This window comes from Triticum urartu, chromosome 5 (genome assembly GCF_003073215.2).
Source record: "Triticum urartu cultivar G1812 chromosome 5, Tu2.1, whole genome shotgun sequence".
NCBI lineage: Eukaryota > Viridiplantae > Streptophyta > Magnoliopsida > Poales > Poaceae > Triticum > Triticum urartu.
Window position 1 is genome coordinate 645,650,178 of NC_053026.1, and position 72,089 is coordinate 645,722,266.

Here is a 72,089-nt window from a genome sequence, read left to right on the forward strand (position 1 = left end):
CCGTAAGGCGGTTGATGCCCTTCTTTCGCCGCAGGAAAGCTAATATCCGGATAGAGACCGTGTGAAAATTTCAGCCCAATCGGAGTTACGGATCTTCGGGAATATAAGAACTGTGAAAGGGTAGAATCTGAGAACGCAAAAACATAGAGAGACAGAGAGACAGATCCAATCTCGGAGGAGCTCTCACCCCTCCCACGCCATGGAGGCCAAGGACTAGAGGGGAAACCCTTCTCCCATCTAGGGAGGAGGTCAAGCAAGAAGAAGACGAAGGGGCCCCCTCTCCCCTTCTCTTTCGATGGTGCCGGAATGCTGTCGTGGCCATCATCATCACCGCAAACTTCAACAACAACTTCACCGCCATCATCACCAACTCTTCCCCCCTCTATGCAACGGTGTAACCTCTCTCTTACCCGCTCTAATCTCTACTTAAACATGGTGCTCAATGCTATGCTCCATTTTGTCCTATGGGAAATTTGATGATCAAGATTGGTTTGAGTTGCATGTTTTATTATTGGTGCTGTCATATGGTGCTCTCCGTGTCGCACAAGCGTGAGGGATCCCCGCTGTAGGGTGTTGCAATACGTTCATGATTCGCTTATAGTGGGTTGCGTGAGTTACTAAAACAAAAACCCAAGTAAGGGGGTTGTTTGCGTATGGGATAAAGAGGACTTGATGCTTTAATGCTATGGTTGGGTTTTACCTTAATGATCTTTAGTAGTTGCGGATGCTTGGTAGTGTTCCAATCAAAAGTGCATATGATCCAAGTAGATAAAGTATGTTATCTTATGCCTCACCCTCATATAAAATTGCAATAATGATTACCGGTATAGTTATCGATTGCCTAGGGACAAATAACCTTCTCGCAACAAAAATCTATTTACTAAAACTCACTTAGTTGTGTATTTGCCTAAACAGCCCATACTTTTTATTTACGTAATCTTTATTATCTTGCAAACCTATCCAACAACACCTACAAAATACTTCCAGTTTCATACTTGTTCTAGGTAAAGCGAACATCAAGCGTGCGTAGAGTTGTATCGGTGGTCGATAGAACTTGAGGGAATATTTTTTCTGCCTTTAGCTCCTCGTTGGGTTCGACACTCTTACTTATCGAAAACTGTTGCGATCCCCTATACTAATGGGTTATCAAGACCTTTTTCTGGCGCTATTTTCGGGGAGTAATAGCGTGGGGTGAATATTCTCGTGTGTGCTTGTTTGCTTTATCACTAAGTAATTTTTATTTTCTGTTCTTAGTTGTTCTTTATATTTAGTTATGGATATGGAACATGAAATACCAAAAAAAATTGGTGTACTTGCTGCTCATGGAGATGAGGAACCTCCTAAAACCCTCGATGCTCGTTATGTGAAAGATATTATGTACTACTTTGATAACCCAAAGAAAACCCCATTCAATTTGGTAATGGTAGACACGTTGGATCAACATGAATACTTTAGGGATCATCGCTTTACTCAAAAAGGGAAACTATTATGGGATCAAATTTATAATTTTTATTGGTACGCTAGGCAACTATGCTTGAGATATGATTATACTTGTTGCTCTAGGACGAAGGCTCACACCTTCCCTTTTCATGTGAATTTAATGATAATTAAACCTTGGCTTCTTATGCTAATGGTATATATGATTACTATGATGTGGAACAAATAGAAGAATTTGTTGCTTTTAAGGGTGCTTATGAAATTGAATCTTTGTTTGAAAAGTATGAAGCTTTTGATGATGAGGTTTATAGGCCTGAATATTTTGCTATATTGAAATATTGCTATGAGAATTATGAATACAATTCCTATATTGATGCACTTATTGAGAAAGTCTCCGCTATCCAAGAAGAGACTAATATTTTGCAGGAGTCTATGGAAGAAGAAATTGATGAAAATGTGAGCTCATTGGATGAAAAAGATGATGAGGAGAGCGAAGAAAAAAATGAGGAAGAGCGGATTGATCACCAGTGCCCACCTTCTAATGAGAGTAACACTTCAACTCATACATTGTTTAATTTCCCTTCGTGCTTACCGAAGGATGAATGCTATGATAATTGTTATGATCCCGTTGATTCTCTTGAAATATATCTTTTTGATGATGCTTGCTATGCTTGCGGCCATGATTCCAACATGAATGATTCTTATGGAGATGAACTTGCTATAGTTCCTTATGTTAAACATGAAATTGTTGCTATTGCACCCACACATGATAGTCCTATTATCTTTTTGAATTCTCCAAACTACACTATATCGGAGAAGTTTGTGCTTATTAAGAATTATATTGATGGGTTTCCTTTTACTATTACACATGATAATTTTGATGAATATAATATGCATGTGCTTGATGTTCCCACTTTCAATTATTATGAGAGAGGAACTATATGTCCAACTCTCTATGTTTCCAATACGATAAAATTGGAAGAAACTGTTTATACTATGCATTGACCTTTACTGTGTGTGCATGAATTGCTTTTATGACATGCCGATGCATAAGAAGAGAGTTAGACTTCGTCATTGCTTGATTTATGTGACTTCGTGATGACTACTAAATTACAAATCATTGTTAATTAAAATTGGCTTTGATATACCTTGGGATCCGGGTGGATCCATTACTTGAGCACTATATGCCTAGCTTAATGGCTTTAAAGAAAGCGCTGCCAGGGAGACAACCCAGAAGTTTTAGAGAGTCAATTATTTCCTTTGTGTGCTTTTATAAAGTTTTAAAAAATAAATATAATGTGCCAATGTTTGCCTTTAGGATGTTTACAAAGCTTGTTGGTTTGTGCGGTGCAGGACAGCAAATTTGGCTGTAGTGCGCGATTTCACATTTTTTACTAGAACATAAAATGGTTCGGAAACTTTTTGCACTGTATTTCTATTCAATTTTTTATTTTTCATAATTTTGGTAGTATTTTTGGAGTACCAGAGGTATGGTGAATGTTCAGATTATTACAGACTGTTCTGTTTTAGACAGATTCTGTTTTTGATGCATAGTTTGCTTGTTTTGATGAAACTATCGATTTATATCAGTGGATTAAGCCATGGAAAAGTTATATTACAGTAGCTACAGTGCAAAAATAAAATATGAATTGGTTTGCAACAGTACTTAGAGTAGTTATTTGCTTTATTATACTAACATATCTTACTGAGTTTTCTGTTGAAGCTTTGTGTGGATGAAGTGTTCGATGATCGAGAAGGTCTCGATGTGAGAAGAAGGAAGAGAGGCAAGAGCTCAAGCTTGGGGATGCCCGACGCACCCCGAGTAAACATTCAAGGAGACTCAAGCATCTAAGCTTGGGGATGCCCCGGAAGGCATCCCGTCTTTCTTAAACAAGTATCGGTATGTTTTCGGATTCATTTCGTTCATGCAATATGTGCAATCTTGGAGCGTCTTTTGCATTTAGCTTTCATTTTTCTTTTATGCACCATACTGGTATGAGATAGTCCTTGGTTGATTTATAGAATGCTCATTTCACTTCACTTATATCTTTTGAGTATGGCTTTATAGAATGCTTCATGTGCTTCGCTTATATCATTTGACGTTTGGATTGCCTGTTTCTCTTTACATAGAAAACCGCCATTTGTAGAATGCTCTTTTTCTTCAGTTATATTTGTGAGTGTGGGAATATCTTTTGTAGACAGAATTAAACTCTCGTTCTTCACTTATATCTATTTAGAGAGATGACAGGAATTGGTCATTCACATGGTTAGCCATTAAATCCTACATAAAACTTGTAGATCACTGAATATGATATGTTTGATTCCTTGCAATAGTTTTGCGATATAAAGATGGTGATATTAGAGTCATGCTAGTGGGTAGTTGTGGATTAGTAGAAATACTTGTGTTGAGGTTTGTGATTCCCGTAGCATGTACGTATGGTGAACCGTTATGTAATGAAGTCGGAGCATGATGTATTAATTGATTGTCTTCCTTATGAGTGGCGGTCGGGGACGAGCGATGGTCTTTTCCTACCAATCTATCCCCCTAGGGGCATGCGTAGTAGTAATTTGCTTCGAGGGCTAATAAACTTTTGCAATAAGTATGTGAGTTCTTTATGACTAATGTTGAGTCCATGGATTATACGCACTCTCACCCTTCCATCATTGCTAGCCTCTTCGGTACCGTGCATTGCCCTTTCTCACCTCGAGAGTTGGTGCAACCTTCACCGGTGCATCCAAACCCCGTGATATGATACTCTCTATCACACATAAGCCTCCTTATATCTTCCTCAAAACAGCCACCATACCTACCTATTATGGCATTTCCATAGCCATTCCGAGATATATTGCCATGCAACTTCCATCATCATCATATACATGACTTGAGCATTCATTGTCATATTGCTTTGCATGATCGTAAGATAGCTAGCATGATGTTTTCATGGCTTGTCTATTTTTTGATGTTATTGCTACGCTAGATCATTGCACATCCCAGTACACCATCGGAGGCATTCATATAGAGTCATATCTTTGTTCTAGTATCGAGTTGTAATATTGAGTTGTAAGTAAATAAAACTGTGATGACCATCATTATTAGAGTATTGCCCCATCGAAAAAGGGGGAGGCCAAAGAAGCCTAAATAAAAAAAGGGGCCAAAGAAGCCCGCAAAAAAAGAGAGGGGGCAATGTTACTATCCTTTTACCATACTTGTGCTTCAAAGTAGCACCATGTTCTTCATATGGAGAGTCTCTTGAGTTATCACTTTCATATACTAGTGGGAATTTTCATTATAGAACTTGTCTTGTATATTCTGATGATGGGCTTCCTCAAATGCCCAAGGTCTTCATGAGCAAGCAAGTTGGATGCACACCCACTTCGTTTAAGTTTGAGCTTTCATACACTTATAGCTCTAGTGCATCCGTTGCATGGCAATCCCTACTCCTCACATTGACATAAATTGATGGGCATCTCCATAGCCCGTTGATTAGCCGCGTCGATGTGAGACTTTCTCCCTTTTTGTCTTCTCCACACAACCACCACCATCATATTCTATTCCACCTGTAGTGCTATGTCCATGGCTCACGCTCATGTATTGTGTGAGGGTTGAAAAAGCTAAAGCGCGTTAAAAATTATGAACCAATTGCTCGGCTATTCATCGGGGTTGTGCATGATTTGAATATTTTGTGTGGTGAAGATGGAGCATAGCCAGACTATATGATTTTTTAGGGATAACTTTCATTGGCCATGTTATTTTGAAAAGACATGATTTCTTTATTAGTAGGCTTGGAGTATTATTATTTTTATGTCAAATGATAGACTATTGCTTTGAATCACTCGTATCTTAATATTCATGCCATGATTAGATATGTGATCAAGATTATGCTAGGTAGCATTCCACATCAAAAAATATCTTTTTTATCATTTACCTACTCAAGGACGAGCAGGAATTAAGCTTGGGGATGCTGATACGTCTCCGTCATATCTATAATTTTTGATTGTTCCATGCCAATATTCTACAACTTTCATATACTTCTGGCAACTTTGTATACTATTTTTGGGACTAACATATTGATCCGGAGCCCAGTGCCAGTTCTTGTTTGTTGCATGTTTTTGTTTCGCAGAATATCTAGATCAAACGGAGTCCAAATGGGATAAAAACTAATGGAGATTTTTTTTGGAATATATATGATTTTTGGGAAGAAAAATCCACGCGAGACGGTGCCCGAGGAAGGCACGAGGCAGGGGGGCGCGCCCCAGCCCCCTAGGCGCGGCCCTTACCCTCGTGGCCACCCCGTAAGGCGGTTGATGCCCTTCTTTCACCGCGAGAAAGATAATATCCGGATGGAGACCGTGTTAGAATTTCAGCCCAATCGGAGTTACAGATCTCCGGGAATATAAGAAACGGTGAAAGGGTAGAATCTGAGAATGCAAAAACAGAGAGAGACAGAGAGACAGATCCAGTCTCGGAGGAGCTCTGACCCCTCCCACGCCATGGAGGCCAAGGACTAGAGGGGAAACCCTTCTCCCATCTAGGGAGGAGGTCAAGGAAGAAGAAGACGAAGGGCCCCCCTCTCCCCTTCTCTTTCGGTGGCGCCGGAACGCTGTTGTGGCCATCATCGTCACCGCAATCTTCACCAACAACTTCACCGCCATCATCGGCTATTTGATGTTCGAGTAGATCCGTTTTGTCCTATAGGCTATTTGATGATGAAGATTGGTTTGAGTTGCATGTTTTATTATTGGTGCTATCCTATGGTGCTCTCCATGTCCCGCAAGCGTGAGGGGTCCCCGCTGTAGGGTGTTGCAATACGTTCATGATTCGCTTATAGTGGGTTGCGTGAGTGACTGAAACACAAACCCGAGTAAGGGGGTTGTTTGCGTATGGGATAAAGAGGACTTGATGCTTTAATGCTATGGTTGGGTTTTACCTTAATGATCTTTAGTAGTTGCGGATGCTTTCTAGAGTTCCAATCATAAGTGCATATGATCCAAGTAGAGAAAGTATGTTAGCTTATGCCTCTCCCTCATATAAAATTGCATTAATGATTACCGGTCTAGTTATCGATTACCTAGGGACAAATAACCTTCTCATAACAAAAAGCTCTTTACTAAAACTAACTTAGTTGTGTCTTTACCTAAACAGCCCCTACTTTTTATTGACGTAATCTTTATTATCTTGCCAACCTATTCAACAACACCTACAAAGTACTTCTAGTTTCATAGTTGTTCTAGGTAAAGCGAACATCAAGCGTGCGTAGAGTTGTATCGGTGGTAGATAGAACTTGAGGGAATATTTGTTCTACCTTTAGCTCCTGGTTGGGTTCGACACTCTTACTTATCGAAAACTGTTGCGATCCCCTATACTTGTGGGTTATCAAGAGCATCCCTAGCTTATACGCTTGAGTCTCCTTGAATATTAACTTGGGGTGCCTTGGGCATCCCCAAGCTTTAGCTCTTTCTCTCCTCCTTCTCCTCACATCGAGACCTCCTCGATCTTCAAACACTTCATCCACACAAAACTCAACAGAAAGCTCGGTAAGATCCGTTAGTATAATAAAGCAAATCACTACTCTAAGTATTGTTGCAAACCAATTAATATTTTGTTCTTGCATTATAGCTACTGTAATATAACTTTTCCATGGCTTAATCCACTAATAGAAATCGATAGTTTCATCAAAACAAGAAAATTATGCATCAAAAAGAGAATATGTCTTAAACAGGACAGTCTATAGTAATCTGAACATTCACCATACCTATGGTACTCCAAAAATTCTAAAAACTTAGGAAAAATAAACAATTTGTATAGAAAGAGAGTGCAAAAAGTTTCACAACCGTTTGACGTTCCAGTAAAAATGTAAAATCTCGCACTATAGCCAAAGTCTCTATCTTGCACCGCACAAACCAACAAGCAAGGTAAACATCCTAAAGGCAAATCCTGGCATATTATTCTTGGTTTCAAACTTTATAAAAGCACACAACAGAAATAAATGACTCTCTAAAACTTCCGGGTTATCTCCCTAGCATCGCTTTCTTTAAAGCCATTAAGCTAGGCATATAGTGCTCAAGTAATGGATCCACCCGGATCCCAAGGAAAATCAAAACCATTTTTAATTAACAATTCTTCAATTTGTTGAACATCATAGTTATTATAAACACCCTTAGCATACGAAGATGCAATTCCATTATCACTAGACTCACATTGGTAGGGAAGGTGTTTCTTACGGTCTTCAGAACAATAAGTAAAATCATATATTTCACATCAATTCCAAGCATAGCATTGCAAACGATGAATTTGATCCAGTAAAAGTTTCCCTTTTTCAGATATGCGGTGTCGCACATAACAAGCATGCTCATCTAAAGATTTGCCATCAACTAAGCTAGTTGGGGTTTCAGCATGAGCGCATAGGGATCGAAGATGATCCAAGTAAAAAGCTTTAGGAGTGTGATAGATTTTGAGTGGTTCTTCAACCATTGGTGTAGTAGGTACAACTAATGTTTTTGGTATTTTTCATTTCCTACCCATAACTAAAGATTGAAAACAAGAGCACAAAATAAAACCTACTTAGTGATAAAGCAAACAAGTAAACACGAGAATATTCACCCCACATTATAACTCCCCGGCAACGGCACCAGAAAAAGGTCTTGATAACCCACAAGTATAGGGGATCAATTGTAGCCTCTTTCGATAAGTAAGAGTGTCGAACCCAATGAGGAGCTAAAGGTAGAACAAATATTCCCTCAAGTTTTATCGACCACCGATACAACTCTATGCACGCTTGACGTTCGCTTTACCTAGAACAAGTATAAAACTAGAAGTACTTTGTAGGTGTAACGGGATAGGTTTGCAAGAATATAAAGAGCACATAAATAAAAACTAGGGGCTGTTTTAGGTAAATAAGAAACAAAGTTAGTATAGCGAGTGTGGAAAAGTGGTACGTGGTAGGACTTGCGAAATTGTCCCTAAGCAATTGACTACTTTACTAGACCGATAGCAAGTTTTATGTGGGAGAGGCCACTGCTAGCATGTCATCCCTGACTTGGAATTCTATGCACTTATGATTGGAACTATTAGAAAGCATCCACAACTACTAATGTTCATTAAGGTAAAACCCAACCATAGCATTAAGATATATTGGTCCCCCCTTCAATCTCGTATGCATCAATTTCTATGCTAGGTTGAAGCTTCTGTCACTCTTGCCGTCCAATACATAGTCCTATCAACATACAACTAACCCTATGGTGTGATCCACGCACGCTCTCATATGATGGGCACCAAAGGACAGCAACATAACCACAAGAAAATTAAACCAACCATAGCAATTCACCAATTACCGATAGGACAACGAAAATCTACTCAGACATCATAGGATGGCAACACATCATTGGATTATAATATGAAGCATAAAGCACCATGTTCAAGTAGAGGGTACACCAGGTTGCGGGAGAGTGGACCACTGTAGATAGATGGGGGAAGGTGATGAATATGTTGGTGAAGATGACGGAGGTGTTGGTGTAGATTGCCGTCACACGATGATGGCCCCGGCGGCGTTCCGGCGCCACCGAGAGAGAGGGGGAGAGAGACCCCCTTCTTCTTCTTCCTTGACCTTCTCCCTGGATGGGAGAAGGGTTTACCCTCTGGTCCATGGCCTCTATGGCATGGGAGGGGCGAGATCCCCTCCGAGATTGGATATGTCTCTTTGTCTGTCTCTGTTTCTACGTTCCAAATTCTGGCCTTTCACCGTTTCTTATATTCCTGGAGATCCGTAACACTGATTGGGTTGAAATTTTAACACGATTTCTATCCGGATATTGGCTTTCTTGCGGGGAAAGAAGGGCACCAACCGCCTTACGGGGTGGCTACGAGGGCCCAGGGCGCGCCTGACCCCCTAGGGCGCACCCCTGCCTCGTGGCCCCCTCGGGCGCTGTCTCGCGTTGATTCTTCTTCCCAAAAAATCACATATATTCCAAAAAAATCTCCGTCAGTTTTTATCCCATTTGGACTCCGTTTGATATGGATTTTGTGCGAAACAAAAAACATGCAACAAACAGGAACTAGCACTGGGCACTCGATCAAGTTAGTCCCAAAAATAGTATGAAAACTTGCCAAAAGTATATGAAAGTTGTATAATATTGGCATGGAACAATCACAAATTATAGATACGGCGGAGACGTATGATTGTTCTGCAATTCCTGCCACGTGATACGTATCCAGGAAGATCGGTTGGTGATACGGTTTTCCTTATTTCAGGTTGCAAACACCAGCCAAAGGATGTAGCTGCATCCATCCAGCATTCGCCACTGGCCTATCGAGTCTTTACAGCAACCCTCCACGAAACCACGTGAATATGTCTCCCTCATAACCCAAGTCTTCAAGGGAGCAGTCAGACATTGCGTCCTGAAAATCTTGAAGACGAGATTGATGTCGAGGGGCCCCACCATCTTTATTCGATGAGAATAGAATCTCGTTAAAGTCGCCATTTACTCTCCACGGCAACCTGGATTGGGCATGAAGATCCCATAGTAATTGATATGTACGGTTTTCGTTATCCCAACTTGGTTCACCGTAAATTCCAGTTAACCTCCACATGTCTCAATTATCCTCTTCCACAGAGACATCGATGAAATCTAGGGTAGCAGCCTGGGATTAGATCCTCACCTCCTTCCATACTAGTACCAAACCACCCTTTCTTCCATCTAGACTAGGAACCACAATACTATGATCCATACTTATTTTTTTCATTACACTTTCCGCCTTTGATTCATCCAGATGCGTCTCGGACACAAAAATGCATCCGGTTCATGTCGCCTCTGTATATCAGAAGTGAATGAACCGTCAGGGCACCAAGAATACACCGACAGTTCCAGCTGATCAACTTCATTACTCCTGTCCGTCAGAAAAAAAATCACGGTCGACAGTAGCCACCAGAGGACAACAAACCCTAGCTTATTGCTAGGGGACGAAGAAAATAGATCCGATCAAACACCTATACTTTCCTGTACAGATCACATTGCAGTCGCACATATAGATCAGGTCTCAAGTAAACAATTAGTGCAAAGACCAGCATTAGTCTTAGCGGAAGAGCATGCAGTCGACCTGACTAAGAAAACCCGGCTGGAAAGGCGATGACACCTACCACAAAGCAATTTCACGTAGGGATCGGACAAAGTATAGACGAACTGACGAGCAGGATGGCTGGAATAGAAGATGACACAGCTACCACACGGCAGAGAGGTCGGACAGAGCTGCAGTGTCACCGCCGCCGAAGTAGCGGCGGGCGGCGACCGCAGACCTAGATTGTTTTTTTCTAGAGAGAACTTTCCTTCATGTTAACGTGAGAGATGCTACAAAACGTAACATGTTATTTTTTGTACATAATATCTAGATCTTTTAATCTCAACCATTATTATCTAAATCAATGGATTATATATTTTTAGTATATGTGGACGAATGTGATGGCCCGTTTGACTCTTGTCTTAATTATATAATAGATTAACTTTATTACTAGTAGGTACTTTTTCAGTATGCCATTGTGAATAATTTGCCATAATGTTATCAAGCAATTTATTAGCTTCACCCAAAGTAACGTCCATAAAAGTGCCACCCACGGCGGAACCTAAAAGATTTCTAGAAACAAAATTCAATCCCGCATAAAAATTTTGTATAATCATCCAAAGATTTAAACCATGAGTAGGACAATTTCTTAGCATCAATTTCATTCTTTCCCAAGATTGTGCAACATGTTCATGCTCAAGTTGCTTAAAATTCATGATCTGAGTTCTAAGGGAAATAATTCTCCCAGGCAGAAAATACTTAGTAATAAAAGCATCTTTCCACTTATCCCAAGAATGATACTATTGCGAGGCACAGAAGAAAATCAAATTTTTGCACGATCCCACAAAGAGATCGGAAATAATTTCAACTTCACAATATCAGTGTCCACATCTATTTTCTATTGCATATCACACTATTGTACGAATGTGTTTCGAAGGGACGCGACATCCTCATTAGAAGTATCGGAAAATTGATCTTTCGTAACAAGATTCAACAAAGCAGAATTAATATCATAAGACTCCGCACTAGTCACGTGAGGAGCAATCGGAGTGCTAATAAAATCATTATTATTGGTATTGGAAAAATCACATAACTTGGTGTTTTCTTGAGACATCGTGACTATGCAAACAAAATTGCAAAAAGAATCTGACAAGAAAAAGTCGACCAAAAAATAAGGCGAATAAAATGGCAATTTTTTGTGAAGTGGGGGAGATAGAAATTAGAGGTAAAAGGCAAATAATGTAAATTGTAAGGAGATGAGATTTGTGATTAGGAACCTTATAGATATTGATGATGTCTCCCCAGCAACGGTGCCGGAAATTCCTTTTGATGCGGCTTGAAACTGCGTTGGTATTTCCCAAAAGAGGAAGGGATAATGCAGTACAACTATGGTAGGTATTTCCATCAGTTATGAACGAAGGTTGTTGGGAAACTTTGCATGGAAAACAAAAAAAATTCTATGCACACACAGTGTTCTATCCATGGAGATGCATAGCAACGAGAGGTGGAGAGTGTGTCTACGTACCCTCGTTGTCGGTGCCAAAACCGGCGGATCTCGGGTAGGGGGTCCCGAACTGTCCGTCTAGGCCGGATGGTAATAGGAGACAAGGGAATCGAAGTTTTACCCAGGTTCGGGCCCTCTTGATGGAGGTAAAACCCTATGTCCTGCTTGATTAATATTGATGATATGGGTGTTACAAGAGTAGATCTACCACGAGATCAGAGAGGCTAAACCCTAGAAGCTAGCCTATGGTATGATTGTATGTTGTGATTGTTGTTCTACGGACTAAAACCCCTCGGTTTATATAGACACCGGAGAGGGTTTGGGTTACACAAGGTCGGTTACAAAGGAGGAGATATCCATATACGTATTGCCTAGCTTGCCTTCCATGCCAAGTAGAGTCCCATCCGGACACGAGACGAAGTCTTCAATCTTGTATCTTCATAGTCTAACAGTCCGGCCAATGGAGATAGTCCGGCTACCCGGAGACCCCCTAATCCAGGACTCCCTCAGTAGCCCCCGAACTTGTCTTCAATGACGACGAGTCCGGCGCACAGTGTTATCTTTGGCATTGCAAGGCCGGTTCCTCTCCAAATTCTGTGTACCTGTTGAAATAATGTCTGGTTTCTTGTGACGGTTTGTACCCCTTGGCTTCTACGCCCAATAATGGCCACTTTCCACGTGTCGAGCGAAGGTGAAGAGCCAGGGTGTTTTCACATTTACCCCCCGAGCTATGTAAATGAGCCGCCTATTTAAAAAGACGAGGATTCAGATCCAAATCACATCATCCTCCCTTGCCGAGTCTTCATCGAAGCGCACCCGACAGAGATCCATTCCACCATGGCTAGTCGACGCAGCTCCTCTTCTCGCACCCCCAGTTCCAAGCCTGTAGATTGGGAGAGATGTTCCATCCCGCACAGCAAATTGGTGATGCTTCAGTCCAAGGGATTTCTACCCCCAGCATACCTGGTCCTGGTTCGAGCCGGGCTTGCCACCTATAATGGCGGAGAGCAAGCAGAGAGCCGTCCCAATCCCTCCAAGGGAGAGCAGGTATGCCTTGTCCCGTATCTGGTAAGAGGGCTCGGATTTCCAATTCATCCATTTCTCCGGGGGCTTCTGGAGTTCTATGGCCTCCAGCTACACAACCTTACGCCTGCCTCCCTGCTGCAAATCGCGGGATTCGTAGCCCTCTACGAGTGATTTTTGGGCTGTGAGGCTCATTTCGCTCTGTGGAAGAAGCTATTCTGCCTTGTGCCCCGTTCTAAGAAGGGATCAATATATCAAGTGGGCGGAGCCGAAGTGTGGCATATTGCCGGGACCGGATACCTGTCCGGGACTCCGAAGAAGATGTCCGAAGACTGGCCTTCAGAATGGTTTTATATAGAAGATGTCCACCTTCCGGACCCTATTCAGATCGGCCTTCCTGAGTTCGACAACGCCCCTTTGAAGAAGCGCCGGAGCTGGCGCCCTCGGAGCTCCCTGGAGGAAGACGACAGGGACATGGCTATATCCAGATAAGTTCTTTAGCTCGATCCGGATTGACCATGATCGAGGTCATGGCTATATGAATTATGCGGCGGGTGCAGCCGCTCCAGTATAGAGGCCACCCCATGTGTGATTTCAATGGGGAGGATGACACCACTCGCCACGGCCGCAAAGGGCCGGGATCGGCTGCTGATCTAATAAAGATCTTGTCCACTTTGTACAAGGGAGAAGAGGAGGAATTCCATCGTGTCAACCTGCAGGGCGGATTCTCTATGTACAATCCACCGAGCTTGGTAATCGTAGACTTTTTCTCGACCATCCGTTTCGTATTCCCGTAGTTTAAGTATTCATTCTAGCGATTTCATTGCAGGAGCTGCGCCAGGCAGTAAAGGAGATAAACAACCCTCCTCCACAGCCCGAGGACCCTGGACGGTCCCTTGGCCCGGCCTCCCAAGAGGATCCGGACATATCCGTGGAGCTGATCGACGGGTTATTTTACCAAGGGAGTAACGACAACACCTTGGTAGCCATTACGGCCGATTACCCTGGGCTAATTCCAGCCTCACAGGTGACTGAGACTGAAGTCCCAGTATTTAAAAAGGGATCCGTCCTTCTGCTCCTTCCTTTTTTTTATTGCTGTATAACAGCTGTGTTTTGCAGGGGAGGTCCTCGGGGTAGAAGGCCGAGCCCGTGGCAACTAGCCAACAAGGGGCCGCTAGGCCAGGCAGGCTGAAAAGATCCGCAGTCCGGATTGAGGCACCGGTGCAGCGGTATGGCGCGCCGTCTTTATTACAAGACTTTATTTACAGAGGCATATTAACGCCCATGCCTTCTTTTTAGGAAAAAGAGCGCTCGCCGGTCTATACCCGGAGAGGCTACCAATCGCGCCTCCACAAGCCAGGCTCCAAGGCCGGACTCAGAGGTGGGAATGAGTACAAGGCATGCGCCTGGTGCTCCTCTGAAGAGGATACAAATAGACTGTCCGCCACCCATTCCGAGGTAGAAAGTGCCATGAACCACAGGCGTCGCCGGAGTGTTCTTCGTGACGCTTGTTTCTCCCCAGAGGCATTGGATGCCTTTAACTCGGGAGACGCGCACCTCCGTGCCGCTCAAAATGGTCTAGCCAGAGCCACGGAGCAGTATGTAAAAGACATACAGGTGAAATTTTTTGATGATTATATATATCAGTAGCCCCTGAGACTTGAAACAGTTAGGATAACTGATTTAAGGATCATTTGTTATGTAGGTTCTTACAGAAAAGAATACTCAACTGTCCCAGGAGCTGGAAGAGTGCAAAGCCCAACTTCAGGCCGCACTGGCCGCAGCAGGGGAGCCCAAATAGACCCTCTCTGGTAACATATCCGTCAAATGATAAGTATCATATTAGAGTGCGGCTTTATATGCAGATCTGATGATAAAATTGCAAATGACGTTGGAGTGAATCCGGATAAGCAATAGCTCATACGCCAGCTGAAGGCCGGTGAGAGTGTGCTTACAAGGGTGAGGAAGGAGAAGAATGATCTCCAAGATGCCAACACCAAGCTGGGCGTGGAACTAAAAGATGTTCGTGCCCAACTGTCGGACTCTGTGAAGGAGAATCGGCGGCTTCGACGCGGCATATTTAGTAAGTGCTTGAACGAACTTTGAAAAAGAGTTCAGCGAGGAAGCTGGCTGATAGAGTTATGTCTGTAGGTATGTTAGCAGGTCGTCCTGCCAAGGAGATGCCGACACGATACGCGAAGGCTGACCCGAACCTCATGGCCGAAGTTGGACCTGTGGGGCCTGATGGCAAGGAGATCCCTGTGAATTTAGTGTACGGCCAAGTAGAATTGGCCGTGAAGTATTCCCAACAGGACTGTAGACTAGACAACCTATTGGATGGCATTGAAGAGGAATTCAACCAGTCAAATTGACTATGTAATTGTAAAGTGACATATTTGATGCCTTCTAGATGGATTGTAGATCGTTTGTCGTGGCGGACCTTTTCGCTTCAACCTCGGGACCCGACAGTCCGGAGTGTATCCGAATACCCTCTCGGTTATATAAGAACCGGGGCATGCGTGGAGACTAGGCGTAGGGGTCATTAGTGCTTTATCAGACAAGTGCCCAACTAGTTATGTTATATTACATGGATAGTAAGAAACATCTTCCAGAGAGAATAGTTCCGTTAAGGGTTCCTTTCCCTGGGTAGGCATGCCCTAAAGTTCATGTCCGGACTGTGAAAAGAAGCGCAGTGAAAACGTCTGGGGGCAGATATGGATAATAAATAAAAGTCATCTTTTGTTCACCGACCGAATATTCTCTTAAGAATGCTAGCTTTCGGCTTCACCCAGTCTGAGGTACATGTACGCCTGACCCGGCGGTAACAATCGCAGAGGTGCTCCCCTTATGCCCTAGCCGAATTAACGGGAACGTAGGGCATAAATACAAGAGCCAGGCAACCCAGCTTGGCCAATACTTAAGTCATATCAATGCATATAATGGTGAAAAAAGGTACATGCGGAAGTATAACACATGTGTTGGGCGTGGCGCCCAGGTAAATAATTTAAGCTTCTTGTGAGAGAAGCCCCCAGGTATGAAGAGTGCGGCTAGTGCATCTGTGATGCATGAGTGAGGCACAAGGTGACCCTTGAAGGCCTAGGGAAATAAAAAGAAAGAAAGGGAAACAAGACGGATGATGCATATGCAGAAATGGGCGAAGGGAGGGGACTAACGTAAAGTCCGGAGCTAGGCGTAGAATCTTCGGAGCCTGGCTGCGTTCCATGGGTTCGGCTCGAGTCGACTGGTCGATGCATCCCGCAGTCGGTACGCTCCACCGGTCAGAACTTGGTCGATAATGAAGGGACCTTCCCATTTGGGCTCGAGCTTGTTCTTTTTCTTATCCGGCAGCCGTAGAACTAGTTCACCAACGTTATAAGTTTTGGCCCGCACTTCTCTGCTTTGGTAACTGCGAGCCTGTTGCTGGTAAAATGTGGAACGGGCTTTGGCTACATCGCGCTCTTCCTCCAATGTATCCAGACCGTCCTGCCGATCGAGCTCGGCTTCTCTTTCTTCGTACATGCGCACTCGAGGTGAGTCATGAATTATGTCACAGGGCAGGACTGCCTCTGCGCCGTACACCATAAAAAATGGTGTATATCTGGTACTGCGATTCGGCGTGGTACGCAGTCCCCAGAGTACGGAGTCGAGCTCCTCTACCCAGTGCGTATCGGACTCCGTTAAGGAGCGCACTAATCGGGGTTTAATGCCGCTCATTATAAGACCATTGGTCGTTCGACTTGACCGTTGGTTTGTGGATGATAGACTGAAGCGTAATCGAGCTTGATGCCCATTTTGCTGCACCAGAGTTTTACCTCGTCGGCCGTGAAGTTCGTGCCGTTATCAGTGATGATGTTGTGGGGGACGCCGTAGCGGTGTACGACCCCGGATATGAAATCTATCACCGGTCCGGATTCGGTTGTTTTTACCGGTTTAGCCTCTATCCATTTGGTGAATTTATTCACCATGACCAATAAGTATTTTTTCTTGTGCGTTCCCACTTTAAGGGGTCCGACCATGTCAAGCCCCCAGACCGCGAAGGGCCATGTAATGGGGATCGTTTTGAGGGCGGTGGGTGGCATGTGGCTTTGATTTGCAAAGAGCTGGCAACCGGTGCAGTGTTGGACCAAGTCCTGTGCATCTGCCCGTGCCATTGGCCAATAAAATCCTGTGCGGAAGGCCTTGCTTACAAGAGCCCGGGCTGCGGCGTGATGACCGCCGAGTCCGGCGTGAATTTCTGCCAAAAGATTCCGCCCTTCTTCTTCGGAGATGCACCTTTGAAGTACTCCGGTAGCGCTTTTTTTGTACAATTCTCCCTCGTGGACCCTGTAGGCTTTGGATCGGCACACTATGCAGAGCGCCTCATTTTGGTCCTCCAGAAGTTCCTGTCTAATTAGGTAGGCCAGGAATGGTTCTGTCCACGGGGCAATGATGGCCATTATTTCGTGGGCTGATTGTGTTATTTCGGTGGCGGAGTCTCCGATTGTGTCAGAGAGTTCGGTATCGGGTATTTTGGCCGGGTCCGGACTGTTGTTACCGGTGTCCCCTTCCCATGCTACGGATGGCTTGAAAAGCCTTTCCAGAAAAATGTTGGGAGGGACCGCGTCACGTTTTGCGCCGATGCGGGCTAGGATATCCGCCGCCTGATTGTTTTCCTGAGCCACATGGTGAAATTCAAGCCCCTCGAACCGAGCTGACATTTTTAGGATGGCATTGCGATAAGCGGCCATTTTTGGATCCTTGGCATCAAAGTCTCCATTTATTTGGTATATTGCAAGGTTTGAATCCCCACGCACCTCTAGGCGTTGAATGCCCATGGATACTGCCATCCGGAGACCATGTAGAAGGGCTTCATATTCGGCTGCATTGTTGGAGTCCGTATACATTATCTGCAATACGTATTGAATGGTGTCTCCTGTTCGGGATGTCAAAACGATGCCAGCCCCCAGACTAGCCAACATTTTGGAGCCGTCGAAGTGCATGATCCAGTTTGAATATGTGCCGTACTCTTTAGAGAGTTCGGCTTCCGTTCATTCAGTGACGAAGTCACCCAGAACTTGCATTTTAATAGCTCTCCGTGGCTTGTAAGTTGTGTCTAACGGGAGGAGCTCAATGGCCCATTTGGCAATCCGGCCCGTCGCGTCGCGGTTGTTTGTAATATCGTTAAGTGGTACTTCCGAGGCTATCGTTATCGAACACTCTTGAAAGTAGTGTCGCAGGTTCCGGGATGCCATAAATACCACGTACGCTATCTTTTGATAATGAGGGTACCGTGATATGCATGGAGTAAGGATAGTGGACACGTAGTAAAACCGGCTTTTGAATAGGAAATTTGTGTTCATTCACTTCTCGCTCGACGACAAGCACTGCGCTTACTACTTGATGAGTTGCTGCAATGTATAATAGCATTGATTCGCCAATGTTTGGCGCGGCCAGGACTAGGTTTGTTGCCAATATGGCTTTTATTTTGTTGAGTCCGGCCGTGGCGGCGTCCGTCCACTCGAAGTGTTCGGTGCGCTGGAGGAGGCGATAAAGGGGTAATGCCTTTTCTCCCAAGCGGGAGATAAAGCGGCTTAGAGCCGCCACACATCCAGTTAATTTTTGTATTTGTTTGAGGTCTGTTGGGGTAGCCAACTATGACAACGCTCGGATTTTAGCCGGATTAGCTTCAATACCTCTACTAGAGACAATGAATCCCAGGAGCTTTCCTGCTGGTACGCCGAAGACGCTTTTTTCCGGATTGAGCTTGATGTCATATGTTCAGAGGTTGTCAAATGTGAGCCTCAAGTCGTCTACTAGAGTTTCGACATGCTTGGTTTTAACGACCACGTCATCCACGTATGCCTCCACTATTTTGCCGATCTGGTTTGCCAGGCATGTCTGAATCATGCGTTGATATGTTGCACGAGCGTTTTTTAGCCCGAAGGGCATTCTGTTGAAGCAGAATGGGCCGTATGGTGTGATGAATGCCGTTGCAGCTTGGTCTGGCTCTGCCATTTTGATTTGATGGTAGCCGTAGTATGCGTCGAGGAAACACAATGAATCGTGTCCGGTGGTAGGATCGATGATTTGATCGATGCGGGGGAGGGGGAAGGGATCCTTTGGGCAGGCCTTGTTAAGGTCCTTAAAGTCGATTGTCGGTGTCAAAACCGGCGGATCTCGAGTAGGGGGTCCCGAACTGTGCGTCTAGGCCGGATGGTAACAGGAGGCAAGGGACACGAAGTTTTACCCAGGTTCGGGCCCTCTCGACGGAGGTAAAACCCTACGTCCTGCTTGATTAATATTGATGATATGGGTAGTACAAGAGTAGATCTACCACGAGATCAGAGAGGCTAAACCCTAGAAGCTAGCCTATGGTATGATTGTTGATGTGTATGTTGTCCTACAGACTAAAATCCTCCGGTTTATATAGACACCGGATAGGGTTAGGGTTACATAGAGTCGGTTACAATGGTAGGAGATCTGAACATCCGTATCGCCAAGCTTGCCGTCCACGCCAAGGAAAGTCCCTTCCGGACATGGGACGGAGTCTTCAATCTTGTATTTTCATAGTCCAGGAGTCCGGCTGAACGTATAGTTCGGCTATCCGAACACCCCCTAATCCAGGACTCCCTCAATAGCCCCTGAACCAAGCTTCAATGACGACTAGCCCGGCGCGCAGATTGTTTTCGGCATTGCAAGGCGGGTTCCTCCTCCAAGTACTTCATAGAAGATTTTGAACGCAAACATAGTGTCCGGCTCTGCAAAATAAGTTTCCACATATTGCCATAGAGAGAATAATATTTACACAAATCTAATCTGCTGACATATTTCATAGTGTGACATCACACCACGGCCAAGCTTTTATTCGAACCGTTTTACTGTCCCATCTAAGCGCGTTATGCGAGGCGGTTTCCTTGGCACGTCTTGTCAAAGCAGAGATCGTGTCCCCTTATTCTGGTATTCTCATCAATACGGGCGTGGGTAACCCAACCGCTTCTAGGACTCCTAGATCATAGGCAAGTCCAAACGGACATGGGGAGGACGGTTGATATCCACCCTCTTTATAAAGGGACGAGGCCTTTTATTTTTCCCTCCCGTGCTCAATCGAATCCTTCCCCCACCTCAAGCTCAAATGCCCAAAGTTAAGGTCAGGTGCTCCGAACCTTCAGTCATGTCTGGATCTAGCCTTCAAGGCCGATGGGTGGATTCCGTCACGGAAGAAGACGTCAAAAAGTTGAGGGAGGCCAGATATCTGAGCGCCGAGATTCTGCATCGGCTGCCTCCCCGGGGGCAGGCCATCCCCTCCCCCGAACCCAACGAGAGCGTCGTGTTCGTCTCCCAGTTCCTCCGAGGTCTAGGCCTGGCACTGGATCCTTTTGTCAGGGGCTTGATGTTTTACTACGGGCTAGATTTCCATGTTCTAGCTCCGGACTCCTTTCTTCATATCACGACATTTATTGTTGTGTGCGAGGCCTTCCTCCAGGTTACCCCTCACTTTGGCCTATGGCTCAAGACCTTTGAAGTAAAACTGAAGATGATCGAGGGGCAACATGCGGAGTGTGGAGGTGCCTCAATATGCAAGATGACGGGAGCTGCATGGCCCAAAGGTTCCATTCCAGAGGTGTCTGAATTGTGGCAACAGGAGTGGTTCTACATCACGGCTCCTAGAAGTGCCAAGTGGACGGCCGCCCCTGTCTTCCGCCCGGGCCCTCCACCACAACTGATGTCATGGATTAGCAGAGGATTGAGCTGGGGTCCGGCCAAGGACGTGCCTATACTGCAGAGCCGCATTCAAGATCTCTTTAATGGAGATTTCATTTTGGTTGCGGTAGCACAAGTTATGCTGGTTTGCCAAGTCCAGCCTTGCAAACGTCGGCCTCTTCGCTTGTGGGAGTTTAATCCCGAGGGACCGCGCGCCATTCAAAATTTCCTTGGCCTGACGCACGAGGAGATGTACAAGTCGTTCTTCGGACCTCAGGTGGAGTGTCCGGAAATCACCGAGGACGTGGGCCAGAGTAGCAACCACGCCGCCGAACAGGTAAGGCATCTTCCGGCCGAACATACTATCTCTCCTTTGTTATGAAGTTATTTCTGAGAGTTTGCTTTTTGACCAGGACTGGCTAACAAAGGCGAAGTTGATTCGGTGTTCGGCCCCCCTCCCTGAGGGTTTGGAAAATCCGGTATTGGAGAAGATGCTCCAGACCGCACCCTGCCTAGAGCCTTTAAAGGAAAATACTATGGATGGTAATGCGGGCGGACGCGGGCCCTCAACGCTGCCCATTCTAGCCGAGGGAGCGAGCGTCTCCATGAAGGAAGACGACCAGAAGAGGAAAAGAACTGCGCCCGGGGATTCGGAAGCCGAAACTTCCAAACGAGGGAAGAAGTCTCCCATAGAGGGTCCTACCTCGGGGGGCGCCGTTGCCGCACAAAGTCCGCGAGGGGATCAATTCTCCCACGAGTCGTAAGTGACCCAAAATACCTTAATGGTACAGATATGTCGTCTTTTCTTCTGAGAAGATAACCGCTGCATGTATCTTTGCAGTTCGGGCCTTAGGCCCTCTCAAATGAGCTCGTCTTCGGGGGATCTTCTTCCAGAGATGATGGAGAGCGTAACGCCCCCTCCGGCCTCCTCTGCTCCGGAAGCGGGTGACCCTGAAGTGTCGTCGCGGAGGGACTCTCCGAGTCCGGCGAGGCAAGAAGATAATCCTGTCGACCCCCAAAGTTCCCAGTGTCTGGCTCCCGAAGAGAGCAGACAAATGAGTCCGGCACCGTCTAGTGTGCGGCCGGTTGTTCTGAGGGAGTTGGTGGGGCGAGCGGCCATCTCAGATGAACACCGCGTGTTGATGAATACGGTGATGGAGAGAATCTCGTCTGTCGAAAGCATATTGCATAAAGCTTTTATGAGTCTACTGACAGGGTTTGAGGTACGTAAAATAATGTATGATAGTCCTGCACATACTAGGTGTGCCCTGTGTAGATAGTAGCCCCTGAGACTCTGGTTGTCGTCGGAAACGACAACGAACAGAGGATCATATTCCCAGGTAATAACCATACTACCTCGATGTGCAGGTGATGGAAGCTCCGGTTGCTAGCCGGACTAGCGACTTTGCCCATTTAGAACGGTAGTTGGATGTGGCAGACGCCGACATCGAGCTTGTTAACAAAAGGCTTGACGAGGCACAGGGTAAGTGTCATTATCTGGTGAACGTCACATAGGAAGATAGCATGATGCCAGTATCTTTAATATGGTGTGACTGCAGAAGGGGCTGCCAATGTTGAAGCCTTGCGGGCAGAACATGCCCGAGCCAAGGAACAAGCGAGGTTGGGTAATGCGTCTGCTTTAAAGGCGGCCGAAGAGTTGCAAGCCGAGAAGGCCGCACATGGCGAGAGCCGAGATAAGATGGCCAAGATGTCTATAGAATTAAAAGCCGCTGCCGACCGTTGCCGGGTTCTTGAAAAGGAAAACCAGGCGAAGGCATCGGACCTTGAGAAGGCTGCTGCGACGAGAAAGGACCTCCGCTCTGCTATGAGGGCAAAGAAGGAGGAGCTGCGGGAAGCCGAGGATATTGTAGCTAGGAAATCCTTTATGTTGCGAAGGAAGTTCGGAGATCCATGGTATGCCCCCCTGGATCGGCTGTGGAGCTCTGAGAATGTGTATATGGATTTTGCGGCGAGCGCTGCCGATGCGGCCAAGTACTTCCAGGGTCAGACGGACTGTGGAGTAGACCAACTGTTTTGGAGATAATTCCATACTCCCGAGCGTCCACTTTCATTGACTGACCAATTAGCCAAATGGGCCGATCTAAATAGGTTGTCTGGACTCTCCATGAGGTCTGTTGTGGATTAGTTATGGCTGGAAGGGTCAAAACCGAGCAGCTATTTCAGCTTGGTGCAACAGTTACTCGATGTGATGCCGCGCATTGATGCGATGAAGAGGTCGGCGTGCATATAGGGCGCACGGATGGCCTTTGCCCATGTCAAGGCATACTGGGCGGAGATGGATGCTACCAATGTTGCAGCGCGGGATTCGGCCATAGGTCGAAAGGCTGCTGAGCACTACTTTGAAGAAGTTCTTGAGGGTGCCCGTTTGGTAGAGACCCAGTGCTCAAAAAATATTATGTTTGAGTGATATGTAATCTCATTGTAAGAGAAATGCTTTTATAGAGTTTTATAAGGCTATTTTTATACTTTTGCCTGAAAGTAATATGATGCCTCCTGGGCGGCCGTTTTTGTATATGTGTGTATAACCTGAAAGATTGCAGTCGTCGGCTTCAACCCCCACGCATATAATGCGGAGGTGCTAGCAAAAACACGCGTTCACACTTAACCCAACGTCTTGGTCCTATTAAGGAGGTGATAGCGGAGCGAGCGAGGCAATCGGACTATAATGCTTTAACACTTTCACTTAGCCATAGGAGTTTGACAGTGGGGCTACTAGATAGCCCCTGGTGGCTCCGCACTCTCCCGATCTCCGGGTGCGTATATGCCTGGCCAAAAAACGGCCCTTCGTTAAGGCGGAGGAATTCTAACATTCCCACAGGTCATCGAGTGGTTGACCAGTCTCACGCTATATCATGACAGTCAGTTTTCGGCTTTCTCTACTGAGGTGCTCATCCGGATGAACCAGGGCACAATCGCAGTAGTTCTCCTGGTGCTACCTTAGCCGGTAAAGCGGAACGTAAGGCACCAAAACACAGGAGCCGGGCAAACCCAACATTTGACCAAAGACAATGATTCAGAGCTGATGCATATAGGGCCAAACTGGCGACGCCGAACACTCCCTAAGGTATTCGGCCTTTGTGGTATAAACCGGGCCTAAATAGTGGCCTTTGTAAGAAGCCCCTTGTGTCCAGGTACGTGCATTGTTCTGGCGTGGCCACATGCCAAGACGTCATCATCCTTCACAACGGTGGATATGTATCAACAAGAGACAGTAAAAAAGGTTTACACAGGGTCTTAATCTAAAAAGAATCCTTTGAGCGGATCCCTGCTACACGTCTGCGCCTGTGTCTCTGTTGTGCCGTATCCTGGACGGGTGTAGCACGATGATCGTCTGTAAAAGAGAGGAAGTTAAGTGAAAGAGTTGTCGTGCAAAAAGATAGTTTTTAAAGAAACCATGTATAATTGAAGATGATAAGAAATTGCCACTTGTCTGCGCGCGCTGAGCCCCTTGTACTGACGAATAGGGGTGTGATCACTTATTCAGTGTAAATAGCGGTGCCGGACTCGATCGCTGGTCCGGACGTCTTTAATGTTTGGCTGCCAAGGCAGCCTCACTCTCTTCGGCACGCAGAGAGCGCTTGATATCTCCGTGCACTGTAATGATGCGACGTGGACCGGGCATCTTGAGTGTGAGGGAGGCGTAGTGTGGTATTGCATTAAAGCGAGCGAAAGCTTCGCGTCCTAGCAGTGCTTGATAGCCACTTTGAAACGGAGCAATGTGGAAAGTTAAATGCTCGTGACGGAAGTTATCGAGGGAGTCGAATATAACTTGTAGTAGGAGGGAGCCCGTACAACGAGCCCCTAGGCCTGGCGTTACTCCTTTAAAGGTAGTATTGCTATGGCGAATTTGTGTTGGGTCTAACCCCATCCCGCGGATTGTATCCTGGTATATTAGGTTTAGGCTGCTGCCGCCGTCCATCAAGACTTGTGTGAAGTGATATCCACCAATTACTGGGTCTAATACGGAGGCAGCCCATCCTGCGTGTCAAATACTTGCTGAGTAATTACGATGGTCGAAAGTGATCGATTGAGACGACCATTGGCAGGACTTCGAGGTGACAGGCACTTGGGTATATTTTCCTAGGGGTGCCGCATTGTTTTTTCCCTTGATCATGTGTAGTACGTTTAATGTTTTGACTTTTGGTGGGAATTTATTTTGTTCCCCCGTGTCTTGCTTCGGGGGCTCGTCCTCGTCTTCACTTGGTGTGTCCTCCCCCTTGTGTACGGCGTTGAGCTTGCCGGACTTCTAGAAGACCCAACATTCTCTGTGGGTATGATTTGCAGGTTTACCCGGGGTACTGTGGATCTGACATACTTGGTCCAGAATTTTGTTGAGGCTGGACAGTTCATCCCTGGTGCCTTTAGTGGGCGTCTTTTGACCTGGCCGAGATCTTTTGAATCCGGCATTTACTGCCGTGCCCTTCGTGTTGTCTTCTTTATTCCAGCGTTTGTTATTTCTGTTGCGCCATGATTTCCCGTTTCCATCTCTAACTTCCGATGTACTGGGGTCGCTGGTGCTGCATCTGGCTAGCCTGCTGTCCTCACCCGCGCAAAAGCGGGTCATGAGGTTTGTCAATGTGGCCATCGTTCTCGCCTTATTTTGGCCGAGGTGTCTGGCGAGCCATTCATCACGGACGCTATGCTTGAAAGCCGCTAAAGCTTCGGCGTCCGGACAGTCGACAATCTGGTTCTTTTTAGTAAGAAACCTATTCCAAAGCTTTCGGGCTGACTCTCCGGGCTGCTGAGTTATATGGCTCAGATCATCCGCATCCGGAGGTTGGACATAAGTCCCTTGAAAATTTGCCCGAAAGGCGTCTTCGAGCTCTTCCCAACTTCCAATGGAGCTTTCGGGGAGGCCTTTGAGCCAGTGACGAGCTGGCCCTTTGAGCTTGAGGGGTAAGTATTTGATTGCGTGGAGATCATCTCCTCGAGCCATATGGATATGAAGGATATAGTCCTCAATCCAAACCCCAGGGTCTGTTGTTCCGTCGTATGCCTCTATGTTTACGGGTTTGAATCCCTCTGGAAATTCATGGTCCAGCACCTCATCGGTGAAACACAGGGGGTGTGCGGCACCCCTGTAGCTGGGTGTGCCGCGTTGTTCGGATACTTGTTGTGTTGCATTGTATGCTGGGGGGCGCTTGCGTGGTCCATAGATGGATCTTGTTGCGCCGTCCTTTGGGTATGAACCCTCGCCTGGGTCGCGTGTTGTATTGTGAGCGGCGTTGTATGCCACTCTGTGTTGGTAGAGGGGTCGTCTATCCGACCAGGTGGCTGCTTTGATATTTGGTTGTGGGGGGTCTGCAGCCTCCTCATCGAATTCGGGTAGCAGCTTCCGCTTTGGGTAGCTCTTGGAGGGGCGATTGTCGCCGTACCTCGCTGCTGTGTTGAGTATTTTGCTCCATCTAATGTGGAGTGTGTCTTGCGCAGCCTTGAGCTTTTGCTTCTATTTTTTCAGACTCCTCGCGGTGGCAACAAGCCTTTTACGGGCAGTCTGCTGCTCCGGGTTTCTGTCCGGCGTTATGTCGTCCGGACCATTATCCTTGATAGGATTTGTTTGTGCGGTTTGATTATCCGGATTGCCATTGTCCGGCAGTGGTTCGCCCTGCTCCAATGCTGGGTCTGTGTGATCGCTATTTCTGTCGAGGCGGGATTTGGGGCGGCGCTTGCGTCGCTGCTTTGACTGCTTTTCGAGGGAACAAGCCTTCGGTGCGTCCTTCCGCTCCTCGTCGTCATCTTTTGGTGCGTCCACCATGTATATGTCATATGATGAGGTGGCGTTCCAGGGCCCAATAGGCACTGGTTTTTCACCGTATCCTTTATCGGCGTCCATACCATCGATGTCTTCTGAGCCGAAGTCGAGTATGTCGGTTAAATCATCGACAGTGGCTACAAAGTGGGTGGTGGGTGGGCTTTGAATTTCTTCATCGTCCGAATCCCCTCCTTGCTGGCCGCAATCCGGCCAGGGCTCTCCTGATAAAGAGAGAGACTTCAGTCACTTCAGAATATCGCCAAAAGGCGAGTGCTGAAAGATGTCCGCGGCAGTAAACTCCATGATCGGTGCTGAATCGGATTCGATTGGCCGGGGTGCGGAGGGTTCGGAGTCCGGAAAGGGGTCCGGCTCCTTGGAGTCATGAGTATCGCGGGGTGCGGGGCTGATGCTCGGCTCAATCGCCGTTGGGATCGCAGCCCCCGAGGCGGCGTCCAACCGCCCATCCTCGATCGACGCAGTTGGCTCCGAATTAAGGATCAGAGCCGATGCGGGTGCGGCCTAGAGGGCACTGTTTGGCGGCAGAGCTAGATCATGCTCGTCGGGACAGTGCGGCGCGCTCGGCAGTGGCTCGAACCCGTCGAGGATCAAGTCCCCGGGATGTCAGCCGTGTAGTTTAAACTTCCAAATCTGACCTGATGGCTAGGGGCGTAGCTTTCGATCTACTCTAGGTGGCCAAGTGAATTGGCCCGCAGTGCGAAGCCGCCGAAGACGAAGATCTATCCGGGGAGGAAGGTCTCACCCTGGGCTGCATCGCTATCGATGATCGTAGGAGCCATCGAGCCTGACGGCGACGACACAGAGGAACTCTCAATGAAAGCACCAATGTCGGTGTCAAAACCGGCGGATCTCGGGTACGGGGTCCCGAACTGTGCGTCTAGGCCGAATGGTAACAGGAGGCAAGGGACACGAAGTTTTACCCAGGTTCGGGCCCTCTCGACGGAGGTAAAACCCTACGTCCTGCTTGATTAATATTGATGATATGGGTAGTACAAGAGTAGATCTACCATGAGATCAGAGAGGCTAAACCCAAGAAGCTAGCCTATGGTATGATTGTTGATGTGTATGTTGTCCTACGGACTAAAATCCTCCGGTTTATATAGACACCGGATAGGGTTAGGGTTACATAGAGTCGGTTATAATGGTAGGAGATCTGAACATCCGTATCACCAAGCTTGCCTTCCACGCCAAGGAAAGTCCCTTCCGGACACGGGACGGAGTCTTCAATCTTGTATCTTCATAGTCCAGGAGTCCGGCTGAAGGTATAGATCGGCTATCCGAACACCCCCTAATCCAGGACTCCCTCATCGACGCACAAGCACCAGGATTTGTCCTTCTTTGGTACCATCACCAGGTTTGCTAGCCAGTCCGGATGTTTTATGTCTCTGATGAATCCAGCCTCCAATAGCTTGGCTAGTTCCTCTCCCATGGCTTGTCTTTTAGGCTCGGAGAAACGTAGAAGAGCCTGCTTGACTGGCTTGAATCCTTTTAGGATATTTAGGCTGTGTTCAGCCAGCCTACGTGGGATTCCTGGCATGTTTGAAGGGTGCCAGGCAAAAAATTTCCAGTTCTCACATAGGAACTCTCGCAGTGCGGCGTCGACATCAAGGTTTAATTGTGCCCTGATGGAAGCTGTTTTTGTAGGGTCCGTTGGATGGACTTGGAATTTGACTATTTCATCCGCCGGCTTAAAGGAGGTGGACTTGGATCTTTTATTGAGTATCACATCGTCCCTGTTCACCGTGGAGCGCATCACAATTACAATTACTTCTTCGGCCGCTAGGGCTTCGGATAGTGCCTCAAGGGCCAGTGCAGCTGTCTTATTTTTGGGGCGGAGTGCTATGTCCGGATCACTAGCAAGAGTGATGATTCCGTTGGGCCCGGGCATTTTGAGCTTCATGTACCCGTAATGGGATATGGCTTGGAAGATTGTAAACGCCTCCCGCCCTAATAGAGCGTGGTATCCGCTGCTGAACGGGGCCACTTGGAATGTAATTTCTTCGGACCTGTAATTATCCATCGTGCCGAATAGCACGTCTAGTGTGATTTTTCCAGCGCAGCGTGCTTCCCGACTGGGGATGATTCCTCTAAAGGTGGTGCTGCTTTGCTTAGTGCGGCTCCAGTCTATTTCCATCTTTTGAAGAGTTTCCTCATAGATGAGGTTTAATCCGCTGCCGCCGTCCATGAGTACCTTGGTGAGTCGAAAGCCGTCCACGATTGGACTGAGGACCAGTGCGACTGGTACTCGGGCTGTTCGGAATTTAGGTTCGTCACTGGCATTGAAGGTAATAGCCGTGTCGCTCCAAGGATTTGTTTCTGCTATGTGGAAGATTTCGGACATGCTGCGGAGTGTTCGCTTTCGTCTATTATTTGATGCAAAGGTCTCAAAGACCGTTAAGACCGTATTGTTGTCCTCGGGGTGGTGCTCTGTGGTTTTTGGGAGGAGTAGATCCTCACCACTTTTGGCCACCTGCCGAATTATCCAGCATGCTCTAAGGCTGTGCGTTGGTATCGCATCCGTTGTACTATGAATTTTGCAGGGTCCGTTGAGCCATCCCTCCAGTACGGTTCCTTGCCCTATAGAGGGCTTTTGCTTTTTGGTAGTTAACCCAGGTGTATTGTGATAATGCACCCTTTTATTTCGGACTGGGTTCGTATTCAGGGCCGGATTATCCCAAAATTTTATTTCGGTTTTCCAGGCGCTTTCCGTCGCACAGTACTTTCGTACTATGGACACCAAGTCGGCAAAGCGTGTAATTTCGCGACGACTTATGGCGTTGAGGATTCCCTTGTCCGTGCAATTATTGCAGAAGAGTGAAATTGTGTCCTCCTCGCGGCAGTCCGTTATCCTATTTTTGACCAGGAGGAATCTGGCCCAGTAATGGTGTACTGTTTCTTCGGGCTCTTGACTAATTTGGGATAGACCGCGTATGTTTGGGTGGGTGGGTGGAATTGAATCCGAATCCTCACCCAATCTGAGGCTCAGTGGCCAAGGAGTTTATGAACTCGAAAGTTTGGATTCTTGGATGTTTTTCGGTAAATCTAGCCCGCTGCCTGATTCTAGGTTCAGGCTTTGAGTGACATCCTCCCCTCCGCGGGTGTCCGACTTGGAGGGATCGGGAATCCGGACGTAGCTAGTCCTTAAGATAGATGAAGGGTTGCCGCATTGTTCTTCCACCACTGCAACATGATGGGTGACCTGGGGAGAGTTAATTTCTCTCAGATCGAGTTTAGACTCCCAGGGCGGCGATACGATCCAAGAGCTCATTCAGGGAAGAGAGCTCCATTGGATCTAACTGCTCGGCGAGTTCCGTGTTGACGTGAAGATTGCTTTCGATGACCCGAGAACTCATCGTCGGCGCAACGGCCGAACAGGCGGTCATAAGAAAACCACCTAACCGGAGAGTTTGGACGATAGCCAGAGCTCCCTCAGCGATAGTGCCGTCTTTAAAGACGGGACGGGACATCCTTCCTGGTGGCGACGGCACAGTGGAACTCTCAATGAAAGCATGAATGTCGGTGTCAAAACCGGCGGATCTCGGGTAGGGGGTCCCGAACTGTGCGTCTAGGCCGGATGGTAACAGGAGACAAGGGACACAAAGTTATACCCAGGTTCGGGCCCTCTTGATGGAGGAAAAACCCTATGTCCTGCTTGATTAATATTGATGATATGGGTGTTACAAGAGTAGATCTACCACGAGATCAGAGAGGCTAAACCCTAGAAGCTAGCCTATGGTATGATTGTATGTTGTGATTGTTGTTCTACAGACTAAAACCCCTCGGTTTATATAGACACTGGAGAGGGTTAGGGTTACACAAGGTCAGTTACAAAGGAGGAGATATCCATATACGTATTGCCTAGCTTGCCTTCCATGCCAAGTAGAGTCCCACCCGGACACGAGACGAAGCCTTCAATCTTGTATCTTCATAGTCTAACAGTCCGGCCAATGGAGATAGTCCGGCTATCCGGAGACCCTCTAATCCAGGACTCCCTCACTCGTAGACCGTAAGCAGAAGCGTTTCACCACGCGGTTGATGTAGTCGAACTTTCTTCGCACTCCAACCGATGAAGTACCAAACGCACGGCAGCTCCACATTCTGCACACTGATTTCTACTACATAACCTTCTTCTTGTAGACTCGTGTTGGGCCTCCAAGCGCAGAGTTTTGTATGACAGTACCAAATTTCCTTCAAGTGGATGACCTAAGGTTTATCAATCCATGGGAGGCGTGGGATGAAGTTGGTCTCTCTCAAACAACTCTGCAGCCAAATAACAAAGAGTCTCTTGTGTCCCCAACACACCCAATACAACGGTAAATTATATAGGTGCACTAGTTCGGCGAAGAGATGGTGATACATGTGTAATATGGATGGTAGATATAGGTTTTTGTAATCTGAAAATATAAAAACAGCAAGGTAACTAGTAACAAAAGTGAGCAAAAACGGTATTGCAATGCTTGGAACCAAGGCCTAGGGTTCATACTTTCACTAGTGCAAGTTCTTTAAAGTTCCTATCGCGGAGACCATAAGATGAAATTGCTTGTAGGGTACGAAACCACCTCAAAGTTATTCTTTCCGATCAATCCATTGAGCTATTTCTGTAAGTGTCACAAACCGCCCTAGAGTTCGTAGTAAAATAACACCATCTGACACACATCAATCAACCCTAATGTCACCTGGATACTCCAATATCACCACAAGTATCTGTGGGTCAATTACGCAATATGCATCAAACATCTTTAGATTCATAATATTCAATCCAACACAAAGAACCTCAATGAGTGCCCCAAGATTTCTACCAGAGAAACAAGGATGAAAATGTGCATCAACCCCTATGCATAGATTACCCCAATGTCACCTCGGGAATCCGCGAGTTGAGTGCCAAAACATACATCAAGTGAATCAATAGAACACCCCATTGTCACCATGGGTATCCCACGCAAGACATACATCAAATGTTCCCAAATCCATAATAGTATTCAATCCGATTATAGTGAAACCTCAAAGGTAAAACTCAATTCATCACAAGAAGATAGAGGAGGAGAAACACCATATGATTCAACTATAGTAACAAAGCTCGTGGTACATCAAGATCGTGCCAAATCAAGAACCCGAGAGACAGAGACAGAGAGAGAGAGAGATCAAATACATAGCTACTGGTACATACCCTCAGCCCCGTCGGTGAACTACTCCCTCCTCGTCATGGAGACCGCCGGGATGATGAAGATGGCCACTGGTGATGGTAGGGTGGCGGAACAGGCTCCCCATTGGATTTTTGTGGCTACAGAGGCTTGCGGCGACGGAACTCCCGATCTTAGTTTATTTCTGGGGGTTTGTATATTTATAGGAATTTTTGGCGTCGGGAACAAGTCAGGGGGGTCCACGAGGCAACGACCAGACAGGGGGGCGTACCCTAGGGGGGCGCCCTCCACCCTTGTGGAGGCCACTTGGCTCTTCTGTCCCAACTCTTTTGCGTCGGGGGCTTCTTCTGGTCCATACAATATCACCGTAAATTTTCAGCTCATTTCGACTCCATTTGATATTCCTTTTCTATGAAACTCGAAATCAGGAAAAACAGAAACTGGCACTGGGCTCTAGGTTAATAGGTTAGTCCCAAGAATCATATAAAATAGCATATAAATGCATATAAAACATCCAAGGTAGATAATAAAAATATCATGGAACAATAAAAATTATAGATACGTTGGAGACGTACCACACACGTTCAGCTCGGTGACGTCCTCCGCCTTCTTGATCCAGCAAGACAACGATGTAGTAGATGACTTCTGGCAGCACGACGGCATGGTGACGGTGATGGTGAATTGATCTCCGCAGGGCTTGGCCAAAGCTCTACGAAAATATGACCGGGGGTGTAAATGGTGGAGGGGGTCGCCGCACATGGCTAGGCAATTGTGTGTTGTGTGCTAGGCGACCCAAGTAGGAGGGATCCTACTTGGGGTCCCCCCCCAAGCCACGCACCCCTTTCCTTATTTGTAGTGCGGGGAAAGGCAGTGGAGGGTGGCCCCTTCATTTCTCCCATGAAAGGGAAAGGTAGGAGGGGCTAGCCCTCCCCCTTTTCCTTCCCTAGGGCTAGCCAAACAAGGGAGGGCGCGCACGAGCCCCTTTCTGGGCTGGTTTGTCCCCTCATTTGGCCCATAAGGCCCATAACTTGTCAGGGGGGGGGGGGTGCCCGGAACCCCTTCCGGTGATCCGATTCCTTCCCGGTACGTCCCGAAACACTTGCAGTGTCTAAACACCATCGTCCTATATATGAATCTTTACCTCTCGACCATTTCGAGACTTCTCGTCATGTCCATGATCTCATCTAGGACTCTAAACAACATTTGGTCACCAAAACAAATAACTCATATAACACTCTATCGTCAATGAACGTTAAGCGTGCGGACCCTGCGGGTTCGAGAACTATGTAGACCTGACCGAGACACCTCTCCGGTCAATAACCAATAGCTGAACCTGGATGCCCATGTTGGCCCTACATATTCTACGAAGATCTTTATCGGTCGAACCGTTATGACAACATACGTAATTCCCTTTGTCCATCGGTATGTTACTTGCCCAAGATTCAATCGTCGGTATCTTCATACCTAGTTCAATATCGTTACCGGCAAGTCTCTTTACTCGTTCCTTAACACATCACCTTGTGACTAACTCCTTTAGTCATTTTCTTGCAAGCTTATGATGTGTATTACCGAGAGGGCCCAGAGATACCTCTCCGATACTCGGAGTGACAAATCCTAATCTCGATCTATGCCAACTCAACAAACACCTCCGGAGATACTTGTAGAGCATCTTTATGATCACCAAGTTGTGTTGTGACATTTGATAGCACATAAGGTATTCCTCCGGTATCCGGGAATTGCATAATCTCATAGTCGAAGGAATATGTATTTGACATTAAGAAAGCAATAGCAATAAAAGTAAACGACCATTATGATAAGCTAACGGATGGGTCTTGTCCATCACATCATTCTCCTAATGATGTGATCCCGTTATCAAATGACAGCACATGTCTATGGTTAGGAAACCTTAACCATCTTTGATCAACGAGCGGTCTAGTAGAGGCTTACTTGGGACACCGTATTTGTTTATGTATTCACACATGTGTTTAAGTTTCCGATCAATACAATTCTATCATGAATAATGAACCTTTATCATGAATAAGGAATAAAATAACAACTTTATATTGCTTCTAGGGCATATTTCCTTCAGTCTCCAACTTGCACTAGAGTCAATAATCTAGTTAACATCACCATGTGGTTTAACACCCATAGTTCACATCGCTATGTGACCAACACGCAAAGAGTTTACTAGAGTCAATAATCTAGTTCACATCGCCATGTGATTAACATCCCAAGAGTACTAAGATGTGATCATGTTTTGCTTGTGAGAGAGGTTTAGTCAATGGTTCTATCGCATTAGGATCCGTATGTATTTTGCAAATTTCTATGTCTACAATGCTCTGCATGGAGCTACTCTAACTAATTGCTTCGACTTTTAATATGCATGGAGTCATCCGGATTGGTGTAAAATCTTACATCGACGTAACTCTTTACGACGAACTCTTTATCACCTCCATAACTAAGAAACATTTCCTTAGTCCTCTTTAGGTACCTAAGGATAATTTTGACCATTGTCCAGTGGTCCACTCCTGGATAACTATCGTAGCCCCTTGCCAAACTCATGCAAAGGCACACAACAGGTCTGGTACACAACATGGCATACTTTCTCTGTACCTAATATTAAAGGACGAAGCCTTTCATTGTTCTTCATACGTCGTCTCTTTATGTCCATTGATTTCATGTAAACAATAAATATTAATGGTTGATATTCCATAATCTCTTTGCATGCTAGGAAAAAAATTCGTCCCCCTTGGTCCAATCTTCCTCCTACTAATCCCACCTCACCTTCATGGTTCAAACCAACGTATCCAGATCGAGAACGAATGCAGCATCGAAGTCCTCTCACCCTTAAACAAACACCCGTCCGTGCATAAAATAAAGCTACTTGCCCAGCCTACACACACCTACGAGATGGTCAACATCGAGGACCTCCACGGCGGCAACGAGACAATGAAGGCCGAGCCCGACGAGTGCAACATTTACGTGGTCGTGTGCTGCGCGGCACTTGAGAACCCGATTCCAATTCTTACTGAAGCCCGGGGTAACTGAAGGCATCAGCGTTAAGCACGTCCATGTCATCCCGGCGGCCGTCAACTCCTTCACGGATGAGTGTGTGCCTGGGCCGCCTAGCGCAGCCGCACCCTAGCCTTCCTCACCATCAAGAACGGCTCCTGCCATGCGAGACTCTAGATCATCATCGATGCAGCTCACGTCGCCCACCCGCTGCTCACGCCCCTCGATGCCACGGGCACGGAGGCTACCGCTGGCTACCCGGAGTAACTCACTGGCTTTTTATTTCTTCCCCGATTGGATCGCTTATTTCGTGCCTCTCCCAACCCATGGACATCGTCTTCCCTGTCGTGCAGCGCGCATGGCATCTCTACTCTAGGTCGTCCTCCACGAGCTGACATTCCATCCAAATCACGCAGCACCTGATGTCTGCGGCCGAGATTCTGCTCCACGCGGCATCAAGATGGGTACGAGCTCATCTCTGGGATGCTGGCCTGGCACAACGCACGACGTGCTCAATTTTACGTGCATGAGAATGAAGGACGACCAGTAGTCGTGCCATGCGGGGTGCTCCCCGAAGTTCCTGGTGGAGCAGGTCAGGGCCGCGGCGCGGATGGAGTGGGTGGAGGTCACCGGCAAGAACGCGTAGGAACGGTACGATGAGTAGTCGTTCGCCCATGTGGCCGCCACCACGAAAGCCGTTGGGTTGTGCGTGTGCACATACATGCACATGAACTGGAACTGTTCAACAAAGAAAACTTGGTGTCGGTTCGTTTTGATGGCCGCTGCGAGAACGGCGCTGCCGAGGTATGAGTATGATAGTAGGCACTCAGATTTGTACGTCGTGGTCATTGACGCTGCCAATCTGACTCCGCTTCAGATCGTATGTTTGTGTATACACACACATGTGGTACGTGCGTGGGGAAGGGATCTGTACTGGATGCCAAGAGCTAGAGCTCATTCAAGCTGGAGTACGTGCTCGGTTCGTCTGGTGTTCTTATGCTCTCCTCTTTTCTTTTGTTCTTGTGGAAGTTTTTCTATTTGTTGTATTATGCATTTTCCCATGGATAATGAAGTGTTATGTGGGTGGGGTGATTGACCTAAAAATTATAGTATTAACTGAAAAGATTACGTAATACACCCACCAAAGTAGTATGTTAATTTGCTTCGATGGGCAATGTAAGACCACATATGCCTCTGGTTTAGCTTTTAGGAAAACAAGTTTACCAAAGTACAATGAACCTTTAGGATACACCAGATGTCAATGATATTGTTGTTTTGGGGGCGGGTGATGTATTTACATGGTAATTCGTGACAAGATTGAGGTTATTTTGAAAGTTCTTTTTTTAGAATGGGTTATTTTCAAATTTGTATGGCTGGTTTGAGATGAAAAGTATAAACATGATTGTTCTGACTTATTTTTCATGATGGAGGAGTGTGAGCTCGTATTGGTTGTTCCATTTTTGAGGTAGTTGATAGCGGCTACATTGAAGATTGCACTCCGTTACAATTGCAAGCCGTTTAAGCAATTCTTTGTTTTTTTTTGTATCCTTCTGAAATTTTCTAACTCCTATGTAATATAAATATTCATGGGTAGCTTTGGGTGTTAATTTATTAAATACCATAATGGTTCAGTGATAGATGTGTCATATTGTATCCTAGCTCATTTTCTCGGGATTGACCGTGTTTAAACAATTGTCATCATTTGAACATCAGGGCCACCGCCAGCAAGGACGGGAAGCAGGATAAGCAGTAATACAAGTGGAACATTGTGTTCGAATAGAAGACCTGGACTGGGGGTTTTGAGTCTTGCTTATATTAGGATAAGAGTGTGTGACTCTTTTTTCTCCCGTTGCAACGCACGGGCATGTTTGCTAGTAGAACCTATGGCTGAGGCATAGAGAATGACTTTCATTCTCTCTCTGTCTTCTGCCGTGATCGGGCTGTGAGTCTTACTCAACTTCACCCCTCATAACTCAGGCAAGAACCCTTTCTTTGAATGATCCATTTTTGAACTTCTTAAAAACTTTATCAAGGTTTGTGCTTTGTGAAAGTCTATTAAGCGTCTCAATCTATCCCTATAGATCTTGATGCCCAATATATAAGCAGCTACACCGAGGTCTTTTGTTGAAAAATTCTTATTCAAGTATCCTTTCATGCTATCCAAAAATTCTATATCATTTCTAATTAATAATATATCATCCACATATAATATCAGAAATGCTACAGAGCTCCCACTCACTTTCCTGTCAATACAGGCTTCATCACAAGTCTGTATAAAACCATATTCTTTGATCACCTCATCAAAGCATATATTGCAACTCCGGGATGCTTCACCAGTCCATAGATGGATCACTGAAACTTGCACACTTTGTTAGCACTTTTAGGATCGACAAAATCTTCTGGTTGCATCATATACAACTCTTCTTTTAAGAAATCCATTAAGGAATGCATTTCTGACGTCCATTTTCCAAATTTTATAATTATAAAATGCGGCAATTGCTAACATGATTCGGACTGACTTAAGCATCGCTATGGGTGAGAAGGTCTCATCATAGTCAACCCCTTGAACTTGTCGAAAACCTTTCGTGACAAGTCGAGCTTTGTAGATGGTCATTACCATCAGCGTCTATCTTCTTCTTGAAGATCCATTTCTTCTGAATGGCTTGCATATCATCGGCCAAGTCCACCAAAGTCCACACTTTGTTCTCACACATGGATACTATCTCAGATTTCATGGCCTCAAGCCATCTATCAGAATTTGGGCTCATCATAGCTTCTCCATATTCGTAGGATCTCCATTGTCTAGTAAAATAACTTCTAGAAAAAGATTACCGTACCAATCTGGTGCAGAATGTGCTCTGCTCGACCGACGAGGTCTAGTAGTAACTTGATCTGAAGTTTCATGATCATCATCATTAGCTTCCCCTCTAGTTGGTGTAGGCATCACGGGAACGGATTTCTCTGACGTGCTACTTTCCAAATTGAGAGAAGGTACAATTACCTCATCAAATTCTACTTTCCTCCCACTCACTTCTTTCTAGAGAAACTCCTCTAGAAAGGATCCATTATTGGCAACAAAGATCTTGCCTTCAGATCTGTGGTAGAAGGTGTACCCAATTGTTTCCTTAGGGTATCCTATGAAGACGTACTTCTCTGATTTGGATTCGAGCTTATCAGGCTGAAGCCCATTTACATAAGTGCCGCAACCCGAAACTTTAAGAAACGACAACTTAGGTTTCTTGCCAAACCATAGTTCATACGGTGTCGTCTCAACGGATTTAGACGGTGCCCTATTTAACGTGAATGTGGCTGTCTCTAATGTGTAACCCCAAAATGATAGTGGTAAATTGGTAAGAGACATCATAGAACGCACCAAATCCAATAAAGTACGGTTACGACATTTGGATACACCATTACGATGTGGTGTTCCAAGTGGCGTGACTTCTGAAACAATTCCACATTGTTTTAAATGAAGGCCAAACTCGTAACTCAAATATTCGCCTCCACGATCAGATCATATAAACTTTATTTTCTTGTCATGATAAATATCCTCTTCACTCTTAAAGTCTTTGAACTTTTCAAATGTTTCAGAGTTGTGTTTCCTCAAGTAGATATAGCCATAGCTACTCAAATCATCTGTGAAGGTCAGAAAATAATGATACCTACCGCGTGCTTCAACACACATCGGACCGCATACATCGGTATGTATTATTTCCAATAAGTCATTAGCTCGCTCCATTGTTCCAAAGAATGGAGTTTTAACCATCTTTCCCATGAGGCATGCTTCGCAAGTATCAAATGATTCATAATCAAGTGATTCCAAAATTCCATCTGCATGGAGTTTCTTCATGTTCTTTACACCAATATGACATAAACGGTAGTGCCACAAGTATGTTGCACTATCATTATCAACTTTGCATCTTTTGGCATCAATATTATGAATATGTGTATCACTACGATCGAGATTCAATAAACCATTCACATTGGGTGTATGACCATAGAAACTTTTATTCATGTAAACAGAACAACAATTATTATCTAACTTAAATGAATAAATGTATTGTAATAAACATGATCTAATCATCTTGATGGTCAACGCAAACACCAAATAACATTTATTTAGGTTCAACACTAATCCCAAAGGTAGAGGGAGTGTGCGATGGTGATCACATTAACCTTGGAATCATTTCCAACACACATCGTCACCTCACTTTTAACTATTCTCTGTAACTCCTGTTTCGAGTTACTAATTTTAGCAACATAACCGGTATCAAATACCTAGGGGTTACTACAAACACTAGTAAAATGCACATTAATAAGATGTATATCAAATATACCTTTGTTCACTTTGCCATCCTTCTTATCAGCCAAGTATTTGGGGCAGTTCCGCTTCCAGTGACGAGTCCCTTTGCGGTAGAAGCACTCAGTTTCAGGGTTGAGTCCAGCTTTGGGCTTCTTCCTGGGAGTGGCAACTTGCTTTCCATTCTTCTTGAATTTCCATTTCTTTCCTTGCTGTTTTTCTTGAAACTAGTGGTCATGTTAACCATCAATACTTGATGCTCCTTCTTGATTTCTACCATCGCCGATTTCAGCATCGCGAAGAGTTGGGGCATCATTTTCGTCATCCCTTGCGTATTATAGTTCATCACGAAGTTCTAGTAGCTTGGTGATAGTGAATAGAGAACTTTGCCAATCACTATATTATCTGGAAGATTAACTCCCACTTGATTCAAGCGATTGTAGTACCCAAACATTCTGAGCACATGCTCACTGGTTGAGCTATTCTCCTCCATCTTGTAGGCAAAGTACTTTCCATGGGTTGATGACCCACAAATGTAGGGGATATATCGTAGCCTTTTCGATAAGTAAGAGTGTCGAACCCAACGAGGAGCAGAAGGAAATGATAAGCGGTTTTCAGCAAGGTATTCTCTGCAAGCACTGAAATAATCAGTAACAGATAGTTTTTTGATAAGGTAATTTGTAATGAGTAGCAGGTAATAAAAGTGAACAAGGTGCAGCAAGATGGCCCAATCCTTTTTGTAGCAAAGTACAAGCCTGGACAAACTCTTATATAAAGGAAAGCGCTCCCGAGGACACATGGGAATTATCATCAAGCTAGTTTTCTTCACGCTCATATGACTCGCGTTCGGTACTTTGATAATTTGATATGTGGGTGGACCGGTGCTTGGACAAGAATCCCACTTATGATTAACCCCTATTGCAAGCATCCGCAACTACAAAAGAAGTATTAAGGTAAACCTAACCATAGCATGAAACAAATGGATCCAAATCAGCCCCTGGCGAAGGAACTCATAAACTAGGGTATAAGCTTCTGTCACTCTAGCAACCCATCATCTACTTATTACTTCCCAATGCCCTCCTCTAGGACCAAACAATGGTGAAGTGTCATGTAGTCGACATTCACATGACACCACTAGAGGAAAGACAACATACATCTCATCAAAATATCGAACGAATACCAAATTCACATGACTACTTATAGCAAGACTTCTCCCATGTGGAATAAACGTAACTACTCACAAATCATATTCATGTTCATAATCAGAGGGGTATTAATATGCATAAAGTATCTAAGCATGTGATCTTCAACCGAATAAACCAACTAGCATCAACTAAAAGGAGTAATCAACACTACTAGAAACCCACAGGTACCAATCTGAGGCTTTGGGAGAAAGATTGGATACAAGAGATGAACTAGGGTTTGGGATGAGATGGTCCTGATGAAGATGTTGATGGAGATTGACCCCCTCCCGATGAGAGTATCGTTGGTGATGACGTCGGTGACGATTTCCCCCTCCCGGAGGGAAGTTTCCCGGCAGAACAGCTCCGCCGGAGCCCTAGAATGGTTCTGCCAAGGTTCCGCCTCGTGGCGGCGGAGTTTCTTCCCAAAAGCTTGCTTATGATATTTTTCCTCGATGAAAGACTCCATATAGCCAAAGATGGGCATCAGAGGGCTGTCAGGGATCCCACGAGGCAGGGGGCTCTTCCAGGGGGGTAGGGCGCGCCCCCCACCCTCATGGACGGTGGGTGGCCCCCTTGTGGTACTTCGTTCGCCCGATATTTTATATATATATCTTGAAACGTGCTCCCGTGAAGTTTCACGACTTTTGGAGATGTGCAGAATAGGTCTCTAATATTTGCTCCTTTTCCAGCCCAGAATTCCAGCTACCGGCATTCCCCCTCTTCATGTAAACCTTGTAAAATAAGAGAGAATAGGCATAAGTATTGTGACATAATGTGTAATAACAACCCATAATGCAATAAATATCGATGTAAAAGCATGATGCAAAATGGACGCATCAACTCCCCCAAGCTTAGACCTCGCTTGTCCTCAAGCGAAAGCCGAAATCGAAAAATATGTCCACATGTTTAGAGATAGAGGTGTCGATAAAATAAAATATGGACATGAGGGCATCATGATCATTCTTATAACAGCAACATATATATATATATCGTCATATGATTTCTTATGCTAAAGTAACAATTCATTCACAGTTTCAAGTATGAATCATAAACTTCATTGAAAACTAACAAACTATAATCTCAGTCATTAAAGCAATTACAATTTATCATAACATCGGAAAGAGTCAACATAAGAGCTTTTCAGCAAGTCCACATACTCAACTATCATTTAGTCTTTCACAATTGCTAACACTCACGCAATACTTATGGGTATGAAGTTTTAGTCGGACACAAAGAAAGATAGGGGCTTATAGTTTTGCCTCCCAACCTTTTACCTCAAGGGTAATGTCAACAATAATAGTTCATGAAACCTTACATCCTGTTAGTTATATATATCAGGATCTTTCCAACACATTGTGCTTGCCAAAGGATAAAATGTAAAAAAAAGAAAGGTGAAGATCACCATGACTCTTATCTAAGTATAAGACAAGAATAAAAGATAGGCCCTTCGCAGAGGGAAGCAGAGGTTGTCATGTGCTTTTATGGTTGGATGCACAAAATCTTAATGCAAAAGAATGTCACTTTATATTGCCACTTGTGACAAGGACCTTTATTATGCAGGCCGTCGCTTTTATTTTTTCCACATCACAAGATCGTATAAAGTTTATTTTCTCCGCACTAATAAATCCTACATATTTAGAGAGCAATTTTTATTGCTTGCAATGATGACAACTTACTTGAAGGATCTTACTCAATCCATAGGTAGATATGGTGGACTCTCATGGCAAAACTATGTTTAAGGATATTTGGAAGCACAAGTAGTATCTCTACTTGGTGCAAAGAATTTGGCTAGCATGAGAGGGAAAGGCAAGCTCAACATGTTGGATGATCCATGACAATATAATTTATCTCAGATGTAAGAAAACATAACCGATTACGTTGTCTTCCTTGTCCAATATCAACTCTTTAGCATGTCATATTTTAATGAGTGCTCACAATCATAAAAGATGTCCAAGATAGTATATTTATATGTGAAAACCTCTCTTTCTTTATTACTTCCTATTAATTTCAACGATGACCAAGACTATGCTTGTCAACTCTCAACAATTTTTATTCATCATACTCTTTACATGTGAAGTCATTACTCTCCATAAGATCCATATGGTCTCTTTATTTCTTTTTTGTTCGTTCTCTTTTATTTTATTCTCTCAAGATCATAGCAAGATAATAAAGCCCTTGACTCAACACTAATCTTTATTATATATAGCTCACGGACTCGATTACATAGAAGGATCATCAAGAAAAACTCAAAATTAGATCATACTAAAACTTTATTCTACCAGATCAAGATATTACCAAAAGGATCGAGCTAAGAAAAACGGTAAAGATAAAAGTGTGATGGTGATACGATACCGGGGCACTCCCCCAAGCTTGGCAGTTGCCAAGGGAAGTGCCCATACTCGATACTCAGTTCTTCTTTGTTGGTGAAGAAGGTGTTTGTGATGATGGATAGTCGCACATCGAGCGTAGGAGGTCCTCCAATTTGCGGATAATGCCCTTGAGTGTGATGATATTATCCTTCAACAAAATATTTTCACTCGTGACATACTTGTTTTAAATGCGAGCTAACTCAATCATCTTGAAAGCTTCAATCTCCGTTGGGGTAAAGAGATTGTGATGAGGTTGAAGGATGTCTTCTTCTACTATTGTCAGAACTTGATCCCCCATGGCCTTCGTGATCCCATCATCCTTGTTGATCTCTCCGGGCTCTTCTCTCTTCAGCTCTATCTTCATTAGCCAAGCATCATTGCCCTCATTGTTGGAGGAGGAGGGAGACGACATGATGCCTGGCCTTGACAACCCTGGCAGAAAACAGCTCGAAACAAAAATAGGAGATATTTGCGTGGTACGGTGGTCAAAACCTTCGGGAGATTACATAATGAATTTTTACCGACCAAAAGAAGTATTGTTCAAGACAATGGAGTCCGGAGAGCACACGAGGTGCCCACGAGGTAGGGGGCGCGCCCTCCACCCTCGTGGACGCCTCGTGTTCTTCCCGGTCTGCTTCTTATTGTCGTATTTTCTTAAATATTACAAAAACAGAGAAAAATTGCTATTAGAACTGTTTTGGAGTCAGTTTACTTACCGTACCTCATACCTCTTCCTTTTTGGAGTCTGGAACGTTCTAGAAAGTGTCCCTTATGTATTCCTCCGGGGTTACGGTTTCAGTAACATTAGTTTCAACATTTATAGGACTACCTGAGATATAATGTTTGATTCTTTGACCATTCACCACCCTCGGATTTGTGCCTTCGAAGCTGTTGATTTTTATGGCACCGGAACGATAGACCTCCACGATAACGTAAGGACCTTCCCATTTAGATAGAAGTTTTCCTGCAAAAAATCTTAAACGAGAGTTGTATAACAATACATAGTAACCTACATTAAACTCATGTTTTTGTATCCTTTTTTCATGCCATCTTTTAACTTTTTCTTTAAACAGTTTAGCATTCTCGTAGGCCTGGGTTCTCCATTCATCAAGTTAGCTAATGTCAAAAAGCCTCTTCTCACCGGCAAGTTTGAAATCATAATTGAGCTCTTTAATGGACCAATATGCCTTATGTTCTAGTTCAAGAGGTAAGTGGCATGCCTTTCCATAAACCATTTTATACGGAGACATACCCATAGGATTTTTGTATCTAGTTCTATAGGCCCATAATGCATCATCAAGTTTCTTGGACCAATTCTTTCTAGATCTATTAACAGTCTTTTGCAAAATTAATTTAAGCTCTCTATTACTCAACTCTACTTGACCACTAGATTGTGGATGATACGGAGATGCAATTCTATGATTAACATCATACTTAGCAAGCATTTTACGAAAGGCACCATGAATAAAATGTGAACCACCATCAGTCATTAAGTATCTAGGGACTCCAAACATCGGAAAAATAACTTCTTTAAGCATATTAATAGAGGTGTTATGATCAGCAGTACTAGTTGGAATAGCTTCTACCCACTCAGTAACGTAATCAACATCAACTAAAATATGTGTGTACCCATTAGAGGAAGGAAACAATCCCATATAATCAAAGCCACAAACATCAAATGGTTCAATAACAAGTGAATAATTCATAGGAATTTCTTGACATCTACTAATATTACCAATTCTTTGACATTCATCACAAGACAAAACAAACTTACGGGCATCCTTGAAGAGAGTAGGCCAATAAAAACCGGATCGCAATACCTTATGTGCAGTTCTATCTCCAGCGTGGTGTCCTCCATAAGCCTCGGAGTGACACTTGCGTAGGATCTGTTCCTGTTCATGCTCAGGTACACAACGTCTAATAACACCATCTACTACTTCTTTATAAAGGTGTGGGTCATCCCAGAAGTAATGTATTAAATCATAGAAGAAAATTTTCCTTTGTTGGTATGTGAAACTAGGTGGTATAAATTTAGCAACAATATAATTAGCATAATCAGCATACCATGGAGCACTACGAGAAGCATTTATCACAGCTAATTGTTCATTAGGAAAGCTATCATCAATAGGTAGTGGGTCATCAAGAACATTCTCTAACCTAGACAAGTTGTCTGCAACGAGGTTCTCAGCTCCCTTTCTATCAATAAATGCAAATCAAATTCTTGTAGCAAGAGAACCCATCTAATAAGTCTAGGTTTAGCATCTTTCTTTTCCATAAGATATTTAATAGCAGCATGATCAGTGTGAATAGTTACTTTAGAATCGACAATATAAGGTCTGAACCTATCACAAGCAAACACAAATGCTAAAAATTGTCTTTCAGTAGTAGCATAATTTCTTTGAGCACTGTCTACAGTTTTACTGGCATATTGAATAACATTTAATTTCTCATCAACTCTTTGTCCTAGAACAACCCCTACAACATAATCACGAGCATCACACATGATTTCAGATGGTAAATTCCAATCAGGAGGCTGAACAATAGGTGTAGAAATCAAAGCTTTCTTAAGTATTTCAAATGCCTCTACACAGTCATCATCAAAAACACAAGGAACATCTTTTTGTAAGAGATTAGTCAAAGGCCTAGAAATTTTAGAGAAGACCTTAATGAACCTCCTATAAAAACCGGCATGACCAAGGAAACTTCTTATACCTTTAATGTCCTTAGGACACGACATCTTTTCAATAGCATCAACTTTAGCTTTATCGACTTCAATACCTCTTTCAGAAATTTTATGCCCCAAGAAAATACCTTCATTAACCATAAAGTGGCACTTCTCCCAATTGAAGACAAGATTAGTTTCTTCACATCTCTGCAAAACTCGATCAAGGATGCTTAAGCAATCATCAAAAGAAGTTCCATATATAGAAAAATCATCTATGAATACCTCAACAATCTTTTCGCAAAAGTCAGAGAATATAGCAGTCATACATCTTTGAAATGTAGCAGGTGCATTGCATAAACCAAAAGGCATACGTCTATAAGCAAAGGTACCGAAAGGGCAAGTAAAAGTGGTCTTTTCTTCATCCTCTTTTGACACAGGTATTTGAGAGAAACCAGAATAACCATCTAGAAAGCAAAAATGTGTATGTTTGGATAATCTTTCTAGCATTTGATCAATAAAAGGTAAAGGGTAATGATCCTTTTTAGTAGATTTATTTAATTTGCGGAAATCAATTACCATTCTATAACCTGTAACAATTCTTTGTGGGATCAATTCATCTTTATCATTAGGAACAACAGTAATACCTCCCTTCTTAGGGACATAATGGATAGGACTTACCCATTGACTATCAACAACGGGATAAATTATACCTGCCTCCAGAAGATTTAGTATTTCTTTTCTTACCGCTTCTTTCATCTTAGAATTTAACCGTCGTTGGTGATCGACAACCAGTTTCGTGTCTTTCTCCAATTTTATTTTGTGCTGGCATAGAGTGGGACTAATGCGCATAAGATCATCAAGAGTATATCCAATAGCAGTACGGTGCTTCTTCAGAGTTTTCAATCATTTCTTTTCTTCATGCACTGAAAGGTTAGCACTAATAATAACAGGATATATCTCTGTCTCATCAAGATAAGCATATTTAAGAGTATCAGGTAAAGGTTTAAGCTCAAACACGGGTCACCCTTGGGTGGAGGAGGATCCCCTAGAATTTCAACAGGCAAGTTGTGTTTCAGAATAGGTCCCTGTTTAAAGAATACTTCATCTATTTCCCTTCTTTCATTCATAAACATATCAATTTCATGGTCTAGCAGATACCGTTCTAAAGGATCACTAGGAGGCAAGACCAATAATTTCATCTTTACTAGGCAATTCTTTATCATGAGGTTGTCTACGAAATTTAGAGAAATTAAATTTATGAGACATATCCCCTAAACCAATAGAAACAATATCCTTATTGCAGTCTATCTTAGCATTAACAGTATTCAAGAAGGGTCTACCAAATATAATTGGACAAAAGTCATCTTGCGGGAACCAAGAACAAGAAAATCAGCAGGATATTTAAATTTCCCACACAAGACATCAACATCTCTAACAATCCCAACCGGTGAAATATTATCTCTATTGGCAAGCTTAATTGTAACATCAATTTCCTCTATCTCAGCAGGTGCAATATCATGCATAATTTCTTTATATAAGGAATGAGGTATTGCACTTGCACTAGCCCCCATATCACATAAGCCATGATAGCAATGATCTCCTATTTTAACAGAAATAAGAGGCATGCCTACAACAAGTCTATGTTTATTTTTAGTATCGCATCTAGCAATTCTAGCAGCTTCACCACAGAAGTAAATAACATGCCCATCAATATTATCGGCCAAGAGATCTTTAACCATAGCAACACTAGGTTCAACTTTAATTTGCTTAGAGGGTGTAGGTGTTCTAGTATTAATCTTACGAACAACAGTTGAAGCTTTAGCATGATCCTTTATTCTAATAGGGAAAGGTGATTTCTTAATATAAGCAGTAGGAGCAACAGAATCATTATAAGTGATAGTCTTTTCTTCAACTTTAATAGGTGAAACTACTTCACCTTAGGGAGATCAACTTCAATGGGAGGATTATATTTAAACCACTTCTCCTTAGGGAGATCAACATGAGTAGAAAAGGATTCACAGAAAGAAGCTACTATCTCAGAGTCAAGTCCATATTTAGTGCTAAATTCACAGAAAGCATCGGTATCCATAAAAGATTTAACACAATCAAACTTAGGTGTTATACCTGACTCCTTACCTTCATCAAGATCCCAATATTCAGAGTTGCGTTTAATTCTTTCCAATAAATCCCATTTGAATTCAATATTCTTCATCATAAAAGAGCCAGTACAAGAAGTATCGAGCATGGAGCGATTATCGAGAGAAAGCCGAGCATAAATTTTTTGAATAATAATTTCTCTTGAGAGCTCGTGATTGGGGCATGAATATAACATTGACTTAAGCCTCCCCCAAGCTTGAGCGATGCTTTCTCCTTCACGAGGCCAAAATTTATATATATATATATAATTACGATCACGATGAACAAGATGCATAGGATAAAACTTCTCACGAAATTCCAATTTCAATCGGTTGTAGTTCCATGATCCCATATCATCACATAGCCTAAACCATGTCAATGCCTTTCCCTTAAAAGATAAAGGGAAGTCCTTCTTATTGATAACATCCTCAGGCATACCTGCAAGCTTAAATAATCCACAAACTTCAGCCACATAGATTAGGTGCAAATCGGGGTATAATGTTCCATCACCTGTGAAAGGATTAGATAGCAGTTTCTCTATCATGCCCGAAGGAATTTCAAAGTAAACATTTTCAGTAGGTTTAGTAGGTTGAGGAGCAACTCTTTGCTCTACTGGTCGGGGTGAAGATACCCCGAACAAGCCCCTCAAAGGATTATGTTCCATAGTAACAAGTGATAGTAAATTACAGCACACTATATAAATTTTTCCTTACCAAATTACACCTACCAAAGGAGCTTCACTCCCCGGAAATGGCACCAAAAAAGAGTCTTGATGACCCACAAGTGCAGGGGATCTATCGTAGCCTTTTCAATAAGTAAGAGTGTCAAACCCAACGAGGAGCAGAAGGAAATGATAAGCGGTTTTCAGCAAGGTATTCTCTGCAAGCACTGAAATTATCGGTAACACATAGTTTTGTGATAAGGTAATTTGTAACGAGTAGCAGGTAATAATAGTAAATAAGGTGCAGCAAGATGGCCCAATCCTTTTTTTAGCAAAGTACAAGACTAGACAAACTACTATATAAAGGAAAGCGCTCCCGAGGACACATGGGAATTATCGTCAAGCTATTTTTCATCACGCTCATATGACTGGCATTGGTACTTTGATAATTTGATATGTGGGTGGATCGGTGCTTGGACAAGCATCCCACTTATGATTAACCCCTATTGCAAGCATCCGCAACTACAAAAGAAGTATTAAGGTAAACCTAACGATTGCATGAAACAAATGGATCCAAATCAGTCCCTTACGAAGCAACTCATAAAGTAGGATTTAAGCTTCTGTCACTCTAGCAACCCATCATCTACTTATTACTTGCCAATGCCCTCCTCTAGGACCCAAACAATGGTGAAGTGTCATGTAGTTAATGTTCACATGACACCACAAGAGGAAAGGCAACATACATCTCATCAAAATATCGAACAAATACCAAATTCACATGAATACTTATAGCAAGACTACTCACAAATCATATTCATATTCATGTCCTCAGGAACAAACATAACTACTCACAAATCATATTCATGTTCATAATCAGAGGGGTATTAATATGCATAAAGGATCTGAACATATGATCTTCCACCAAAGTAACCAACTAGCTTCAACTACAAGGAGCAATCTACACTACTAGCAACCCACATGTACCAATCTGAAGCTTTGGGACAAAGAATGGATACAAGAGATGAACTAGGGTTTGGGATGAGATGGTGATGATGAAGATGTTGATGGAAATTGACCCCCTCCCGTTGAGAGGATCGATGGTGATGACGTCGGTGACGATTTCCCCCTCCCGGAGGGAAGTTCCCCTGGCAGAACAGCTCCGCCGGAGCACTAGATTGGTTCCGCCTCATGGCGGTGGAGTTTCTTCCAGGAAGCTTGCTTATGATTTTTTCCTCGACGAAATACTCCATATAGCCAAATATGGGTATCAGAGGGCTGCCAGGGGGCCCACGAGGTAGGGGGCGTGCCCAGGGGGGAGGGCGCGCCCCCCACCCTCATGGACGGTGGGTGGCCCCCCTCTAGTACTTCTTTCGCCCAATATTTTTTATATATTCTGAAACATGCTCCCGTGAAGTTTTAAGACTTTTGGAGATGTGCAGAATAGGTCTCTAATATTTGCTCCTTATCCAGCCCAGAATTCCAGCTGACGGCATTCCCCCTCTTCATGTAAAAACCTTGTAAAATAAGAGAGAATAGGCATAAGTATTGTGACATAATGTGTACTAACAGCCCATAATGCAATAAATATCGATATAAATGCATGATGCAAAATGGACTTATCATAGGTCTCATACCTCTCGACACGGGCATGTATCTAAAATACCAATTTTCACCTCTTGGAACATCTCATATGCTTCGTGGCGTTTAAAATGTTTTTGAAGTCCCAGTTCTATGCCATAAAGCATGGCCCACTAAACTATCAGGTAGTTGATACGTCTCGAACGTATCTATAATTTTTGATTACTCCATGCTATATTATTTACTATTTTGGACTATATTGGGCTTTATTTTCCACTTTCATATTATTTTTTGGACTAACCTATGAACCGGAGGCCCAGCCCAGAATTGCTGTTTTTGCCTATTTAAGTGTTTCGGATAAACGGAATATCAAGCGGAGTCCAAACGGAATAAAATCTTCGGGAACATGATTTTCTCACCGAACGTGATCCAGGAGACTTGGACCCTGCTCCAAGGAACAAAAGAGGCGGTCACGAGGGTGGGGGGCACCCCCCCTATGGCGCGCCCCCCTGCCTCATGGGCCCCTCGTTGCTCTTCCGGCGTACTTCTTCCTCCTATATATACACATGTACCCCCAAACGATCAGAACAGGAGCCAAAAACCTAATTCCACCGCTGCAACTTTCTGTATCCACGAGATCCCATCTTGGGGCCTGTTCCGGAGCTCCGTCGGAAGAGGGCCGTCATCACGGAGGACTTCTACATCATCCTAGCCCCTCCGATGAAGTGTGAGTAGTTTACCTCAGACCTTCGGGTCCATAGTTAGTAGCTAGATGGCTTCTTCTCTCTCTTTGAATCTCAATACAAAGTTCTCCCCTCTCTTGTGGAGATCTATTCGATGTAATCTTCTTTTTGCGGTGTGTTTGTTGAGCCGATGAATTGTGGGTTTATGATCAAGTCTATCTATGAATAATATTTGAATCTTCTCTGAATTCTTTAATGTATGATTGGTTATCTTTGCAAGTCTCTTCGAATTATCCGTTTGGTTTGACCAACTAGATTGGTAGTTCTTGCCATGGGAGGAGTGCTTAGCTTTGGGTTCGATCTTGCGGTGTGCTTACCTAGTGACAGAAGGGGCAGCAAGCCACGTATTGTATCGTTGCCATCGAGGATAACAAGATGGGGTTTATTTCATATTGCATGAATTTATCTCTCTACATCATGTCATCTTGCTTAAGGCGTTACTCTGCTTTTAACTTAATACTCTAGATGCATGCTGGATAGCGGTCGATGAGTGGAGTAATAGTAGTAGATGCAGAATTGTTTCGATCTACTTGTCACGGATGTGATGCCTATATACATGATCACGCCTAGATATTCTCATAACTATACTCAATTCTGTCAATTGCTCAACAGTAATTTGTTCACCCACCGTAGAATACTTATGCTCTTGAGAGAAGCCACTAGTGAAACCTATGGCCCCCGGGTCTATTCTCATCATATCAATCTCCATCACTTTAATCTTGTTTTTCTTTTTACTTTTTATTTTGCATCTTTATACCAAAAATATTATATCTATCAGATCTCACTCTCGTAAGTGACCGTGAAGGGCTTGACAACCCCTAATGGCGTTGGTTGTGAGTAGCTATCGCTTTGTGCAGGTACGAGGGACTTGAGCGTGGGCTCCTACTGGATTGATACCTTGGTTCTCAAAAACTGAGAGAAATACTTACGCTACTCTACTGCATCATCCCTTCCTCTTCGGGGAAAACCAACACAAGCTCAAGACGTAGCAGTAGTCATCATATTTAGCTGACAAAACGTTTTCATAATGTCTGCATATGCTCCTGCAGCAGGTTTGTCACCTAGCAGTGCATCAAGCACATAACTCTTCTATGCAACAATGAGGATAATCCTTAGATCATGGACCCAGTCCGCATCATTGCTACTATCATCTTTCAGCTTAGTTTTGTCTAGGAACATATTGATACGTCTCCAATGTATCTATAATTTTTGACTGTTCCATGCTGTTATATTATCGTTATTGGATGTGTTATAATCATTTTATAATCATTTTAAAAGCCTGAACAAGATGGCGCCTCCCGCCTCTCACCCCCACCTAAACCCTAGACCCACCCACCGCCGGCGATCTCCACTTCCCTCCATGGGTTTTCGAATTTGATCCAGCCATCTTCTTTGGCATCTTCTCTTTCTTCTGGTGTCATCTCCATGGCTGTCCATGCGACCATCTCCCTGGGTTTGGACTTTTCCCCTGGGATTGACATGGCGAAAGCGATCTAGCATTCTTTCCATCATACAGTGCATCCCTCGGATCGATCTGGGCAATTCATCTTGGTGGTATCCTTTGCATGCCACACCTTTCGCCCAGATGAAGAGAATGTGGATCTGGCATTGGAATCTGCAATTGGTGGATATTGTTCTTCTCTCAAGGTATCTTGTCTACGTGATCAAGTTTTTGCCTTTCATGTTTCATGCAAAGAAGTGGGGTTTTTCATTTTGCATCAGCTCTCCTTTGTTTGCCCTCAATTCAAATGCTACTTTCATCTTTGGGGCCATGGAGGCCCTGATTGGAAAAAGGAGTTTCATTCTTGGCAAGTTGAATGCCAAGAAGAATGGACCTTGGTTAGTCCATCCAAGCGACGTGCACTTCTAGGCCTTGAGGCCATGAAACATGCACCGGCTAATCCTCCTTGCGTTCATCTGCGCATGCTACTAAGAAATCTCTACGTTTTGCTACCTTTTTGAATTATGATGCTTGCAAGGGTTATCTTTATCCGGCGACTGCTGAGGAGATCAATATTGTTACTTTAGATGCTGGTTATACAATTGATCCTCAGGAGCGTGCCGATCTCACTCGTGTTGATTTAGTTTCACCGCCGGTGTCTCCTCTGGTGACCTCGGCATTGAGGGTTTTGCAATCTCCGGATGTCACATTTTGATCGATTTCTCCCCGTGATCTTTTCCCCGAGTTCTCGGGATCGGGTACGTCAACAAGTTTGATTTTCTCCCGTGCAACTCATGTTGGGCATGGGATTCTTACCTCTCAACCCGCCTCGTTGGGCTCAGCCCAAAACCCGTTCGAGCAATCAGATGATGATTCTGATAAGGCAACTGATTTAAATCTGCAATATACGCCTGAGTTGCCTAAATCTTCTGCCATGTCTGAGGATATTTCTCCTAAATCACCGCAAGAATTAGCGCGTGACTTGCAAGGTCTTGATCACATTGTGGAGTAAATTGCAGCCAGTTTTTGGGATTGTTCAAACTGCCTTGGCATGGGTCATAGTTTGGTACGATGCACCAATAAGTTGAGATGCCGTAAATGTTTCTGGTTCGGTCACGTTAAAAAGGACTACATTTAGTCTCCTCCTTATATTAAACTCTGGGTACCCAAAACTGGAGCAACCCGCATCGAGCCTCGCACCATCAACAAACAGCTTGACGCTTCGAGCTCCATCATCTCCTCTGCCAACTCTGACAAATCTCTGCCAAAATTGCCAGACTCCTCTGCTTCTCCACCAAAACCACCAACATCATCTTCTCCAAGCAGTGGACCGCCCCAAGGATCATCACCACCTCCCCCAATGGCGGTGTATGAGCTTGATCCATGCCGATTTCTTCCGGCGGGCCACGACATCATCGACGGCGGGCTTTTCTGCGTCCCGAGGACATTCTACACGCCGGCTCAGGCTCCTCCCCAATGCCATGAATCCTTCATGGTTGGCATCGTGGAACCTCTCCCTCCACCTGAAGATATTGCTATTCGTCGGCAGTAGGTTCACGCCTTCATCACCAACCAGCTAGAGTTACCGGTACGATGTGCACAGACTTGGTTTCAAGGAGTAGGCCTGTATGTGATGCAAGATCCAGTTATCCGAGCTGCTTTAGTTGCTCACCCTACCTGGCCGCTCGAATTAGACCAGCATTGCAATGAGATGTTTGTTAGGTTTTATTAATCATGATGATGGTCAGGGTTACCGAACTCAGCAAGGGCATAGAACAGGCTGGTTGATGTTTGTTGGTGTACCTCTTGATTATTGCAATGAAGTTAACTTGTCTGAAGTTGTGGGTACTTTTGGTCAGTTCCATTACTGGAATCATCAAGATGATCGGCTTGTCCGCGCGCTAGTTTATGCTTCTTTCCCTGATGACCAATTGGTCCCAAGAGATGTGGTTTTCTGTCAGTTTGCAAACATTGGAGGAGCAATTGTTTCTTGGACTGCATTTGTCTCAATTCTGACTACTGAATTTGCGAAGCAACTTCCACCTGATGAAGATGTCATGTCGTTCGATGGAAATCCTCACCCGATGCCAGGCGAGCTTCAGCCGCTTGAGAACTTCTGGGTACTGCCACTGTACACTGCTTTCGGGTGGAATGATGTTCCACAGCCTGCTGCTCCAGATGAGCCCAACCAACCCAACCCACAAGATTTTCATGGCTAGGGCAATGAGGAGAATCTGAATGACATTGAGCAGGTGCAGCCATAGGTCCAGGAAGCAAACTCTATGGTTTTAAATCCTTCTATGGGCTCCAATGATTCTGGAGATGCTGTTGGCCAAGTTCAGCCTGTTGGTCAGTTTGATGGGCCTAACAATGTTGTGGTTCAGGAACCCATCTTAACTGATGAGCATATCCAGGATGCTGATCAACATATGCCTCAACCAGAGCAGCTTGTGGTTCAACCAGAACACCCAGTGGCCATGGAGGAACCACTGCATGACCAAGAGATGGTATTGCATGCAGATGATCTTGCTAATGAGAAGAACAATCTTGCAATTGTTCCATATAACCCAATTGTGATGCAACCTCCTCTACATGTTGGGCTCATGAGAATTGTTATGGGGTCAACATTACCTCCTGAGTTTATTTGGAGAAGATCATTTGAGTCTCTCATACCCACCTTTCTCACTGCTCATATCCCTAGGAACTTGCCTCCACCTGACAGGTTCTGTATGCACAAAAGAACTTGGTGTGGCTTTTGATCTACTAGTTTCTTTTGGTCCCTCAGCCCCACATGATACTGAGCCCTCTCAGCACATTGAAAGAAGGTTGTTTTTGGAGGACAGCAACAGTCAGAACTCTTTGCCAGGACCAGATGGTAGTGTCTCTCTTTCTGGGGATTTTTCTCAGACCAATGCCAACAAGAGTTTCACTTTCTCTACCACAACTATGCAGGACAAGAAACCACGTGCAAGAAAGTCCAAGGCGTCTATCGTTTAAGCAGTTTCAGACTTTTTGGATAGGAGCGTGACTAGAAGTGCAGCAATATCCCAAGGGTTCAAGCCTATCTCTCCTTTGTCACCTAAACCTAGGCCCCTCAGGCAGCCTAGAGCTAAGAAGTTGAAAGCTGACATTCAGAGCACCACTCCAAGCACTGAGGATCAGCTAGAGGAAGCAAGCACTGAAGGGCAAGTTCCACCTCCCACACCAATTGCTATGCTTCAGTAGATTGGAACAACACTTGGAATCCCTCCAGAGAAGATGATTATGGAGAAGCTTATGGCTTCTTCAGAAGTTGCCTGCCAGCCTTCAGTTCCTAATGATGATTAGACCTTTTTATTGTCATATAGGGAGGCATGTCCCTTGTCATGCCAGTTACCTGAAACTTGTTTCTCTTCTGCTTGCTACCTGCACTTTATCCTTGGATGCTACTTAAATATTAGGTTTTTGTTTCACTATTATGCAGTAAACTATTATATCTACCTCTACATTAATGTTTATTAATGAATTCATAACAAATAAGAGATTAGAGAGTGTTTTGTTGGAATGTGAGAGGCCTAAATTCTGAGGACATACAAAGAAGTGTTAGAGCTAAAATTTAGGAAAGTCAGTGCTCTATTATTTGTTTCCAAGAAGCTAAATGTGAATGTGTTGATCAGCGAGCAATTAGAAAGTTTTGCCCAGAAGGTTTGATAAATTTGTCTACTCACCCTCTGTTGGGGCTTCTGGTGGCATCCTTGTGTTGTGGTGCTCCAATGTTTTCTCTGGCTTTCTTGTGGATACAAAGCCATATGGAATTATAGTTTCATTCACTTCTATGCATAATGCAAATCAATGGACTTTGGTTAATGTTTATGGGCCTTGTCAAGGGCCTCATCGAGATGATTTTGTTCAGTGGCTATATAATTTGGACATTCAAGTGGATGATAATTGGCTTCTTGTGGGAAATTTTAATTTCATAAGATCTCTTGACAATAGAAATTTGCCTGGAGGAGACATCAATGATATTTTCCTTTTTAATGCGATAATTGGTCATCGTAGCCTTCTTGAGCTGCCTTTAAAAGGAAGATCTTATACCTGGTCCTACATGCAATAAAATACCCTGCTTGAACAACTTGATTGGTTTGTTACTTCCTCCACTTGGATTAATGATTATCCCAACACAATGGTCCACCCCCTTGCAAGAACTGCCTCTGATCATGTACCATGTGTAGTCTCCATTGCTACGCTATACCTAAGGCCAAAATCTTTAGGTTTGAAAATTATTGGGTGGATTTGCCTGGTTTCTTTGAATGTGTGGAACAGTCATGGAATGCTCCAACAAAGAAATCTAATTCTGCAGCTAAACTAACTGAAAAGTTCAAAAGGCTGAGATATGCTCTAAAGCAATGGTATATAAGTTTGTCCAAACTTAAGAAGGCCATTCAAGCTTGCAATGAGGTGGTTTTATTCCTTGATAATTTGGAGGAATTGAGGCCTTTAACAAGACCTGAGTTCAATTTCAGGAAAATTCTAAAGCTCCATATTGAAGACCTTCTTCATTTGCAGTTCATATATTGGAAGCAAATATGCACTATCAGATGGATCAAAGTTGGAGAGGAAAACTCAAAGTTTTTCCAAGCAATGGCCACTAAAAGATTCAGGAAGAACACTATTTCTTCACCGCAAGATGACGATGGAAATATTGTTTCTGATCATCAACAAATGGTGGTATGTTATGGGGCACTTTCAGTGATAGAATGGGTGTTTCTACAGGGATTGATATGATGCTTGAGCTAACCTCCGTGATTGAGCCTGTGGATGGACTGGACAATTTGTCTGCTCCTTTTTCTAAGGATGAAATAAATGAAGTTCTTACCCACTGATCGGGCACCTGGCCCTGATGGCTTCATTGGTCTGTTTGTCAAGAGATGTTGGCATATTATCAAGCAGGATTGTTTGCAGCTTTTCCAGGACTTTTATGATGGAAAGATTACAATTAGCAACATTAATGGGTCTCTGATTACTTTAATTTCAAAGAAAAAATCACCTGAGGGTCACAATAACTTTAGACCCATTTCTTTGACAAATAGAGTGAGGTCTAACACTACAGAAATCAGCTACTTTGCCATCTGGCACGGCAGACGGCAAAGGCATGGATGGCTGACGGCAAAGGTCTTTGCCGTCTACCGCGGACGGCAAAAGGGGATGGCAAAGTAAGGTTCGGCAAAGAGCTACTTTGCTGTCTGCTTCGGGCGGCTGACGGCAAAGGGGCCTTTGCCATCAGCAGCGGATGGCAAAGAGTGCAGACGGCAATAAATGCGCTGTTACTCTGTTAGGTGGTTAACGGCAGGCCTTTGCCGTCCCCCGCTGATGGCAAACTTCGGAAGGCCTTTGCCGTCCGCCGAATGATGTCAGCCGACGTCACTACACGGCAGGCCTTTGCCGTCCGCCACTGTAGGCAAAGTTTTTACTCTTTGCCGTCCGCCGCCGACGGCAAAGCCTTTGCCGTCAGCCACTGTAGGCAAACTGACCAAATTGGTCAGCCTCCCAGGAAGCATAGTTGCCTGCCACGTGGCCTCTTTGCCATGGGCTGCTGATGGCAAAGAGCCCTTTGCCGTCGGTGGCAGACGGCAAAGAGCCTGCATATTGTCTCTTTTTCTGTTTTTTTAATCCAACAATTTTCACAGCAAATATATATGACATATATAGATATATTTAACAGCAAACATGTCACATATCCAGCACATAATTCCATATACATATTACATAGCAAAGTTTCATCAACATAGCAAGTTCCATCAAGTTCCATCCATACACATTGTTCCATATACATATTACATAGCAAAGTTTCATCAACATAGCAAGTTCTATCATAGCAAGCTAGATACAATGCAAAGTTCTAGCAAAGAAAAAGCAAGCACTCCATCATAGCAAGCTAGCTTCCATGAAGTGAGTGAAATCTGCAAAATGGTAAATAAGAAAGTTAGAAATAGGTGAATAGAACAAGAAGAAGACTAGAACAAGAAGTATATGTCATTTATGAGCTAACTTAGGTGAAATGGATCATATATGAGCTAACTAAGTTGAAATGGGTTGTTTATGAGCTAACTTAGTTGAAATGGATCATTTATGAGCTAACTTAGTTGAAATGGGTCGTTTATGAGCTAACTAAGGTGAAGGGCATCGTTTTTGAGCTAACTAAGGTGAAATGGATCGTTTTTGAGCTAACTAAGGTGAAATGGATCGTTTTTGAGCTAACTAAGGTGAAATGGATCGTTTTTGAGCTAACTTAGGTGAAATGGATCATTTATGAGCTAACTAAGGTGAAATGGATCGTTTTTGAGCTAACTAAGGTGAAATGGATCGTTTTTGAGCTAACTTAGGTGAAATGGATCATTTATGAGCTAACTTAGGTGAAATGGATCATTTATGAGCTAACTTAGTTGAAATGGGTCGTTTATGAGCTAACTAAGGTGAAATGGATCGTTTTTTAGCTAATTAAGGTGAAATGGATCGTTTTTTAGCTAACTTAGGTGAAATGGATCATTTATGAGCTAACTTAGTTGAAATGGGTCGTTTATGAGCTAACTGAGCTGAAATGCCACGTTTTTGAGCTAACTAAGGTGAAATGGATCGTTTTTGAGCTAACTTAGGTGAAATGGATCATTTAAGAGCTAATTTAGCTGAAATGGATTGTTTTTAGCTATCTTAGGTGAAATGGATCGTTTAGGAGCTACTCTAGGTAAATTGGGTCATTTTAGAGCTAACTTGGATAAACTGGATCATTTATAAGCTAACCTAGGTAAGATGGGTCATTTTGGAGCTAACCTAGGTGAAATGGGTCATTTTGGAGCTAACCTAGGTGAAATGGGTCATTTTAAAGCTGACGTAGGTAAAATGGATCATTTAGGAGCTAATCTACGTGAAATGGGTCATTTTAGAGCTAACTTGGATAAATTGGATCATTTATAAGCTAACTAATGTAAAATGAGTCATTTTAGAGCTAACTTAGGTAAAATGGATCGATTATGAGCTAACTAAGTTAATTATGAAATTTTTGACATAAGTAAGCTAAGTACATATCGTTTTAGAGCTAACTTAGGTAAAATGGATGGTTTATGAGGTCAGTAAGCTTATTATGTCATTTTGGAGGAAAAGAAGCTAACTCTAGGTCATTATGGTAAGCATATTGGAGGAAATAAAGCTAAGTCTAGGTCTTTATGCATTTGTTAAGCAAAACACTTGAGAAACTTACCGTGATCACGGAGGTGTAGGAGGGGGCTGGCTCGCGCCGGTAGCTGGAGAAGGATCGTGCGATGCGTTTCTGGAGTTAAGCTGCACCAAAGATCATTTCCAATGTCTCGTTGGCATTGTGACACTCAAATGTTAAGACTAGCAAGTAATGTCCATTCAAATTAAACTCACCATGCTCCCAGGAGCAATCACTAGCATCGGCGGAGTGGTCTGACCGGACTTCTCGCACACAGACTGCACATTTGGTTTTCACAACAGAGTCATACTAGTTAGTAATGAGACTCAAATGTTAAGACTAGCAAGTAATCTGCAGAAGAAACTTACCACAAGGAGCTCATACATGGCCCTTGCCTGCATGTCATTCCATGCCCTCTCCTCCTCCAACATCTTTGTCGTCCTCTCCTCCAACTCCCGCTGCCTCTCCGCCGCCTCCGCCAGAAGTTTCTCCGTTCTATCTCTCTCACTCTGTATAGCAGCCTGCAACACCACTCACATGACCATTTGTAATCATTGATGGAAGTGCACACAATGTAATGGAGAAAGATAGTTGAGTACGTATAACTAACCTTGAAGGCGAGTTGGACTGGCCGTCACGAGGCCTTATCTCAGGAGCAGAGCTCGACTGGCGCGCCTGGATCTCCGGGAGAGTGCTAGGACAACGGATAAGTCCATCTCCCAAGGCTATGGAGCCATGGGACCTCCCGCCACCATATATCATCAGCAGCTCTGTATCAATGGGATAGCCGCCTCCTTGCTTTGCGAGAAGCTCATACTCTTCGACGGAATCCTTTTGGATCTCCGCTCCATACGAGAATATGGCGACGTATCGACTGTATGACATATCCAGGAATAAGAGCAGTTCAAAGGAAATAGAAGTTGCGAAACAATGTACCGAGAACTTACTCGATGTACGGCCGCACTTCTATCAGGTTATTGAAGATATACAACAAAATGGTCCGCCATTCTTCGTTATCCAAAGATACTGGATGTGAAACACTAGCTGGTGCGAGATTCCCTTTGAATAGGATGAGGTTGGATCCACCCTTTTTAGGGTCATCAGCATTGTACCGAGGCTTCGGATTATGCAAAAGACGATTTTTGGCTTCATAGTGCGCTGTTACGAAGTTTGCCGCCTCCTCTGTGATGAATGCCTCAGCCATCGATGCTTCAATTCTACGTTTATTTTTACATTTTTCTCGAAGCGTCTTCTGCATCCTCTCAGTTGGGTAGCACCAATGATTTTGCATGGGCCCCCCCCCAATCTTGCCTCGGTCGGGAGATGCAAAATCAAATGCTGCATTGGATTAAAGAAGCCTGGTGGAAAGATCTTCTCTAACTTGCAGATCAACTCCGGCGCCAACTCTTCCATTTCTTCTAGCACGCCAGGCGATAGTTCTTTCGCACAAAGAACACAGAAGAAATAGCTGAGTTCTGCCACTACTAGCCATTCATCCTCAGGGATGAAGCCACGCAACATCACCAGCATTACCTGCTCAATCCATATGTGCCAATCATGACTCTTGAGACCAAATATCTTCAGTTTATCAAGATTCGCTCCCCTCTTTAGATTCGCTGCATACCCATCGGGGAACATCAACTGCTGTTGCACCCACAAGATAATTTCCCTCATAGCTGGCCTTCCAAGATTGAACCATGCCTTTGGCTTCGTCCAGTTCTGCTTTCCTTTCGGTTCTTTCATGTTTTGTAACGGCCTATCACATAGCGCCTCCAGATCGACTCTAGCCTTAGTATTATCCTTTGACTTCCCATCTATGCCGAACAATGTACCAAAAAGTGCCTCGGTGATATTCTTCTCAGTGTGCATCATGTCGATGTTGTATGGGCAAAGGAGGCCTTTGAAGTAAGGCAGATCCCATAAGCATGTTTTGTGAGTCCACGCGTGGTTAGTATTATACCCCTTGAAGTACCCTAGACGTTGTGGATCTGGCTCGAGAGCGTTTAACTGATCCAGGGTCTGTTGGCCTGTCAATGCAGGTGGTGCAGAGTTTTTGACAACTCTACCCCTGATGAAGTTCTTCTTGTCTTTCCTGAACTTATGGCGAGGATCCAGGAATTGTCTATGCATGTTGAAGCAAGAAAACTTGCGACCGGCCTGAAGCCAACGAAACTCAAGAGCTCCCTTGCATGTGGGGCACGGGAACCTTCCATGCACACACCAGCCAACGAATAGCGCATACGCCGGCAAGACATGCGTAGAGTACATGTACCAGACACGCATTATGAAGTTCCGTTTGCTAAAGGCGTCGTATGTCTTGAACCCATTATCCCAGGCTTCTTGCAATTCGTCCTTAAGCGGCTGCATGTACACATTCATATTTTTCCCTGGATAGTTGGGCCCTGGAATTATCAACGTCGGGAAAATGTTCTTTCTTTGCATAATCTGTCCGGGGGGGAGATTGAGTGGAAAGACAAATACGGGCCAACAACTGTATTGGGCTGCCGTCATACCAAACACACTGAACCCATCCGTGCTGATGCCGACTCGAGGATGCCTCGGATCTGCCGCTTTGTCAGCATGTAATTCATCAAACTTTTTCCACGCAACACCATCCGATGTGTGTACCATCATCAGATTCCCATCTGCATCTAGTTCGGTTCTTTGTCCTATTTTGTGCCATGTCATCTGTCTGGCTGTCTCTTCGACCATGAAAAGACATTGAAGTCTTGGTACGATTGGCATATACCGAAGAACACTAACGGGGATTTTGGTCTGTGTCTTCTCACCCATACCGTTGTCTACCACAATATACCTGGAAGACATGCAAATGGGATAATAGTTCAAGTCCGCATAGTCAAGCCAAAATAAGGCACATCCTTTCTCACAAGCATGTATGTTCTCATAGGGCATCTTCAGTGCACGGAGGATTTTGTCCGACTGGTACAGGTTTGCAGGCATTACATGGCCTTTGGGTAGAAAGCGTCCAAATACTGTCATAATTGCGTCATAGCATTCTCTGCCCAAGTTGAACTGAGCCTTCAGAGCCATTACTTGTGGGATGGCATCCAACTGACAAAGCTCAGTGTGCTCGTGGAGCGGACGTTTTGAAGACTCCAACATTTCATTGAAGGCCTTTGCAGATTCCTCCATCTCCTCGTCCGGATCCCGAGCATCATCATAGTCTTGCACCATGTTTTCCATCCCGGTACCATGCTCGTCGGTGCAACGATGATCCACCTCAGCTCGGTCACGTTGGGCAGACTCACCATGAAATGTCCACACCGTATAATCGGGCGTAAAACCACTCTTCTGTAGGTGTTTGCCCATTTCAGCCTCTGTCTTCTTTTCCCAATTGCTGCACCGGAAACAGGGGCACCAGGTTTTCTTCTGGCCATTTGCAAATGCAGCTTGCACAAACCCCTTGGTTTTTGTGAACCATTCAGCGCTCCATTTGTTCTGACTAGTGTGACCGGTATACATCCACGCACGGTCACTCATCTTGACTTTCAGAGCTACTGGACACACAACAATTATATATGTAATTCACCATGTATATATTCACCAGTTGATCTACTTTGTCAATTTTATTACGTCCATGCAACCTACACTCTAATAGGTAATGATAGGTCCTAATCTCACCTGTGTATGTGTAGATTGGGTTCATTTCCCCATGCTATGCTCCATATCCGACGCAAAATTTCGGCAGCACCTCCCCGCTGTTCTCCTGATACATGTCTCTGCTATAAACAGAGAGGATGTGTACCCGGAGAACAACATGGGAGGCACTGATGAAATTTATGCGTCGGATCCGGACCAAAGCATATGGGAAAACGAACCCAATCTACACATACTCGGGCTGTCCATCGATAGCGTTGGACAATCCGAAAGAATCAAGGTTATATATATGCAAATGCATGCATATTTATAACTATGACGCTTTTGAACGGGAGACACATATTGGTTACGCATACTGATGCTTCAAGACACAGATATAGCTAGCTATCAAGTTTCATCGGAATAGATCAAATAATTAATGGGGGAGGAGGACATGTCATTTGTGCTCACCCACGAACGAAGGGGCAGAGCTCGTCAAACGCACGGCGAGGTCGTTGAACACCAAACCTCGCAGGGATGAAACAACTGCACATTTAAAACTACCCGATCAACACAATTAGATATGATGTTTTTCATAACAAAATCGAAAAATATATGACCTAACTAATAATTCACAAATATATGACCCCGTCGGCCTCTGCAAGGCCAAAGAACACCTTTTTGGGAGGTGTCGGGGGTCGGGGTGTCCTGTCGGTGTCGGGGTGCCGTGTCGGGGTCGGGGTGCTGTTTCGGGGTGGGGGGGTTGGGGTGTCGTGTCGGTGTCGGGGTAGTGCCGTGTCGGGGTCGGGGTGCTGTTTCGGGGTCGGGGTTGGTGTCGGGGTCGGGGTGTCAGGTCAGGCTCGGGGTCGATCGGGGTGTCAGGGTCGGGGTCGGGGTCTCGGGGTCGGGGTCTCGGGTCGGGGTGCTGGGTCGGGATCGGGGTGCCGTGTCGGTGTCGGGGTCGGGTGTCGGGTCAGGCTCGGGGTCGGGGTGTCGGGTCAGGCTCGGGGTCGGGGTCGGGGTGTCGGGGTCGGGGTGTCGTGTCGGGGTGCCGGGTCGGGGTCGGGGTACCGTGTCGGGTCGGGTTTTTTTCCTTTTCTTCTTATTCTTCTTATTCCTCTTCTTCCTTTTTTTCCTTCTTCTTCTTCTTCTTCTTCTTCTTCTTCTTCTTCCTCCTCCTCCTTTCCTTTTGTCCTCTTCTTCTTCTCCTCCTCTCCTATTTTTTCTTCTTCTTCTTCTTCCTCTTCTTCTTTTTTCTTCTCCTCCTCTTCTTCTTCTTCCTTTCCTTTTTCCTCTTCTTCTTCTCCTCCTCCCCTCTTTTTCTCTTCTTCTTCTTTCCTAAAACTAAACTAAACCTAAACCTAAAACTAAAAAAACAGAAAAAAGGAAAAAACTAAATCTAAACCTAAAACTAAACTAAAACTAAACCTATAAACCTAAAACTAAAACTAAAACTAAATCTAAACTAAACATAAACCTAAAACTAAAAAAACAGAAAAAAGGAAAAAAAGGAGGCAGAGCTCACCTGGGGTGGAGGAGGGGGCGGGGCGGCCTGGGGCGGCGGAGGAGGTGGCGGGGCGGCCTGGGGCGGCGGCGCCGGGCGGCAGTGGCGACAGGGCCGGGCCCGGCCGGGGCGGTGGGGCGCGAGGGGGCCGGGGCGCCGAGGCGCGGCGGCGCCCAGACGACAGGGCGGCGGGGGCGACGGGGCGGGGGGTTGGTGGGGCGCCGGGCGTCAGTGGCGACGGGGCGGGGGGCGGGGGGCGGTGCGCAGGGTGGTGGGGCGACGGGGCATCGGCGAGTGCTGGGGGCGGCGGCGCGCGTGTGAAGAAGAGAAAGAGAGAGAGAGGGGGCGGGGTGGGGCGCGGCCGTTAACGTTAGTGGGGCCCCTCCCTCTTTGCTGTCCGCCCCCCTTTGCCGTCTGCTTATTTTCTCTTTGCCGTCTGCTAGCGGACGGCAAAGAGGGGGGCCGTTAGGTTTTTTTTAAGCAACTCGTCAGTGGGGCCCCCTCCCTCTTTGCCGTCCGCTAGCCGACGGCAAAGAACTGGCTGATGGCAAATTAGGTCTTTGGCATCAGCCAGTTCTTTGCCATCTGCTTTTGGTAGCTGATGGCAAAGAGCTTCTTTGTCGTCCGCTAGCTGACGGCAAAGAGCTGGCAGATGGCAAAGTACCTGATTCCAGTAGTGTAAGGAGAAAATCACTACCCATATGCACATGAGACAAACACAATCATATCACACCACTCAATTAAAACAAGGGCATACAATCGATCTAGTTACCGTTACAAAATTCTCGGACTACTACTATATACATGGGGGAATACTACTGATAATATGGTGGTCGACTAAAATTTTGATCGGAAGAAGACTCCATGATATCTGCTCCAGCTTTGTCTTCATAGTCATCATGACTGTCGGGGTCGGAGTCGTCGATGATGATGTAGTCTTCGGGGTGGTCGTCACCTCATGGCTCAGGGTCTACCATGAATACTCCTAGCTTCTTCTTCAGATCTTCATTCTTCTCCAGTAGTACCGCAATTTCCACTTCATATCCATCGCGTGTAGACTTGAGTTCCTCTTCTAGCTCCATGTTCCTCATCATCACCTTCTTCGGGTCAATCATGCTGGTGCACATCTGGTTCTCCTGACGGCGAATGTGTTGGTTTAACTCCTGGATGTAGGCTGCAATGGACTTGTCCCATTGCTCATCTCCCATTGCTCATCTCGGCATCCACATATCTGGTAGATGGTGTCCTTAAGATCCTTGTGGTAAACTTCACCGATGCATCCCATGGCGATGTGAGCTACCATGCTCTTTCCTAGACTCCAGGTTAGTGCACCGAAGGAAAACTCTATGGGCTCCGTGACTGGTGTGAATGTCCTTCCCGGAACATGTACTCTAACTGTCCAGCGCTCTTCTTCCAGTAGAGTGGCGGTGTAGGTCCCGGTGAAGCTTGGTATTCCGATATTCAGGTATCTAGTGGCTTCCTTCAAGTGTCGTCCAAAAGGGGTGTCTTCATCCGGTTGAGCAAACTTGTTCCTTGGATCCACCATCTATAGAGTGGAAAGGGGAGAAGTGTCAGAAATGAGTAGAGAAGAGTGTCCTATGGCTCATCTTAGTAGTCGCGTCCTATAGTCAGCGTGTGCTCTGATACCATCTTGTAGCGATCCGACCTCAAACGGTCAAATTTCTGTGTATACGTGTCATCCCTGGATCGGTAATGCTGACACACACAATACTTGAAGGATTTAGAACAGAGTTCAATCACACATTGAATATCTCAAAAGAGAGTACTTATTACAATAATATGGCTGAAGGCCATCTAATGAAGATAACAGCGGAAGCTTCGAATTTAAAATGAGTCCATCAACTCCAACGGCATAGCTGAGTGCACGACAACGACCTAGCGCACCTTACTCTTTGTCTGAAAAGTCTGCAACATAATACGTTGCAGCCCGAAACGGGTCAGCACATGGAATATGCTGGCAAAATAATATTGTAGAGCAATGAACAAGTAGTGGCTATAACTATATGCATATTTGGCTGGTGGAGGCTCTATGGTTATTTTTACAGAAAGCTAATGTTTCCCTACAACAAAGGAATAAATTTTATTTAACTACAAAAGTTTGTTGAAAACATTGAGAAGGTTCCTCCAACTCAATCCCAAATTAATAATCGTCAACCCAACAAATTCATTAAATATAGTGATGAGATCACATCAATAATTTAAGTACCAGATACTCAAGATGTCCATAATCGGGGACACGGCTAACCCTGATTAGTTTATACACTCTGCAGAGGTTTGCGCTTTTCCCCACAAGACTCAATCTCCTCCGTTGTATTTTTCGCACTACATGGTGTTTGAGAAACGGATGACCGAGACACAGTCTTTCAGAAGCATTAACTGTTTACTCTGGGTAGACAGTACCACCTACATCCCCTACATCTGCTAGCCTACCACTGAAAGAGGTCACACAACTTACTCAACTATGCCAGAGCCCATAATGGATGTGGATTCACACGGAAGTTTCCAACATGAATTATCTTGTGATCCCTTTGAATCTGGGTGGCAAACCGTAGGATGATCACACGGGTACTCTGGGATATCCTAGCACAACACTGGGTTGCTCCAGGTGCCTAGACAACCGTTGGGTACACTAGTGCAGAACCGGGCAATAGCACCGGTTCGTAAGGCCCTTTAGTGCCGGTTTGGTAACCGGCGCTAAAATGTAGGCACTAAACCCCCCCCCCTTTAGTACCGGTTCAGCACGAACCGGTGCTGAAGGGCAACCACGTGGCACGAGCCAGCTTCGGGGGCAGGGAGCCCTTTAGTACCGGTTGGTGTCACCAACCGGTATTAAAATGTTGGAGGGGTTTGGGTTTATGATTTATTTTTCATTTAATTTTGTGTTCTCCATTTAATTCTTTTTCGTTTGCTGGTATTTTACGATACTACATATTGTACACGTTATGCATATATATAAATAGAATTTCTAGTAGAACCGATCAATATATATATATATATATCATCGAATGTCTCACACAACCACCATTAATTAATTCACACATATATACACACATGTATATATATATATATATATACAATTTCTCCTAATTGGTGCCTTCGGAGCTAGTGGCATTAGCCTAGCTAATTGGTGCCTTCGGAGCACGATAACAATTGGAAGTGGTTCATGGGGGCGGTAGCGGGTAATAGTATTCTCCTTTGGGATCTATGACTTGGTCGAGCAAAAATCCCGCTATTTCCTCTTGAATTGCTTCTGTGCGGTCCTGTGCTAGGAGCTTGTCCCGCACCTCTTTGAACTGTTAAGAAGGAGATCAATATGCATGTGTATTATTTGTGTGACTAGATATCGATAATGGTGTAAAAATTGTGAATAGTGTTCTGACAATCGATATCGTACCCACTCCTGTCTTTGAGATTTGCTCCTTTCGGATGCCATCATGCGAATGTTCTCGCAAACGTAGTATGCACATAGATCATTCCCCGGCGCCTGCTTCAGGGCCTTTACGAGAATGGAATTTGATCAGATAATAATTAATTAAGCATGATAATTAAAGAGATGGCAGCTAGCTAGTACTACTTAATTACTTACCTTGGGTCGATACCATTTTAGCTTTTGTTTCCATGCGCCTGGAGTGGCCCTGATGAACTTTGCCCAAGCCCTGCCCCGCCGACAAAGAAAATGAATAAATGGGTTATTAAATAGTTGTTATCAGGAAATGACGAACTAATTAAATAGGCTGAGATATAGTTAATAATGATTGAAATTACCTGTTGACTATCCCCTTCACGATGGTGTAGTCACTTGCTTTCTTAAGTAGCGAGTCTAGTACTTCAACTATTCCTTCATCAACTTTAATGATTAACAAGATCCAGTGAAATCTGCATGCACACATGTTTGCATGTCTTAATTAAGGGGGCATATGTAAGCAAAAACATGTAGCTATAGCTAGTAGGGAAAAACAGAATTTGTAGTACAAGATAGTGTGACTCACTGGAAGTTGTAAGGAAGTAGTATATCTTCATTGTATTTGAGTTCCTTGAAGAACTGTAGCATGCTTTCCTCTACACATTTTTCGTGATATGGATCTATTTTCCATGTGTATTCATTAATGGTATTTGGGTCAACGAACCCAATGCCATAGCGTCCACCTTTTTTCATTTCATAAATCTTCATCCTGCATAATACCACAGAAAAGAATATAGTGAGGATAATTACAGGTAATGATTGATCAAAATGATCAGCTAGCTTGAGACTTAAATTACAGAATGAAATCACTTACAAACAATAGCAACTGACGATAGATTTGTCGAGTGCGTCTTTATTGTATAGCCGAAATAGTTCTGAATACTCAACGGTCACAGCTTTCTTATGGTAGTAATGCTCCTCGTTGACATTCACCATGAGGGACTCTCGATTGGAAATCTTGGTAATGTCCATGTACCATTGATGCAATTCATACATTCTCGTTGGGAGCTTATTGACCTCCTCCGGCTCGACCAAAGGTTGGCCCGGGCATATTTCTGTTTTATTTCCTCCTCTCTAGTTGGAGACATGGGCTCGATATCGAGGAGTTGTCCAATAGTGATCCCGATCGATTCAGCCTGCGCAATATGCTCCTCGGTTATTACCACATCGCCCACCCCGGGAACGTTAACGGTTTGCCCACAATAATATTGGGCGCGCCTACTCTCATGTGTTGTTGGCACAACAAGCGGGGGGATTGATTGCGCCGCCTGTTCTCCCAGCTGGGGAACGGTTTTAACGCTGATTTGCTCGAGCTCGAGCTCGCCTCTTTCTGTAGACGTGCTCGATTTAACTTCCTGAGGTGGCGCTCATAGTCTGTGTCAACAGGCTTGGGAGCTAGTGGTCTAGCCATACGAATGAAGTGGTCAATCTTTTCCACAGGCACTTTCTCCCTTGGCGGCAGTGCCGGTGTCGGTGCAAAATGGGCTTCCACCGCGGCCTTCGATATGGCTACGTTTTCCTCCTCGGACGTGTCGTAAGGCCTCTACGAAAGAGGCGCAAGGCTTGGACCATATTGAAATCGCATGCCTCTGCCTGTACCTACAGTACTACCTCGACTTGTACCGCTACGCACCATAGCTGAGGCGGCTCTCTTCCGTGATTGCTAAGGCGGCGAAGACGGCTGACGTGGCTGAGTTGGAGGAGGAGGAGTGGCCTGAAGCTGTGCCGGACTTGGAGGAGGAGTGGCCTGACACTTTGCCGGACTTGCAGGAGGAGTGGCCTGACGCGTTGGTGGACTTGGAGGAGCGGGAGTCTACTGACTCGGTGGCGGACTGCAACGAGGAGTCGGATGACGCGGTGTCGGTGGCCTTCGAAAGATGATGCAATCCTTTCTCCATAGGATGATACGATGGTTGGCCTCTCCTAGTGTGTGCTCATTGTCACCTCCAGGAATGTCAAGCTCTAGCCTCAAATATTGGTCCACCACCTCATCAACCAAGACACGAGCATAGCCCGCTGGAATCGGGTTGCAATGGAAGGTTGCCTCGGGGGGGGGGGGTTGTAAAAGCAAGGGCGTCCGCCACCTTCATGGATATGTTCTTCATTTTGAAGTGTAGCTCGCAGTTAGTGTTCTCCATGATGTCATCCACTGGGTAGCTATCCAGCAATGCGTTGCCCGGGGTGAAACCCACGCTGCTTCTCGGCATGGATGGGACGGTGCTATCCATTGGTGGATCATCCGCTAGCTGCTGAGACCCCCTTCGCTGGCTAAGTGAGTCGATCTGCTCCTGCTGCCGCTGGAATTTGATTGCCAAGTCCGTGTGCGCTGATTCTAGGCCTTGAAGGCGTTCATAGTCTAGCTTCCTCTGCTCCTCCTCCATCTTCCTCTTCTTCTCCTCCGCAATCTTCTTTCTCGCACGGATTCTGTAGTCGGTGTTCCAGTCCGAAAACCCCTCATACCATGGAATAGCGCCCATGCCTCGTGTTCTTTCCCGGGTGTTCAGGATTTCCCAGGGCACGCGTAAGCTCATCGTTCTCTCTGTTGGGCTCGAACAACCCGGATCGAGCCTCTTCTATTGCAACAAGTAGCTTATCTTCGGCTCCGTCCAGACATGCCTTCTTCGAAACTTTGCCTGTCTTCGGGTCCAACTCCCCCCCATGCGCATGGAACCAAGTCCTGCACCTGGGGGGCCAGCTCAATGTTTCTGGAGTGACACCTGCATCCAGTATCTCTTTCTCAGACTTATCGCACATAGGCATTCCCACCACATTGCCACCTGGCCCCAGCTTATGGAACTTATCTTTTTTGCAGCATTGGCCTTGTTTATTCTCGACCGTTCCTTAGATAATTCCAAATCATTGAATTTCACGAAATCGTCCCAATGAGCACTTTGGTTCTCTAGTGTTCTCGAATACTGGAGTCTTCCTTCCTCCATTGACGTACTTGGCCCATTTACGAATCTTGTGGTTCTTGAATGCAACCGCCATCTTCCTAAGAGCAGCGTCCTTGACTTTCTCCACATCTGCATCTGTGAAATGATGTGGTAGGGTAAAATGTTCCATGAGAGTTTCCCAAAGCAAATGTTTTTGTCTGTCATCGACAAAAGTAACTCCTGGACGTGGCTTTGCTGGCTCTCTCCATTCTTGAAGGGAGATCGGGAGTTGGTCCTTCACAAGAATTCCGCACTGATGAACGAACTTGTATGCAATCTTCTTAGGCGCGAATGGTTCTCCATTAGGTCTGATTGCCTCGATATTGTACTTTACGCCCTCCTTCAACTTTTTGTTCGGGCCTCGTTTCGTCCTATTGCCTGAAGATTTGCTCGATCCAGATTGCTGAAAGAAGAAAGATCGATTCATTAATATATCTTCAAGTCATTTAAAACCTGTGATGATCTCCAGATGCCTGCTTATATAAATATATATACCTCGCCGGTCTTTGTTGTTTCAAGATCAACATTTTCTTCGTCATGTTCATAGTTCATGACTTCATCAATTCGGTCGTCGCGATCGAATATCATATCACCCTCCCCGGTGTTGTTTAGATATTCGGAGCCGTCATAATCTTCTTCATTCTGATCATCATGTGGCCCGCGAGGATTGCGTATGATATTGAACAGGGCCTCTTCTCCCTCTCTGTCGGTATTGTCCACCATATGTCTGGTTTAACTAATCCAAAAGAAATATATTCAAATTACAATGCATGGATGCAATCAATTAATAACGAAAAACTGAATCAATCATAGTACATAATAAGCATCATCGAATATAATCTCGAATAAGTCGTCTCGAATAATAGATATAATCTCGAATACATCGTCTCGAATAATAGATATAATCTCGAATACATCGTCTCGAATAATAGATATAATCTCGAATACATCGTCGGATCATGCGGCGCAGACGGTGGATACCCAAAGAGAAGGAACCCTCACAGGATCATAGCTGAAGTGAGATCCCTGAAGAAACTGCCAGGTATTGGAGAACCTGCCGCCCTCTAACGCAACCATGTAGCGATGGACGTGCTCGTCCTCCTCCCTGACATGGCGACGTACCACCTCCGGCGGGGCTGGCTCCCTCCACACCGAAACTGGCCCACGCGAACGCCACCAAACGAGATCAAGGTCGACGACCGGGGCCGGGTTCCTCATCAAGCGGCGCACCCCTCCAGGCAGCACCTCCCAGTGCCAGCCCGGCGGAGCCCAGTCCTGGACATGGGTCAGTCGGACGTCATCGCGGACGGGTCGACGGCGAGGATGCGGGCCAGGCATCGTCGAGAACAAATACTAGCTATATGCCCGCAGAAAGTAACATTTTTTAACATTTCTATAAAACTAACATTCTATAAAACTAACATTCCTATAACATTTCTAACAATGTTATATAACTAACATTTCTAATATTTCTATAACTAAAAAACAGAAGAAAAACACAGAAAAATTCCTAACAATTCTAACTTTTCTATAACATTTCTAACAATGCTATATAACTAAATATTTCTATAACTAAAAAAAGAAAAATTTCTAACTTTTTTATAACTATTTCTATAACTAAAAAACAGAAAAGTTCCTAACAATTTTAACTTTTCTATAACATTT